The sequence below is a fragment of the Notamacropus eugenii genome, chromosome 1 (assembly GCF_028372415.1).
Source record: "Notamacropus eugenii isolate mMacEug1 chromosome 1, mMacEug1.pri_v2, whole genome shotgun sequence".
NCBI lineage: Eukaryota > Metazoa > Chordata > Mammalia > Diprotodontia > Macropodidae > Notamacropus > Notamacropus eugenii.
This window is the reverse complement of record NC_092872.1, coordinates 751,824,899-751,896,987: the sequence shown is the minus strand read 5'-3', so window position 1 is coordinate 751,896,987 and position 72,089 is coordinate 751,824,899. Positions and strand designations below refer to the sequence as shown.

Sequence of the window (72,089 nt, the reverse complement as noted above, 5' to 3'; positions counted from 1 at the left end):
TTGGGCAAATCACTTGACCTTTGAGAAACTCCATTTACTTCACTGTAAAATTAGGGAACTTGTCTCTATCATCTTTGAAATCCCATGGAATGACAGATCTGATCCAAACTTAGAAAGTCCCCCTGTCCACCTGTATCCAACAGATCCTTCAGTCAGTTCATGAAGGCCAGTAAACTGACTAGAAATCAGTCCTCAGTTGCTCTATTCAGGTGCAATTTGAGTCTTCCTTCATAGACAGACAGACAGATAGATAGATTCACATATATGTATGTGTACACATATACACACGTATGTGTGAGAGAGAGCTATCCCTTGTAACTGCTATTTAATCATACTGTTTCTTAGAAGCATCATGAATTCATAGTTTTGAACGCTTGTATAGTTTTCAGCAAAGCCACCCACTCACCACTACCTAAGTGAAGGGAAAGGGGAGATCTGGTGAAATTCCTGAAGCTAGGAAGCTAGGTTCCCATTTTTTGGCATTCCACTGTGCCATCCAGGGAGTGGCACAGTACAGTGGAAAGCCCACTGATTTGGGATTAAGGAGTTGGGATGAGTCTTTTCTAATCCAAACCATAGATGGGAGACTCATTGTCCCATCTCTAGTAGATTGGATGAGGGGTCATCTGGTTTTTGCTTGAAGTCGTCCCACACGGTGGCCCATCCTCCTCTGGAGCCACTCCACTCACTGTGAAGTTTGATGGTTACTGTTGAGGTTGTTTCGTTTTGCCCTTTGCATCACACTGAAAAGTTCCTCCTTGTCTCTTCTGTCCATTGCTCCTAGTTCTGCCAAGTAGATCAGATCTATGCCCTCTTCCATATGACAGCCTTTAAAATATTAGAAAGCAGAGGTTCGGTGCCTCTGGAGTCTTCTCTTTCCCCACCAAACATCTCCAGGCCTTCACTGGATTTCTGGAAGGCAGGCTCTTGAGATCTTTGCTCACTCTGGCTATTCCTCTGAATGCTCTCCAGATTAATAATGCTCTTCTTAAACCAAGGCACCTAAAGCTAAGTGTTACAGCCCAGAAGGTGTCTGAGGAGGGCAGAAGACATTGGGGCACCACTCCCACCATTCCTAGAAATAAGTCCACTTGTCAGAAGGCCAAGATGACATTAGCTTTCTTGGCTGCCAAAGCATCTGGCAGATTCCCATCGATCCTGCAATAGTATAGACAGGGATCACAAAATTGCAGAGGTGGATGGGACCCTCAAAGCTTATTCAGACTAATCCATCTCTGAAAAAGAATTCCTATTCCAACTCCCTCCCTCTACCCCCTCCCATCATTTAGAGGGAAAGCATTCATTTTTAAGGTCAAGAGGAGTTGTTGGACATGGGTCATAAATATGTAGCTGGCAGAATCTCTCACTTGGATCCCTCCTTCCCAACACAGTACCAATAAAGTTCTCTGGTACAACCAGATAATTTGATACATACATACATACATACATACATACATACATACATATATACACACATATATATGTATGTATGTGTGTAGATAGACATTTAGAGATATATAGATAGAAAAATACTTAGATATCATTTGGCATATAAAGAAGTCTAATGAGACGGCTGGACTACATGAACTCCAAGACCCCTTCTGGTCTTTCAGTAATAATTCCATGATCCTAAGTGAGTTATCTGGTGTCACAGAGGCAGGACGTGGATTCAGGACCACCAGATTCCAAATCCAGTTCTTTTTCTCAATACCACGTATTCTCTAGGTTAAAGACAACCTAGGCCAGGATTCTTAACTCTGTGTGTGTGTGTGTGTGTGTGTGTGTGTGTGTGTGTGTGTGTGTGTGTGTGTGTGTAGCCTGAACCCTTTTGTCTGTCTGGCAAAACCTACAGACTCTTTGGAATCATATTTTTAAATGCGTAAAATAGAATAAATTGAATCCCAAAGAGAATTAATATTATTGAAGAACAGACAGCAACACATTGAAAAACACACACACAAATTCGTGAACTCCAGGACAAGACCCTCTGACTCAGACTGTTCCCTAGGTCAGGGGATTTTTAATTAATGTCATAGGTCACAGAATAGAAATACAGATGAGAAAGCTGAGAGCCACCTGGTAAGATTCCACAGCTTATTAGTGGTAATGTCAGACCATATACTCCCAGAATCCTCTTCACTGCAGATCAGTGTTAGAAGGGACCCCAGGGGCCATCTCTTCTAGTCCAACCAATTCAAAGTTGGCCAGAAATGCCCTCTGGAATGTCCCCTACCCCAGGGCTCCAGCTCCTTACTCCAACATAGCATTCTGTTTCTAATCAAATCAGTGCTGCATAGGAAACAGGCATTGATGGGAGATGCAATTATGCAGATTATCTCTGGAAAGGGCATCATCCTGAAGTCTGACAGTGACCCCCTTCAATGCCTTCCCATGAAAGATGTAATATGGCCTCTTTGTATGAAGCCTTTGCTGCCTGAGTCTTCCCAGCAGGCTCACTGCTGCCCTCCCCCCAGCTAGTTCCATTTACAAGACCCTCTCATAAATCACTTCACCTCCTCAGGCTCAAGGATCACATTCCACGGCTGTATCCACCGCTGCCCTAGTGTCTTCACCCATGTGTAGACAGGCATGAGTACAGACCTTCTTCTTCACTGGGCCTAATCTTAAATCCCATGTGAGGTCTGTCTGAAGTTGGGGGGCCAGCCCCAGACTGCAGTATGTCTTCTCATCACCTGATTAAAGATTTGTCATCGGTGGAGATGGAAGAAAACCTCTGGAGACAGCCTAGCTCATGGCTAGTTTTCAGGCGTAGATCAACTTCAGAAATTCTCTGATAGGAGGGAAGATGCTTGACAATGAGGACCATTTCCTACATGTCTTTGAATTCACAGTGCCTGTCACACAGTAGGCACTTAATAAATGTTTATTGAATTGAATTGACTGAGGGTAGGCCTAAGAACGGTGACATCAGACATGAGATTACCAGACCATTCTCATAAGGAGGCCCAGTTTAAAGAGACAAGATTTGATATCAGGGAAATAAAGCTGAATTTGAAGTGAGCTGACCCAGATTTAAATCTTCACTCTGTTACCTTGCTACCTATGTGAGCTGAGCCAAGGTCCATAACCCTTCTAACCATCAGTTGCCTCATCTGTCAAGAAGAGACAGGGTTGGATCATATTGCCTCTAAGGCTACTTTCAGCATGAGATCTATGGTCCCCTGGAACTAATCCCTGCCTCTGTCCTGCCACATATGGACTCATGCAGAGACTGAAAGAACAGCTTGAGTGACTCTCCTCTGCTGGAAACAAGGAGAAGCCGCATCTCTGAAGCATCCATTCGGACCTACGCACACGCACATGCACAGAGTCACGTACTAGGGCATGTAGGCACCACGCAGTAGGTAGACTCTCAGACACTGCTGGAGGGGAGAGACTTAGGGCAGCTCATTATCACATAACATGACAAGGGGTGGAAAACACATGGGGAAGCTCAGTCATGTTCATGGGTGGGTCTGGTCACTAGGGCCCAGCAAAGCCACAGAGGGAAACAAATCAACAAATACAAACTAAAACTACATCGTGGTTCATTGTATGGCCACCGTTGACCCTCAGAGAAGTGGTCTTGATACAGAGTCATTGGGAAATTAGAGAGGGAGCCTCAGATACAGAAGAACCTGAGTTCAAGTCTTTCCTCTGATATACCACAGGCTTCATGAGCACTCAGTGTTCTGGGCAAATATCTCAGGTTATTAGCTACAGAGAAAGTCCTAGTGAGAAGATTGAGTTTCCACACCTCACCTATGGAAGAGTGTTCTCTATGACCAATGTGATCATAGCCCCAGGCCCTAACCCTTTCTATGAAGCTAACCTAAGAGTAAGGAAGAGTACACACTTGTAACCTATGACTGAGAGGAAGCCCAAGGACTTAGTGTATGAGTAGACATGTCTTGGACCAGCATGGCAGGGCACTGAGCTTGGCCTGATAGCAGCGGGAGGAAAAGAATAGATTGGATTTGGATCTGGGTGCCATCTTGGAGGACTCTTGCCCAAGGTTCTCATTTTAGAGATGAGGAAAACAGGAAGCCTGAGTTCACTTCCCTGCTGGGAGTGGGATGGGACCACAGTGGAGCTTGTCAATGCTGTTAATATTCTGGGTTCATGTTTATTTATTTGTGGGCTCCTGCAGATCCTGAAACAAGAAGGGACTTGCCAGATGCTTAATGGGGAGTAAGAATCATGACCAGAACTCAGACCTCTGTGGTCTCTCCACAGCATCCTCCAAAACTCCCACCAGCCCTGATATGTCTCAATCCTCCACTGAACAAAGATATTTCTGATGACGGAAAGTGAAAAAGCAGAAGGCACTAATGACCTCCCCCACCCCCTCTCAGCAGCCACAGAAGTGCTGTCCAGAGTTACTGGGCACAAAGGCCTGAATGACATAGCAGAGGCCTACAAGGACTAAGAGGGACAAAGCACAACAAATGTAGTGTGCCCCGCTCCAAACAGAGACCCCTGAGGTCTGGGTTATGACCATGCAAGAAATTAAAGTGAGAGTCAGGGGGCAGAGAAGTATGGTCAAGAACGTGAAGCAACCCAGAATACAAAGGACTCGATGGAATCATCCATTGTTGGGGCTGAGAGGGGCCTTGGAACCTAGAACAAAGAATGTTAAATGTGAGAGGGAGCTTAGAACAGAGAATATCAAACCTTAGAACCTAGAATGCAGAATGCCAAACCTGAGAGGGGACCTTAACACCAAAAACTGAGATCTGGGAGGCAGCTTAGACCTCACTTCAAATATGAGTGACATGGCCCCAAGAGAAGTGATTTGCCTAGAGCTTCCTAGGCCTGATTTGAGGCTGAGATGGGACTCAAAACGATGTCAGAGGTGCTGGCTCAGTGCTTTTTCCATGACAACATTACCTTTCAATGCCAGACAAAGGGAGTCATCTCCAGGCTTGGATACTGCACTCCTTGCAGCTGGAGGAGAAAGTTAGATGTGGCCAATCGTCCAGCTGGGTATTTCTTGGGACATCCACAAAGGGGTATCCTAGCAAGTCTCCTGCCAGTTCAGTCCTTAGAATAATATAAAATACAATATGATATATGACATAATATACTATATGATATGATATGATATATAGCGTGATATGATATATGTAATATGGCAAATATATCATTGAATTGTATAATGTAGTATAATGTATAATTATAGCTGGCATTTACATGGTACTGCAGGGTTTGCAAATCACATTTGCATTTCAGGCATGAGAACTTTTGATCCTCAAAACAGTCCTATGTGCTAAGTGCTGTTACTAGGATTCCCATTTTATAGAAGAGAACACTGAGACTGAGATTTTAAGTGACTTACACAGACTCATACAGAGTCAGCATCTGAAACATGGAGCCAATAAGCCTCGTACTACTTCCTCTGTTCAGATGTGAGGAGCACTCACCTTGCAAGCCCTGCAGAAGAGCATGTGCTCAGTAGGAAGGTGGAGAGGGCCCATTCATCTTGACTGGGAAGGCTGTCAGACAACAAGAGAGAGCCAGCTAAGGGATAACAGATTTTGGATCTGAGTGAATCTCCAGAGGAGACTTCCCTGAAGGTCACAAGCTGAAATGTTCCATATCCTTCTCCAGGTATTTAGTAACAAAGCAGATATCCCATCCATTGGTGCAGATTGCAGCCTGTCTGTGTCTTCTCATCATGGACAGCTTTCATCCACAGCTGATCACTGATCTTCCACAGCAGACCCTTCTACCATGTCAGGAGGTCTTTTTTTTTTTTTTTAAACACTTTAGAGAGGCCAGTGCAGGCCTTCATCAATTCCTCATTATCTCTCCTTTTTGCTATATGGCCATGACAACTCTTTTAAAGATCAATCAATCAACAAGTATTGACTGTGTTTATTATGCTTTGGGCAAGATTCTGAGTGCTGGGCATTTAGATACAAAGAATTCAATCTTACCACCTCTCAAAGAGTCTCCTTCTAGTCAGGAGGCCAGGATGCATAAAAGGCATATCTGGGCTGGTCACCTTGTAGCATGGGCCCAAGGGAACCCAAGAGAGGAGACCCTCACACCTGGGAAGAGAGATGAAGGGTCTGAGTAGAAGGTAAGGTTAAAGCCAAGCTTGAATGGCAGCCAGAGACTCTAGGAGGTAGCAGCAAGGAAGGAGACGGGTGATGGGGCATTGTTGGTAAGGGGCAGCAGGTAGCCTAGTATGTCTGCATTATGGAGAGAGTGTGTGTGCATATGTGCATATGTGTGTGGGGGGGGGGGGAGTAATGTGTAAGAAAGGTAGGAAGATAGGAAAGGTTGAGGCTTGAAAAGACTAAATAGCAAACATGGGAATTTATATTTGGTCCCTGAGGTTGTGGGGAAGAATGAAGGGGACTGAAGAGAATGGGCATTAATTAAATGTCTTCTGTGTGTCAGGCACTATGCCAAGTATTTTACAAATATTCTCTCATTTGATCTTCACAACAGTCCTGGAGGAGATGGTACTGTTATGTGTCCCATTTTACATAAGAGGAAACTGAGTCAGGCAGAGGGGAAGTGACTTAATCATGGTCACACAGTAAGCATCTGAGCCTGGATTTGAACTCAGGATTATCTATTGTTGATAACTTTTAAGGATGCAGCATGATACAGAGAACTGAATTAGCCCTGGAGTCAGGAGGTTCTAAGTTGATACAAAGAGTGACATGACCGGCTAGACATTTAACTTCTCCTTGTTCCTAGAAAACTCTCTAAAATCTTAGATTCTAGAAAAAATGATGACCTACTCTGGTGGAAGGAGTTTCCATCCCACCATACCAGAGAAATCTTGGGTCTTCCCATTTTTCCAACCCAAGTCATCATCTGAGACATGGCCCTAGTGACTGTCAGGAGCCTTTCTCTGTGAGCTTTGGAGTCACAGAGACATCTGCTTCCTCACAGTTCTGAGCCTCAGTTATCTCATCTGATCAGTGTTGACTATACCAGAGAGTTCTCACAAGACCTAAATGTGATTATACATACAGAGTCTATATTTTAAATACACATGTATGTACATGCTTATCATATGTATGCATACATATGTACACATATACATGTAGTACATAATAATCTGCATGTCCACATATGTAATGTTATGTGCATAGCAGAACATAAGAGAGGATTCAAAATTTGTAACAATAAATTTTCATTTCAAGAAAGCCTGTATGATAAATAATGCACATTATGTTGAGTACCCTCCATCTTTGCTTCCTCGTGAGTTTTCTTTTGCTCTCTGCCGTGCACTTTTTTCTTGGTTCTATTTTTGCCTTCCCCTACTCCCCCAATGCACTATTATCTTCATAACCTCTGGTGCCCAGCATGTAGCCCCGTACATAGCAGCTACATTAATGAATGTGTAAGGAAGGAAGCAAGGGAGGGAGGGAGGAAGGAAGGAAGGGAAGGAGGGTGGCAGGGAGAGAAGAAGGGAGAGAGGAAGGAAGAAAGGAAGGAGATAAGGGAGGAGGAGGGACAAAGGGAATAATTGCTCAGCTGGGAAGATCTTCAGGGTCTTTTGGCTCAACACCCTTCCTTCACTGATGGGGACAATGTGGCCCAGAGAAATCCAGGGACTTTCCTCTGACGGTTGGTAAAAGAGTTCTGGTTTCTGACCTGTGATAGCTGGAGGATAGTGCTGTGGTGGACTGGGACTATCCAATCCTAAGAGATCAAGCCAGCTAATAAGCTTCTTTTTTGGATGGAAGGTGGCTAAGGTGCTCCTGGGCCCCTGCCCTGAGTGGTCTCTGCTGGGAGCTGAATCGGAGACTTACTGTTTCCATTCAGCCTCTCTCCCATGAGGCAGTACAGAGGGAGCAGACACTCTGCTGGGGCCTCCCACATCTTTGCAGAAGACTTTCACTAGGGAATCTGAGACCTGGGCAATTCCCATCCACCCTCCTCTGACTGCATTAATCCCCAGGGCCAAGCAAGACATGAAACCTGTCCTTTGAGGTCAGGTCTCCTGAAGTATGAAGTATGGTCGGCTCTAGGATGGCTTTTCCAAAAGCAAGGAGGTGCAGTTTGGGGCCACAGAAGGCAAACTGGCCAGATGTCCCCCAGTTGCTCCCTTCATACCTCATAAATCATCTGGGCTTAAAACAAGGAAAGAGGATTCTTGTTGCACTCCAGGATGACCCTGCATCCCACTTATTACCGTGACATAGCATTAATGAGTACGGTTGTTTGAAATTTGGACCGAGAAACAGTTTTCCTCAAAGTGATCTGAGCTGGCAGGGAGGAAGGAGTCTGACTGCATGTCCCAGATCTAAACTCAGGCTCTCAGTGCAGAGTCCTAGGAGGGGAAAATTCTGCCTTGAACTGGATGGCTTTGTGCTGTGTTCACTATCCTTGTGGCTTATGGGATCACAGGAGCACAGAGAGCCAGAAGAAGTCTGAGAGGCTAGACAGCTCAGACCAAGCCTTCTCACTGTGCTTGGTCTAGCAGAGGTAGAATGACTTAGTCAAGATCACACAGAAGGTGCCTAGCAGAGCTGTGATAGGATGTGGATGATGGCATTCTTTTGCATCATACCATGCTGCCCTTCCAATTAAAGGACAAAAGGCTTGAATAACTTCCAGCAGAGAATCCTTCAGAACACGTTCCTTCAACTCACACCCAATGCTGCCTGTGTCCTGGTCAGTAAACATATTATCTTCTTTATTATTCCAATGCAAGGAGCCAGGCTCTCCATCTCTGCCCATGCAAACCATCAGGCTGCAGCCAAGGGTGCTCACAATGCTTTGGGCTACATTAAGGGAAGCTGGGAGTAAAGGACAAAAAAGTGATGGTCCCCTTGACTCTGCCCTGACTGAGGCTTGTGTTCTTTTCTGGAACCCCTGGTCTGGGTGGGTGTTGGCCAGTTGGATGATGTCTGGAGGTAGGTGAAGATGATGAAAGATCTGATTCCTTAGGTCTGAGAATTGCTGGACATGCCTTCTCCTCTGGATGCATCTCCCAGGTCCTGAGCTCTTCGTCTGTGCCCCTCCCCTTAGAATGAGAGCTCTGAAGGGCAAAGGTCAGCTTTCCCTTCCCTTGTATCTCTGGTACTTACCCGAAGTACAGGCATACAGTAAGCACTTAATAAATGCTTAGTGATAGACTGACAGACTGATGAGACTCCTATGGGCCATGGCTGTCATGTGGAGGGTAGACACAGGTACAGTACAGGAAAGGTGCAAAGAGGCCAAGCTGAGGTTTCTGTCAGGGAAGGGAAATACATACACACACGCACACTAGTACATGCACATTCATGCACACATACAATCACATTCACACACGTGTGCACACATGTGTGCACACACACACTCCCCTCACAATGAGACTTGTCCCACTCTGCCCCTGTCACAAGGCAATGAGCACTGTAGCCCAGAGGCATGGACTTCCTTCTAGGTGCCTCTTCATCTGCTGAAGGCATGCTCCATTTCCCAACCTCCTTGACTTTGCTTTTCTCGATACCTTAGTCTGTTGAATTCTTTTCCATCTTTTAAACCTCCCCCAAATGCCACCTCTGCCAAGCAACCTCCTTTGATTCCTTCAGGTCCTAATGGTCATCCCACTCTGACCTCTCTGAGCTCTCCGTTGGTACCTCTGTTACAAATGAAGTGGAGCACGAAACATAGGTCCTCTTGTCCAACTAGACTGATCTCCATTGTGAGTACTTTGACTTTTTCCAGCCATCTAGTGCTCCAAACAAACCAGGCACTTAATGGTTAAAGTGAATTGCACTGCACTGTCCACAGTTCCTGTTACACAGCTGAGTACAAAACCCCTCCTTTAAGGTTTGCAGAATACCTTTCCTCAAAAGCAGGTGGTGTAAGTATTCCCATTTTACAGGTGGAGAAACTAAGGTTCAAATAAATGTAATTACTTGGCAATTCCACAAGTTAATGAAAGAAGAGACAGACAGACAGAGAGAAGACAGGAGGGGGAGAGAGAGAGAGAAAGAGAGAGAGAGAGAGAGAGAGAGAGAGAGAGAGAGAGAGCAGAAGGATATGAATCCAGAAGTTGAGGAGTCTCTTTCTCCTCCACCAATCCTGCAGTTCATACTCCATAAGTGTGAGTGCTGACATCCTCATGGAAAGTTTGAAAGGCATTGGCTCTGGCAAAGCCCATGACCTCCTTGGCTATGATGAAAAAATCCCTCTACTTATCTCTGTCTAGGGTCCTGGCAAGACCCCAAATTCCTTTTAGGAAAAACCCCTAAGTACAAATCGTGATGTAAAGAAGAAAATTCTAGAAGAGTTAGTGGAGTTCCTCTATAGACACATAATAGTGGGAAGGGGAGAGAGTTCAATTGTGAATGACCCAGTAACTAATCAGATTATAGGCAAGAGGCTTCATACTCTCATGATAAAAAAGTGATAACTCCAAGTAAATGGAAGAGGCAGTATTATAGATAATGCACCATAAACACCTATTGCCCAGTTCTGAGGGTTGCTATCCATTTATTATCTTCATCTGGTCAGTTCTTTCTGAACCTCAGTGTTGCCATCTAAATATGGGAATTACAGTGATATTTGCACCATATCTCATCTGGCTGCTGTGAAAATCAAAGGCATTTTCAGTGTCACAGACTTGGTCCTGAACATGACCTTAGGGCTTATATAGTTCAAGTTTCTTAATTTTAGAGAGGAGGAAGCAAAGACCTGGAATTGTTCCAGTGTGGATGGTGGTAGGTGGCAAAGGAGGGGTTAGCCGTGAGTCCTCTGTCCTTAAATTCAGTAATCCTTCCACTATGCCTTTCTATATAAATGCCAGCCTGACAAAATGACAAGAGGTAGGTCAAGGATTCCAAAGGAAGACAGCAGGCTGGGTTTTACTTGGGCAATCATGTAGTCTTTCCAAGGATAGCATACTGTCACCTGACATCAGAATCCTGCCTTTCTATCAAAAATGCTCTGCAGCTTAGGTTGCGTGACTGTGAATCTTATAACATCACCATTTCAGAAAGTTCAAAGTTCTAGGCGACTACTACGGTGGGCTTAATTAAGTAGGTTTCAACCTCTGTTGCTGATGACTTTGTGCAGAAAGGTTAAATGGGTATTAGACCTGTGATGTCACTGTGGGACTTTCCTTCAATGGTGTAGACAGCAATTCATCCATAGCCTCCCATCTTCTAAAACTTCTGCCCTGCTCTCAGTTTGCTATGGGTATTCGGCCAATGTGTTCTCCATGCCCCCCTGCCTCAATTTCTCCAGCCATTGAAGATGCAATCCAGCAGTCAGGCAAGCTGCCTGCCATCGTCATCTTTACCAAGCAAGACTAGCCAGTCTTCCAAATTTATCGGATTTCCCTGTTGACATCTCATTTTGTCCTCTGAAATTGCCCCTCACTTCTATGTTGCAGCTGGTTCACATGCATCAGTTGCTTTGAGATAGACCTGTAAGTGATATTCAATTTAAATTCTTTGGAGACTACCATCTTTTGTGACTTTTGGGCATACCATCAGTATTAAAAAGATAGGTCCTTGACTTAGGACTGATAAAAGAAATTTTATTCAGCTTCACAATTTCCCATAACATTCTGGAAAGTTCTTCTAATTCTAGACACACACACACATGCACACACATGTGCACATGTGTTTATGTATTAATGAAGGGGCACTGTAGTTGGTCCATCTAATTTATGGTGCAACCTGGACAGCACATATTCCTAATCCACCTTGATTTTCTCCCTGTGAGTGGTCAGGCCAAACTGCTATAAAATAAATCACAGTTTTCGAGGGATTCTGCAATGTTCCAGGGCCTAATGCAACCAGTATAATGAGCTGCACATCTGGAGCTTTGAATGTGGCTTCACCATTGGGAGATACATTTACAGCTTGAACTCTCTGCCGTATCTCCTATGATACTCCATATGGAGTGGTGGTGAACATCATCAATGAGTCCCCATCTCCCTGATTTGATGCTTAGCCTTGGGGTAATGGTCAGAGAGAGATGGCAAACTAGGTTGTCTTGACTGTTATGTCAAGGAAACGATGAACTTTTGTGACACGTGAATGGGAAGCATCTTATCCCAAAAGTCATGACGTGGCACTTTGTTCTATGGAATCAGATGTATTTTTTTAAATCATCCAACAGGCACAGTGGGGTTTGCATCTTCTACATCATTCTATTAATTGTATGATGATAAAACCTGCCATCTACCATGGAATATAACAGGTGATCTCATTCAGGAAATTTATGATCAGAAAAAGAAGTGGGTCCATTATGTAGCCAGACCAAGGCTTAGATGGGCATCCTTGCCCTTACAGCTATGAGCCAGAGAAAGACTGAGAGGTTGGTAGAGCCTTCCACTGAGTAGATCTTCAGTAGAAGATTAATGGAAAACCATGGATAGAAATCACCCAGGATGTACAAGCTGGGTCAGGTGGAGATTTGCGCACACAAAAAGAATACATACCTCTTCCAGTCATGATTCCAAGGGTCCATTGCAATAACAATAGCAGCTATTAGAAGCAGTATTTCTATGGGAAGGCTTTCTGACCAGGTTGGCCAATGCTCTTGCCAACCCTAAGATTTAGAGGAAGAACTAGTTTAGCTTGAGAGAAGACCCAGTTTAATGTAGGGGATCTGAAGTTAGAAGAGGTGTGTCTTCATTCTGCTTATCATTCATTGGGCAAGTTGCTTAGCTACTTGAGGTCTTAGTCAACTCTGCAAAACATGAGATGTGATTGGATGGGCTTAGCTGTGTCATTTTAGGCACATCCTGTCACCTCCGTGAGCCTTACCTTTCTCACTTGTATGTTAGAGGGATCATACCTGTACCTCTACTTCAAAGGCCTATAGTGAGGAAACTACTGTGCCAACTGTCCAAAATTGGCATGATATTGACTGCTCATGACTCACTCATTCTGCTTCTCCATAGATACTAGAATGACCTGATTGCCCTCAATACTGCATCAAAGGAATGAGGGATGTTCCGCCAAGGGAAGAGAAGGCTGGGGGGAACAAGGCAACCATCTTTTAGTATTTGAAGAGTTTTCACATGGAAGAAGGAAGTGTCTTACAGATAAATTCTCTGCTCTTTCCATTAGACCAAGCTCATGTGCTCTGTTTGGCCTCAGAGGACATACTTCAGAGGAATGGTCAGAAGCTGCCAAGGGGTAGATATAGTCTTGATGTCAGACCCCAAAGCAACAAGGCTGCTTCAGGAGACATCCCGTCATTGGGCACCTTCAAGTCAAGGCTGGATGATCAGTTTGGGAGGGACAGAGAGGGGCTTTTTGCTTGTTCAAATCAAAGCCAGAGCTTCTCTCTAGCTCTGGATTTCCATGAACCCCTTATTTTCAACGTGTATTTATTAAGTACCTGCTAGGACACTGTATTAGGAGGCATTGGGGATACAGGAACAAACCTCTAACAGCTGCCAAAACTATAACTTACGTGGGCAGGTATGTGAGCCCAAAAGAATGGCGAGAAGAGAATGGAACCACTCAGCCTAGTCCATGGCTTTTAGTTAAATATGCACAATTTTATTTATTGAAGAGATTAGGACAAAAACATGAAATCGAAATCCGTGACAAAGCACCAGAGGGTGGAGAGCCCCGCCATGCACATCATCGATCTTTCTTCCTACAAGGGACTGAAAAAAAATGAGGCAGGGAAGGGGTAGGGGGTGGGAGAAATCAGACAGACAAACAAACAGGGTGAAAAAAAGGTCCTTCTTGACACAGCACCATCTTCAGAGTGTAAAAAATAAAATAAAATAAAATAAAACCAAACACTCCTCCTTTAGAGAGTCTCAGTGACCAAAATGAAACTGAGGGCAGGTTGGCGGCAGCTCTGTCTCCTGGGAACAGTTGTCTTGCGAGTGTGCCCGTGTTATATCCTGCCGGGCAGGTTGGGAGCATCCAAGCATCTGCATGTACATGCCACATACTCTAACAAAACACAGATTCAAGTAACATTTACATCCTAGAGAGTCCACATGTTACCTACCCAGAAAATGTGACCGTTTCACAAAGCATACACACAAGCAATCAAGCCCCAACAATGAGGTACATACTGGAAACACAAAGACGGAGGCCAAGGGAGTTCCTTATCATACAGCAAGAGAAAGGCGGGGATCTGCCAGGCTAAATCAAAGAGAGCTAGCTACCTAGGAAAGTCAAAGAAACACTCATTTCAGGGACAAATACTCGAACAGAGTAAGGAAAAAATAAAAAAGGATCATTGTCAGCTACAGCATGTAACATGTCATCCCGGTGAACCCGTAGTTGACATACTGGCATTCATCTATCACAACTGTGACTTTTTCCTTAATAAATAGAGTGATTCCGGACCATACAATACAAAACGAAGGTGCATCTTTCCTCTCTGTTGAGTGTGAAGATGGCGGGCTGCTGTTCTAAATCAGAAGCCACAAGCTAGTGAACACTCCCCATTCCAGTGGGGCAGCAGACCAGCTCAGCCAGGGCTGGGATCCTCTCTGAACTGACCCTGGATTTTACCCTGGGCCAACCAGTTGTAATGCTGTTGTGTCAAAACCCAATGCTGGGAATCACAGAAGAGTCTAATGTGAGAGCCAGGAGGGAACCTGGAAACTAGGATGGCAGAGTTGGAAGGGACTTGATCAATTACCCTCTTGTTTTATGGAGGGAAAACCTGAGGCCGACAGAAGAGACAGGACTGGACCAAAGTCACAGGGTGACTTAACAGCATCCTGTTCTCACTAGCCCATTCGCTAGTAACAAGCAACAGGCAAATAGGAAAGCCCGTGTTCCCACCTAATCCATCAGTAACAAGATGACAGTGCATTTCTCTAGCCTTCTTTCCCAATGTCCCTCACTTTTTCTATTAAAAAACAATAATTAGCTCTTATAGCAGTAACGCTACTGGAATTTCAGAGTCCTAAGAGCTTCCTGTGACAACCCACTCAACACAAAACAGAAGAGTTTGCTGAAGGAGAGACCCTTCCCCAGAAGGGGCACAAAGCCCTCTTATTTCAACTCCCAATGAGAATATTAACTAGTTGACTTAGAAGAAACATCAGAAGTGAACTGAACTCTTCCTGGGTTCGATTTTAGCACCCACTTCTCACACACCAGACCATTTTGCACCAGCTTTCATTTTGTGTTGGAGTGACTCCTGTTTAGTTATCAGACAAGTTGGTCTGTTTTCTTGAAAAGTAAAAATCGTCGGCCAATTGTCCCTTCCCTGAATAAATGACAAGGAATTAAATACTAACAGTGCGATGCCAAGATGTGTGTCTGAGGCAAAAAAAGGAAAAAAGGAAGTTTCTATCCCACTGATATCTGCAAATCAAAACAGAAATTGGAGTGGTTGAGAGCTGCCCCTGGAATTGAGAGTTGACATGTGCCGTCTCCTTAGAGCCAAGGTACGTCGAGGGGAGTCACGCCCTCTCCCTACTGCCTTCGCTCCCATCAATCTATCCTGATAGCAGAGTTCTGCCCTGGCCCACCCCAGCCCAGCCTCGGTTATCCCCCCCGTGCTACATGTGGTGGGGTAGGGCAGCTCTCATGGGACAGATCTTCCTTCCTTGCACTCAGCAGCTCATGAGCGTGTCCCTCTTTTGCTACCAAGCTAGGCCGATGCGGGGGGTGGTAGAACTCAGTCAAGAAGGGATCCTTCATGTGACTCGCGTACCTTCTAAACACTGAGTCTTTAAGTGTGCTCAATTAAAAAAAGGGTCCAAGTCTTCCTCCATGTTCACATCCGGCACCAGCTGGTCAGATACTTCCTTAGCACCATATCCCGAATTTGAGACATTAAAATCTGTTGAAAACCAAGGATGGTCCAGAATTTCCTGTGAGGTCAGCCGCTCGGAGGGCTCCCGCCGCAGGATGCTACGGATAAGGCATTTAGCCTTGGGGGACAGAGTCTCTGGAATGTTGAACTGGCCACGCCGGATCTTGCTGAAGAGAGAGCTGGGCTCAATGTCATGAAAAGGGTAGCGTCCAACCAGCATGGTATAGAGCATGACACCCAAGCTCCAAACGTCCGCGGCTTTGCCAGAGTAGCTACCGTTCGTGTTCAGGATCTCCGGGCTCACGTAGGCTGGGCAGCCGTGCTTGTCAGACAAAGAATCGTCACCACCTCGCAAAATATACGCATCTTCCAGGCTTTCCAGCTTTACCCTGGTCCTGTGGAGAGAGAGGAAAGAAAAGAGGCAGAGATGTGAGCACCAGACTCCTGTGGAGAGCAACAGGATGAAGAGAATGGAAAAAAAAAATCACAAGCATGAGAGAGACCATGAAACACGTCATCTGCACTGGACTGGAACCATGGCCTCCTCCTTAAGACATAGAGAGGTTCCAGACAACACAATACAAGGTGGGGGAGGGGAGGGGAGGGAAGGGGAGGAGAGGAGCTGCTACTCACTCACAGGTTGTGTTTTCCTTCATTCTTGAAGAAGACCATGACATCATATACACACACACATGCATATATACATAAAATTATATGTGCATATATATGTCTACATGTCTATAAATTCATCCATACACATGTGCATACATACATCTTGCCTCCCTAATATATAGGCTTAAACAAAGACTGTGTATATATACATATACACATCTACATATGAAACAGTATGTGCATATACACATCTATATATATGTATGCACATTCACACATATACATATACATATACATATATTGCCTCACTAAGTGAAGGCAAATTAATTGAAAGCAGGGCCTATTTTTTTTTCTTTTGTGTCCCTTGTACTCAGCACAATGTCTTGTACACGGCTGGTACTTAATACATGCATGTTAACAGATTGATCTTTAAGTGATCAATAGATAATTTGTAGATTTCACTGAAACATAACATGACCACCCTATCCCCCATTCCTTATTGGCAGGAAGAACTAGAAGGAGCTGGATTAGGATTTGAGAGGTCTGGCTCCCAGGGCTACCTTGGAACTGATGAGGCTCCAGGACTGGGGATAAGCCTGGTCAGTTCTCAGATCTCAGTTTCCTCCCCTGAAAAAGAAGGAACTCAACTGGATGATTCTTTAGAATCTTTTAGGGTTGACTCTGTGTGTGTGTGTGTGTGTGTGTGTGTGTGTGTGTGTATGTGTGTGTGTGTTATGTAACAGATATAAAATTCTCTAATTATCTTTCAGTCTATCAACTCTACCTCCTGGGCAGAGAGAATCGGTAGACTACTCCAAGCAGTCATATCCCACCCCACCCCCCAGCTAAATATGCCGTAAAAATAGGACGAAGCCGGATGTGTTAAACTGGAATTGGGCGGATCAAATCCAAATCCTTCCTAGTTTGTCAGTGACTGCTCTGCTCTCCAGGCTTAGGGCATGCCTCACTCTCAAGTCACCCACCCTAGAATGCAGAAGTGAGAACAGTAGTCTTTACAGCTAACATATACACAACACTCATGATGTACAAGGTACTGTGTTAAGAGCACCACAAGCCTGGGAAGGAGGAGCTTATTATAATCTCCATTTTGCAGATAAGGAAACTGAAATAAACAGAGGTAAAGAGATTTGCCAAGGTCACACAGCTAGAATGTTTCTGAAGCTGGATTGAACTCAGGGCTTCCCGACCCTAAGCCTGGTGCCACTGACTGTCTCCATTTTTTTAGATGAAGAAATGGTGGCCCAGGGAAGAGGGACAGTGACTTTCTCACTGTCACAAGCCCCTGAGAGAATGCAGGATTTGTGGTCAGAAGAAAATGTTAGAATCCTGCCTCAAAAGTTATCTGGGACCCTAGATTTAAAGCGGGAACAGGTTTTCAAAGTCAACTACTCAAACATCCTCATTTTACAGATGAGAAGGCTGAGGCCTGTAAAAGGGGAGTGACTTACATAAGGTGACACAAGCACTAAGGGGCAAGCCAGGATCTGAACCCTGGTCCTCTGACTCCACACTTTCCACCACTGCATGCTATCTGGGTCAGACACAGTGGGAAAAGAAGTGCCTCTGAGTCTCCTTTGTGAATGAGGACAGTATTTTTATTCCTGACCTCACAAGGAGAAATGAGAAAGCACAAAGACCCAGAAAGAAAGGCCACATTTCAACGTCATTAACTTGGCTGATTAATTGACTGATGATGAGGGAGCTGATCAGCAGCCTGGTGGCCTTGTCGTGGCAGACCCTCTGAAGGACTAGGGGCAATTTCCCCCTCAGAAGGACGTGGTGATTGCTGACCTCTAGGATGGACATGGTAGTCACTGACCTCATGGGAGGACGCAATGGTCACTAACCTCAAGGCCTCCACGTGTGACCCTGTGGAGGACAGGATGGCCATGGAGTGCTCAGACACAGAGGGCAGAACCTGGGGGAATGGGAGAACTTTGGGAGGAAGTCAAGCTATCCTGACCTGAAGAGGCCACCAGGATGGCCAGGATCTCCCTCACTGGAGGGTCTCTGGAGGAGACCAGGCTCCCATGGGGAATCCTTTGAGGCAGGGCTGCTAGGAGCTGCTGGGTAGATTTCCTCCTCATACATCCTGAGATTCTGCCCATCTGTGTTTGGATGATCTAAGCCCCTCCCAGTCAAATGGATAACTCTGTCCCTTGGGCTTATTAATACATGGACATAGCCAACTTGTGATTATTGGAAACACTCCCTGAAATTAGTCACACCCTCCCACCCCCCCAACCCCTCCTACCTCTTTCTAAGTCCTTTTCAGGCCCCCAGGCACTGACTTCCCAAGCTCTCCCTTTAAGCCTCAGACAGAGGAGAGAAGGGGTCCTGGGGCACCACCACCAGGGATCCAGGAGCCTGGCTCATGTGAGTGCCCCCCAGGGCAGCCGCTGCTGGGCAGGAGGCCCATCTCTCCTCCTGGGCCTGCTATTGCTCAAGATGAGAGGAACAAGCCGGAACGAGGGAGAAGGAGAGGACTGAGGATGGAGGGAGGAGGGAGGAGGGGGGAAGCTCTCTTCTCACACTCAGAGGTCACTGATTCTGCCCCTTCTCTGCTTAGCAAACATCCTGTCCTTGTTTACATCAGTCCATTAGGAACTACACCAATGAGAAAGCTCAACTGTGTAGAAGAAAGGCCTGTACCTAGGGCCCAGAGCCTGGGCAGTGAGAGACCCATGGGGGAGGCCTGGCTTGCCATTTAATCTGGGCCAGGCCTCTGCTGCCTCATCTCTAGGAGGAGGGGGAGGAGCACTGGACTGGACACCCCCAGCTCTGATGGTCCCTGTTCTAAGGCCCCTTCCTGCTCTGACATTCTACATTCTATGGTCAGTCCTAGTCTGCCACTTCATGCTCTAGATCCTAAGATTCTGATGTCCTAAACACCCTCCTACCTCTAACATTTTACTTTCTATATTCTAGGATTTTGTCTTCTCAGGTATTAGCACTTGGACCATCTATGTTCTGGGCCCCCTCAGCTCTAACATTCTGTGCTCTGTTTGAAGGGGATGTGTAGTGAGGTCACTTCCTGGCAATGTTCTCTGTTCCCTGATCAAGTTTTCCATTCTGTGTTCTAAGGTCCCTTGGAGGTAGAGGTAACACGTCCAGGGTTCCCTTCAAGCTGAGTCACCGGTGTAAAATTCTGCCCATAGCCAGCCTGTCCAATTCCAACATTACAGGATCATGCAAGTTCCGAGTCTGCTGAGAAGCCAGAAATACTGTGTCCTCACTCCCCAAGTCAAGGACAACCCCATTCACTGCCCCCAGCCTCCCTTGGAAGGGGGCTGGCCCACCACCTCCTATTCTTGGCTTAGTACCAGGCCCTGCTTTCAAGTTACAACATGGGAACAAGAAGGAGGCCAGGGGAGAAAAATTCATTTATCTGGTCATTAATCAAAAAAAAAAAAGGCAAGAAAAGATTCCTTTTCCTAAGGCATGGAAGGGGGTATATACACACACATGTTCACACTCATACATGCAGTCATATATACACACTCATACACACCATTCCCATACCACATACATCCTCACATTCCACTCACATCACACATCACATACTCTCACACACACCCCACTCATTCCCACACACCACACACATACATCACACACAGCACACACATGCACCACCCCCACCCCTGACTCATAGCTCTGGAAGGGGGAGGAGGGGGCTTAGGTTCTGCTGGTGAACGTCTTGCCAGGGTTGGTGAAAGGAACCACAGAGGTTCAGTCACAGGGTGGTGGAGGCCCTCCGACGGAAATGCGTGGCCGTCTCCATGGATACAGACAGGGAAACCCAGGAAAAACAAAGCCACTCTGAGGACTTATCAATATTCCACTCACTGAGAAAGAGCATCCAGGGACCCCAAAAGTCCGGTGCTCTTTGCAGGCTCCTCCTCCACTCCTGGCACTCAGGTGGGTGTAGGGGGAGGAGGGCTCCAAGGGTTCATCCCCCTTCCTCATACTTTCCAAGAGATGTTCAATGAGGGAGCAGGAGCAAAGCACCAGCTCTAAGAGCAGAGGCTGGAGCTGGCTCGGGCTGCCTTTCAGCCTGGCATTCTGCGCTCTGAGGTCCCTGCAAGCAGGCCCTGCCCTTCTAGGTCTGACATCCTCAGGTCTCTTCTGACTCAGACATCCTCTTTTCACCATCCTCAGGTTCTGCTCGAATCTGGCAGTCTGGGCTTTCTTCTTTAGATCGGAAAGGGGACTCAGAAGTTATGAAATTCAAACCCATCCTTTAGCAGAGGAAGGAAAGAGGGTTAAGTGGATTACTCAAGGTTTTACACAAACCATGTTATCAACAGCACATACAGCTGGGATGGAAACCCAAATGCTCTCCTCTTCTTCCCTTCCTTCTTCCTTACCTCCCTCCTTCCTTCCTTCCTTCCTTCCTTCCTCCCTTCCTTCCTTCCTTCCTTCCCTCCTTCCTTCCTAACTAACTAATTAACTAACTATAAGCAATCAAAATAAATTCTCACACTGGCCATGTCATATTCTACATATTAAGGAAAGCATCTTCCCAGTAGAGGGATGGCCTTGGAGTCTGAAGTCCTAAGTTCAAATCCCACCCATGATACTTAACTAGCTCAGTTTCTTCACCTGTAAAACAGAGATAACAGTCCCTACAGTACCAGCTCACAAGGATGGTGGGGGGCTCCAATATGCCAGTGCTTAGTCTAGAATGTGTTCTGCCAATACAGAGCACTAAGCAAGCTTAAGCTTTTATTAGGATTTCTGACCCCAAGATATCAATGTGGGTTACAACAGTCAGGGAAACTTCCTGAAGGAGGCAGGACTAGGCTGGGCCATGAAGGAAGTAAGGAAGGCACTCTGAGAGAGTGGGGAATGACGGGGGCACAGAATGAGCAAACACATGGAGAGTGGAGAACTCATCCATCGACGAACATAGCTTAGTCACTTACAACAGAGGCAGCGCAACAATTATCAACGTGGAAGCTTCCTGTGATTTTGTCTCTTTGTGTCCTCACTGCTTAGCAGACTGCCTACCTAGCAGCATGCAAGAAGAGCTTCAGGGATGCCTGTTGGCGGATGCCAAGACATCTGTGTTACATAGGTACACTGTGTGTGGGTACATGTACATATGTGTGTGCAATGTCGATGGAAACAGGGATTACACATGTACACTGCATGTGGATACATGTACATATCTGTGTGAAATAGACAGAAGTTTGTACTGTGCATGCACAGTATATGTGAATGCATGTACAATGTAGATAGAACTATGGATTACACATGTACACTGTGTGTATGAATGTACATATGTGTGCAGTGTAGATGGAACCATGGATTACACATGTATACCACATGTGGATACATGTACATATCTGTGCAATATAGACAGAAATGTGGATTATATATGTATACTGTATGTAGATACATGTACATGTGTGTAAAATAGACAGAAATACGTACTATGCATGTACACTGTATGTGGATACATACATATAGACAGAGAGAGAGCTTTAACATGGGCAAAGCACTTTCCACAGACCATCTCAGTTGCTGAGCGAGGCCCTGGGCTCACTGCAGGGAGAGCTCCTGGCCTACCCAAGAAAGGCCATCCCTCGTGGTCATACAATCTCATGGGTCTCGATGTTGCTGTAGCTGAGACTTCCAATGGTTCTTCCCAGATCTCTGCTCAAGGGGCCTGATGCCCATGCCAGAACCATCTGGGCAGGACTTGGCTCATGCTACATTACATATGGAGACACAAAGTGCCCTACAACACAGAGGGGACTGGGACTGGGACTGGGGGAGGGAGTGGGTTTTCTAGGGACTATTTTTAGGGGAGTTAGGAATATCCCTTAAGTTCAAGGCCTACAGGACCCCAGTTCACCAAATCACTGCTCCTCCCTTGCACTAGAGACACAGGCCAAGAGGACCCAAGACTATAATATATTTATTCAGCCCTGCCCAGCTTTCAAAGCACTCCCCTTTCAAGAGGGAGGGAGTAAAGGCAAATATAGTCCATCACTCCCATTTCACAGATGAGAAAACTGGAGCATGAAGCAATTGGGATCATGCAAGTATGAAATGGCAAAGTCAGAATTCTAGCCAAATTCTAGTCTCCTGGCTCCAAACCCACTGTTCTTTCCCACTTCCCACCTGCCTAGCTATGTAATGGGCCAACAGAGAGGAGATGTGGGTCATCTTCAGTACTACGGAAGTCATTTATTTTGGCACAAAAGACTCAAGAAGCAAGAGGACAAGCGCAGGTGAGTCTGAACACCTACTCAATGGGTCATCCGAAGCACCTGCCCCAAATTCTGTTACATTCTGTGAATTTTCATCCAGATCTGTGATTTCACAGGCAGAGACAAAGGAAATTTTCAGAGCCATCAGGGACCATGAGAGGGTATGTGATGTGCACAGGGTCACAAAGCAAGCGTGGCTTCAAGGCATTACTCGAACCCGAGTTCATCTTTGGACCTATCTTACATTGACTTTGTGGTAGATATTCCCCCTTCCCCCAAGGAGAATGGAGCTCCATGAGAGCAGGGGCTGTTTCTTGCTTTGTCCCTCTAATCTCAGCTTGGGTCATGGAGGCAAGAGTCATGGGTTCAAATTCTACATTTGTCACTTACTCCCTACGTGACCTTGGGCAGGTCTGTCATTTCTTCTTCTGTAAAATAAGGACATTAGAAAAGACATCCCCTGAAGGGTCCTTCAACCTTTAAATCTGCTCTTTGGAACCTCTTATTGGAACCTGGGCAAGTCTCTAAGCTTAGTGAGGAGCAAAGGAAGGAAGCATGTATTTACATAGCACCACTATGTGCCAAAGGCTTTCCAATTAGCAATATTACCTCCCATCAGGTGCAGGGGAGGTGCCACTCTGCACTGGTTGAGGAAATTTCCTCATTGGAAGATAGTTATCAAGGAGAACTCAGGTCCAGTTCAAGAAACAGTAACACCCATCCCTGGCACATAGTAGGTACGTAATAAATGCCTGCCAAATGAGTCCAAGCTCTACCAAAGACTAGCTGTGTGTCCTTGGGAAAGTTGCTTCCTCTCTCCAGGTTCCCGTCTTTGCCTCCCCTGCCAACCTGTGCTCTCCGGATTGTTTACAGCACTCTACAAGACAGAGCCTGGAATAAGATTTCTCCTCTTTAATTGTGATTACAAAAGCCTTTCACAAATGAAATTACACCCTGCCACCAACACTGCCAACATGCTGAAGCGCATGTCACTTTTCCATAAATCATTAAAACCCAGAAGGTGTAAAGGATTGGTTAATCCTCCCCTCCCTCCTTCTTTCCCTCCCTCCCTCCCTTCACTGGATCCTGTGACTGAAAATAGCTTTTTTCCGGAGAAGCAGTACAGGTGATTCATAATTTCATTCAAAATTAGCCAAAGCCCCATAGGCTTCCTTTGCCCTGAAGAAACCAGAGTGGGTGAGTCCCCAGATCTGAGAATTGCTGCCATGTGGTGGAAAGAGCTCAGGATGCAGGGGGCAGGAGAATTCTTTTATTCCTGGCTTCCTGTAATCCTGGGCAAGTCACTTCCTGGCTCCAGGCCTCAGCTTTCTCATCTATAAAATGTGCATGATAATCCTAAAGCACTGATCTCTCAAGAAAATAATTTGGGAGGATCTTGGGAACTGGTAGCCAGGGGACCTTGGTTCAAACCTTGATGACTACACCTGTGCGACCTTGGAAAAATCAGTTCCCCTCCCTGGGCCTCAATTAATTGCCTTATGTATAAAATGAGAGGGCTGGACAGATCACTTCAAAGTTTTCACAGTTTTTAACCTGGGATCTTATCAGATTAAAAGTGCTATGAGATTACTAAAGGAACACTGACTTAGAGGCATCTCAGAGGCTTCAGAGACCCAACTGTCCTCATTTGGCAGATAAGGAAACCATGGACCAGGGAAGGAAAACTATCTGACAAATCTCCCACAGGTAGCAGTAAGAGCATCGCTATCCTCCAAGTCCAACAGGGAATGAATACAGGAATGAACGAACAAGCACCTATCAGTCAGTTATTACCTGCCAGGCTCTGTTCTCAGCCCTGAGGGTAAAAGGAAGCCAAGACAAGCCTTGTTTGCAAGGACCTTGCATCCTCCTGGATGGCCAGCCAACAACAGAGATCATGCCATAAGCAAAAACCTTGGGTAACACCAAAAATGGCAAGGGAAGGAAGGTGAGTCATGCACGTGGAAGAAGGCTGGAGAACAGGCACGAACGTATCTGGGAGAGGGTTTTGTCACCAAAGTCAATGGAGGGGAGAGAAGCCACAACAAGGGAGAGGCCAAGAGCACTGAAAGCCAAAGAAACGTCTAAAACACTGGACCCCCAAGGTTGCTTCAGGTAGGGGGCAGGTATAACAGAGAAGATGAGCTCGGAATGCAGAGGAGAGGGTAAGAGGGAGAAGGCACACTTCCTTTAGCACCTGAAGCAAAGAAGGAGGGTATGAGGGGGCTGTGAGGTAGAACAGAGCACGGAAGAGAGGGGAGGAGACCCAGGCCTCTGTGAGGAGAATCTGAAGGAAGAGAGATGTGTTGGCCTGCAGAAGACGCAGGGTGACATGTTAGTAATCTTCAATTATTTTAAGGGTCCAACTTTTTTTGCTAGGTCCCAACGGACAAAACTAGGAGAATGGTGCAAGTTGCAAAGATTACAATTTAGGCTGATGTCCAGAAAAACTTTCCCACAATTCTAAGCCATCCCAAAGAATGAGCTGCCCCAAGATGTGGTGGGCTCCCCCTCACTCGAGGTCTCCAAACAGAGAAGATGAACGTCTCCTGGGGGCAGAGGGGTCTCTTTGTATTTTACAGTGGAGATGCCTTTGGTTTGGGCTAGCTGGCTGCTAGCCTCTACCTCCTGAATTCTGTGTTTCTGGGAGGGCTGAGGGGGCCAGCTGGGGATGCTTTTGGCGGCTGGCAGAGATTTGGCACAGCTGCCGGAAACTGGGTGACAGACAGCCAGTCAGGACAGAATGAAAGGCTGCCCTTCCGAAGTGAGGGCCCAGCCGAATCTGGATAACAGGAGTGGATAGAAGACCCAACCATCATGGAGTAAAGGCTCAAGCAGAACCACTCTTCAGAGAGGATGAGAGCCAGGCTCAAGTGTGAAGGAACGTCATTGAAATTCCGGCTATTTTGCCTCCTGGGCACAGCAGTAATCCCTAGCTCTCACTCAGAAGGGCCAAGGTCTATTACAAGAATGACAAAGATTCCATTATTTGATAAAATCTGGCTGAAGAAAAAAAGAAAGTGTCTGTTCTCTCCCTCTCCATCGTGCATGTGATCCCAGCAAGACTCCATTTACAGGGCTGGGGGCAGAAGGTGACTTCAGACCATCAGGATCCTTGTGATATGGGTCCAGAGGATCTTAGCATCCCCAGGATGGAACAGACCTCAGAAATATGATTACTACCTGTACTTTACAGGTGGGGAAATAGAGTTATAGAAATTAAGTCAGGACTTGGCTTAGGATCAGAATCAGACACTGTCCTCCAATAGTGCTCAGGCCAGAGCAGAATACAGCTGAAGTAGATTGGCCTGAAGATCGAAGTCTCTTCCTGAATTCATCATAAAAACAATAATAACAAACTTTCAGATTGCAATTTAAGAATTTCAAAGCACTTTACAGGTCTGTACATCCATGATTCATGGGCTGAATGTAAGTTGAAGGAAAGAAAATTTCAGAGTCAGAGTAGAAACAGACCCCAGAAGCCATCTAGGCCAAACTGTTATCTGGATGTGAATCCCTGGATGCTGTTCCTGACACAGAGCCCTGCAGGCATGAGAAGTACCTGAAATCAGGAACACCAAGGCTGCTACCTCAGCATCTGGCATGTACCTATATGTCAGGGCTTGGGAGGGAGCAGCGCAAGGCAGGCACTTCAGGATAAACCTAAGTGCTGTGGGCTGTTGTGTCCAGCCCTGGGGCTGCACTGGGAGAGGGAGCCCTCTCCAAATACAGATCAGCACTTTCTCCACCTCTTCTGGGCTTCACAAAGGTACCCTGCATCACACATCCATTAAGGATTGGGGGCAGAATTTGAACTTAGGGCTTTCTGCCCAGTCCATGCTCCTCCAGGACTTCTCCCACTCCTGCCCTGCTCCCAAGACCTCTGGGGCACCATAGTTTTTCAAGAAGGGACTGGGTTTTTCCATTTTTCTCAATCACTCTGTTAAGGCTTTCTGATTTGTTCTCGACTTCTCTAAGAGAAATCATTGTTGCCTCTGCCTTTAACTCCCTTTAACGCTAATGTCTTGAGATTTTAAAATCATTCCATCTCAGAATAATGATGCAGTTCTACTGGTTAAAAAAATGTGATATGCTTACAAGGTATTAGGAAGATCACTAGATATGGAATCAGGGGCTGGGTTCAAATCCTGGCTTTGATAACCTATAACCTTGGCTAAGTCACTCAAAACTTTCTGGGTGTCAGAGCCTCATCTATAACAGAAAAGAACCACACTAGCTGACCTCTGAGACCCCTTCCAGTGTCTTAGGAGCCTATGACCTGAAAAATGACCAGGTGGGTGCAGATGAGCTAATGTCCCTTCCAGCCCAAGACTGGTGATGGTTTGGAGGTGACCAGTCCCAGAAAGGGCTTTAAAGGTCACTAGTCCTGTTTGCTTGTTTTATAAATGGGGAAATCTGCTCCAAGATGGAAAAGGGTCACCTTTACTCAAGGTCACCATTCTAAGCTAAATACCTCAGGTAGTCACAGTGGAAACCAAGGAAATAATTTCCAGTCAGGCTCAGGCCTTAACTCTCTCTTACTTAATGCAGTTTCTTTATTAATTCACACAATGGGCAAGCCTCTGAGGAGATTTTGGTCCATTGTTATAGAACCTTGGTCTCTCAGCAAGCCTGCCTGAAGCAGGTCATGAAAGGATGATTAACCCTCTCCTGCAGAGAAAGAAACAGAGTGGTTAAGAGACTTCTCCACTATGACCCAACTTGGAAAGTGCTGAGTCATGCTGGTCAAGGATTGGGGGACCAGTGGGGTGTGGTGGAGACAACACTGGGCTTGAATCAGAAAGACCTGGAATTTGTTCCCTATGTCACCTTAATAGGTAAACAGAGAGGGAAGAAAAGAGTTTGGGTAGGGGTAGGAGGGGTATTGTTTATCCTAAACAAGAAGACCTGGGGTAGAGGACTTGGGATGGAGTGGGAATGTGAGGGATGGGGGGTGTCATCGTTTTTAAACATCTGAAGAAACCTCATGGAAAAGAGGAGATTATACCAGGTCTCTGGCCCCGAAAGGAGGGCGAGAAGTAAGGTGCCCATTCTCTGCTATGTGGTAGCTGTGTTACTATGGGAAAATCCCTTAACTCCTCTAAACCTCAGGTCCCTCCTCTAACAATAATAATTAGTAAAAACTAGCATACAAATCATATTTACTGTGTACCAAGTGCTTTATTACTGTCACATCTGATCCTCACAACCACCTAGGAAGCAGTGACTTTATTATCCCCATTTTAGAGTTGAGGAAACTAAGATTAGGCAGCATGCCCCGGATCATACAATGCTGTATTTGAACTCAGACCTTCTTGACCCCAGGTCTGGCTCTCTACCCGCTGTTCTATCTTATTGTCTCTAGTTCATCTGTAAAATAAGGAGAATAAAGCTTTGGGTCCTACCTCAGAGGGGTATCATGAAGATAAGATGAGAAAGCAATGTAAAATGTGTTGTGAAAACACTGCTGGTGGCCATCAAAGCAATGCTGAGGCCACTCAGGAGATGGAAAGAACATGGGCTTGGGAGTCACAGGGCCTGGATTCAAGAGTGACTCAGTGACTCTGGATGTTATCTTCTATGGTCCATAGAAAGAGCCCTGGTTCTGGAATCAGAAAGCCTGGGTTCAAATGTCTCCTCAAGGCTCACAAGCTTTGTGACCATGAGCAAGTCATTCACCCTGCCTATAAAATGGGTCAGTTGGATGAGATGTGTCAAAAGCCCATTCAAGTCTGAGATCTGTGATCCTAATAGTCTTCCTTTGACTTCAACTTTCCTCGTCTCTAAAATGGGGATGATAAGAGGGACTGTTCCATATTTTTCCCTCCCTTTCTGGGTCACCACCACGTAGCCCAGTGCCTGACAAAGAAACAATAATTAAGCATTTGTGGACTTTCTCCTGCTACTTGATGTTTTCTGCCTCCCTCACTAGGATGTGGTGAGGGCCAAGCGAGATGAGGCTTTGTAACCTGTACTGTTTCCCACACACAAGAGACCATTAAAGGATCCTACCTAGGGGCTTGATATCCAGAAAGCTTTATTTTCTCCCTTATGGTGACCTTAGGAAACAGTCTCATTTCACCTGTTCATCACCTTCCAACTGACTCACTTTGGAGAGTTAAGGAGCTAGTGACAGTCTGTGCTGATGATTGACCTCCCCACACAGATTCTAGAGGGAGCCATCAAGAATTTCTAAAAAAGAGGAGGAGGACCTCCCCTGGCAAAAGCTTCATAGACTGCGAGACACCAGACTATCTGAAGGATCAGAGAGTCAAGCACTCATCCGTGACAGTTCAGTTAGGGAGCCCTTAGATCACTGTTTCACAGAATCTCAGAGCCAATAAATAAATAAAGACTCAGATGGTCTTACTATTGAAACTGGAATCTTGTCCACAACAGCCTTGCCCAATACTGACCCAGATTCTGCTTGGATACCTTCAGTGATGAGGGACTCACTATCTTTAGAAACACTCCATTCCATCACTGGGCAACTATAGACTGTTAATAATAAATGATATTTCACATTCCTATTCATATAGTGGTTTAAGACATCCAAGGCATTTTTCAAAGTCATCTTATTTGGTTCTCCCAACAATTCTGGAAGATACAGTATCATCTCCATTTTAAAGTGAGCAAACTGAGCAGTTATGTGACTTGGCTTGTGTCAGAGGCAGTATTTAAATGCACAGCCTCTCTATCCTAAACCCAATATTCTCTCCCTTATGTAGAACTGGCCACATTTCCAAGATTGTTTTATGGTTTACAAAGTACTTTTCTTTCAATAACCTTGAGAAAAAGACAGTAGTACAGTGACAGCTCTATCAGCTCCATCTAACAGGTGAGGAAACTGAAGTCCAGAGAGGGGTCACACAACTGGGGAATGATCTAAAAGGGACAAAAATTCGTGCAGGTCTCCAGGTCTCCTGGACTGTTATACTGTTATCCTTCCTTCTGTCACCATGTTGCCTCTAGGAAATTCTTTCTTATATCAATCAATTAATTATCAAGCATTTCTTAAAACACCTGTTTTTTAGTAGCACCGTATAAAGCACCAAGGATACAATGACAAATAGGAAACAGTCCCAGACCTCAAAAAGCTTACAGAAAGAGACAATGTATACTTATGTAACTCTATACAAAGGAAATAAAATGTATCTCCTCTCCCCCAGGGTGGGGGGAGAGAGGGCAGGATACTAGCCAGTGGGAGGGATGAGGAAAGGTCTCATAAAAAAGGTGGTGACAAGATGACTTTAGAAGAAATCCAAGAATTTAGCCAGAAACCTGATTGCCTGTAACCCTACAGCTACCGCCCAACCCTGAGTGAGGGACTCTCTCACTCCAGAGAGAGTGGCGGGATCCATTTATACCAAGCACTCCCACCAGGAGCAACTATTGTGGAGAGGTTTTACAAGGAATTACAGATGCTTATTTAGCCGAGAGAACAGAAAATTTTGGAGGGGGGAGGGAGCAAGATCACTGTCTTTCACAAACATTGGTTGGTTAGTTGTTGTCCTTCGCTTTCAAAGAGGACCAAAATAAAACATTAAAACTATCATGAAATAAGACAGATTTGCCCTGTTCTGCTTTGAACGATACATGGAAGTACCAAAGAGATTTTAAATTCGTGATCATCTGAGCTATCTAACCATTAAATGGGCTGCCTGGGTGGGAAGGGAGTTCCTCATCTCTCAAGGGGTTCAAGCATAAGTTGAATAACTCCCTAGGAGGAATGCTGAAGGAGGGTACCCTATTTGGAGGGTAAGGCTGAACAGCTCTTTCCCAGAGTGGGATTCTGGGAGCTGAGGGAAGAATCAGCAGACAAGGTAATCTCTTGTGTATGTGCCCCAAGGTCTCCTGGCACCCTGTTAGAAGGTGACCTCACTGAGAGCAGAGATTGTTTCAGTATCTGACACAAGTGGGTGCCTAGTAAATGCTTGTCGACTGACTGATTGACCCATGCAGCACCTCTTGTGTAACAACAGTCAAGGCCAGAATTTCATGGGGCATGAAGGACCTTCAGATCAATGATCTGATGAGATACAGACCAAGCAACAATGTTCCTTTGCAGGCTCAGACTCTGAAGTGTAAGGACTTAAGAGGATATTGGTACTTGTGAACAGTCCACACCACTCACTTTATACCCACTTCAACTCTGATGATAAGCATAGCCAAAAGCAGAGAAGCATTTGGTCCATGCAACACTAGGCTACAAGAATTATTGGTCTGATTTGATAATGAGGAAACTGAGGGTCAGTGACTACAACTAGGAAGTGCCAGAGCCAGGACTTGAACTCTTCTCTTTGATGCCAAGCCAAGCACTGCTCCACTGCCCCATGTTGCTTCCTCACTACTCCCAAGCCTCCTCATGGGTCTTCCTGGCTCCCTCTTTCCCTGCTCCTCTCCATCTTTCACAGGCCTACCAGACAAATATTCTTTATATACCCCTTATATATAAATCCCTTTCTTCAAGGACTCTTCACTGGCCCACAAGTAAAGTCCTGCATCCTTAACATGGGTCTCAAGGCCCCACAGGCTAGAGCACCAGACATTCTTATTCCAACCTTATTTCACACTATTTTCTACCACTTGCACAATACTTTGGCCAAAACCATCACCTAGCACCTTTCATATATACCTGTCACTTCCTGTTTTGTGCCCCTTAGAATCTCTCTTCCCCCATCTCTGGCTGTTGAGCTCCTAAGGAATCACCCTGGCCCATCTCCCAACTCGGCTTCCTCCCAGACACAGCCTCAGCACTCTCTCTGTAGTCCTGACCTTCCACCTCAGACCTCACAACACACTGTGATTTGCCTCTCTGTCTCCTGCATTTATCAGTACAGAAGCTTTATCTGTGCCTATCCTAGAACCCAAGACCAATTGTGCATGGTGCCTGAAAGGTGAAGACAATGGGAGAGGGAAATAAAGAACACATGCAGGAAAAGGGAAGAATGAAGCAGAAAAAGAAGAGGAAGAAATAGCCTCCTAACTAGAGGCCAGTGAACTTGACTTAGGTTCCTGGCAACGTCCTGGTCTATATTGTGCAAGGGATGAGCAGTGAAGGGCTAGATAAAGAACCAACATGGCATCCTCCCCAAGGGTTCACAGCAGACTGACCTCTTACTTCCTTTTTCTGAGGAGGCTGCTAGAATGATTGTTCAGGAGACTGGGAATCGTTGTCCTCAGACCAAGATCAAAGCTGTCTGAAAGTGAAAGGAGCTGCCTCAGGAGGGAGGGAGGAGCCAAACCCTGATGACCACTTGTCAGCCCGCTTTTCCTGGCTTCCACACTTGCTACCCAAGTGACCTTGAGCAATGAACTTGACCTCCCTCATCTGGAAAATAAACTGATGACCTTCCTGTTGAAGATGGATGAGCCTATTGGGGGAGGGGAGAATGCAGGAGCAGCACAAATCCTGCCTCTGGGATTTACTACCTTTGGGATGCCAGAGCCTCAGTTCTCTCATCTGACAAATGGCAGTGGTGTAGGGTGATTTGGACTGGAGCGCCACTGAGGCAGGTATCTTTCAACCCTAGACTCCTGCTCCTGTGAGATTACAGTCCAGTCAGGAAAGACTTAGTGCCTCTGAACTTTTCTTCCAATTCTTGGCACATAGTCAGCCCTGAATAAATGCTGCTATTTACTGTTACTGTAAGGAGCTTCTGTGAGTGATTCTATTAGAATATTGGGGCAACTAGGTGGTGGAGTGGATAGACCACCAGTGCGGGAGTCAGGAGGACCTGAGTTCAAATCTCACCTCAGACACTTGACACTCACTAGCTGTGTGACCTTGGGCAAGTCACTGAACCCCAATTGCCTCATCCTGGGTCATCTCCAGTCATCCTGCTGAATATCTGGTCACTGGATTCAGATGGCTCTGGAGGAGAAGTGTGGCTGGTGATCTACACACCCTTCACTCTAAACAAAGTCAAGCGTAAGTCATGTCATTATCTCTCTGATGGCATGGTCTTCTTCGGCAATGAAGGAGGAACACACACACACACAACTATTAGAATATTATCTCCAAGAGGGTAGGGAACATCTCAGATATCTGTCACTTGAACTGAGCTGACCTGGATTTTAGAGATGAGGAAAGGTAAGTGCAGAGAGGCAGTGACTCATCTAAGGTCACCCCGAGAGCTAATGACAGAGACTGGGCTGGAGAGATAGCTCACATTCCTCATATACTTCAATAGTATATGATCAACCCTGGAATTCTAGTGCTTGGCCCAGACTAGGCATTTAATAGATACTTATTCACAGATCCTTCAGCATAGTAGGGTGCTTAAAAATATTTCCTATTAAGCATTATGAAGTACAAAATGGATAATTTTGATTACATTAAACAGAAAAGTTTTTGCACAACCAAATCCAATGGAACCAAGATTAGAAAGAAGCAGAAAACTGGGAAAGAATTTTTGCAAACAGTGTTTGTGATAAAGGCCTCATTTCTAAAATATAGAGAGAACTGAGTCAAATGGACAAGAATACAAGTCATTTCCCAGTTGATAAATGGTCAAATAATATGAACAGGCAGTTTTCAGAGGAAGAAATTAAAGATATTTATAGTCATATAAAAAATGCTCTAAATCACTATTGATTAGAGATACAAATCAAAACAATTCTGAGATACCACATCTCACCTATCAGATTGGCTAACATGACAAAACAGGAAGATGATAAATGTTGGAGAAGATATGGGAAAACTAGGACACTAATTCATTGCTGGTGGAGCTGTGAGCTGATCCAACCATTCTGGAGAGCAATTTGGAACTATGCCTAAAGGGCTACAAAAATGTGCATAATTTTGACCCAGCAATACTGCTTCTAGGACTGTGTCCCCAACAGATCATAAAAATGGGAAAGGGTCCCACATGTACAAAAATATTTGTAGCAGCTCTCTCTGTGGTGGCCAAAAACTGGAAATCAAGGGGATGCCCATCAATTGGGGAATAGCTGAATAAATTGTGGTATATGAATGTAATGGAGTACTATTGTGCTATAAGAAATGATGAACAGGAAGACTTCAGAGAGGCCTGGAAGGACTTATATGATCTGATGCTGAGTGAAAGGAGCAGAACCAGGAGAACTTTGTACACAGCAACAACCACAGTGTGGGAGGAATTTTTCTGGTACACTTAGTACTTCATTGCAAAGCAAGGGCTTAAAAAAATTCTCAATGGTCTTTTAAGACAAAATGCCTTCCACACCCAGGGAAAGAACTATGGAACTCAATCGCAGATTACAGCAGACCATTTTCTTTTGTATTACATTTTGGTTTGTTATATGATTTTTCCCATTCATTTTAATTCTTCTATATAACATGACTATGGTGAAAATGTATTTAATAGGATTGTATGTGTAGAACCTATATAAAATTGTATGCCCTCTTGCGGGGGAGGGAGGTGGGTGGAGGGAGGAGGAGGGAGAGAAAGAAAAAATCTAGGTTGTATGGTAGTGATTGTGGAACACTGAAAATTAAAAAAAGAAAAAAAATATTTGCTATTGTTGAATTCCTAAAATTCTTTAAGGTAACAAAGTGCTTTCCTGGTTTAGAATAGAGACGTTATCATTCCCATTTTACACATCAGAAAACTGATCCTCCTAAGAGGTGATGTGATAGCTGTACAGCCATTGTCAGGATTTGAGGCCAGGTTCTGATTCAGGGCAGTCAGCCTCTCAGAGTACCAGTGAGCCTTGTAACTAGGAACCATCAGAATGTAAGCAGATGCTAAAAGGGAAAATGAGGGTGGCCCAGCAGCAACTTCTAGGGGTTCTCCAGTGTGGGCTTTCCCAATACTGATGCCAAGGCATCAACCGCCCATGCCTGGGCAGCTCTTGTCCAGGCCTGCCCACAGTGCATGACAGCTGCTAACTGCCGAGACACCTGGTTTCTAATACAACTCACAGTCCCTCCAAAAAGCCAGAGGGAGTACACCCTGTGAAGGAATATTGGCATCATATTGGGGAAGCTGAGAGCCCCGGGCTCAGCCGAGACCCTTCTGGGACAGGCAGGGCCTTTCACTGGCCCATCCTCCCCAGTGTCTGGAGTTTCCCACATCAGCCTGGAGAGGAAATGCCAAGGCAGCATTAGCCACTGCAGCGGCTATATATAGTGGTGAGTATAAGGGTCACTAGGAACATTTGTCATTTGCAGATTCTCCCTAGACAGGTATCAGGCAGAACAACAGTGAGGGAGCATCCTCTGAGCATCATTTTCATATTTGGATCAGAGGATAAGACTGGATCTAAGACTGGGCCAGCTGGGACCTTGAAACCCAGAACCTCAGAGCTGGGCAAATCTCAAAATGCAGAATGTCAGAGCTGGGAGAGATGAGAAGTATTTATCAAGCACTTACTTTGTGATGAGCACAGACATTTTCATCACCAGGGATACAAAAAGAGGAAAAACATAATCCCTAGCTGGAAAGAGTTTTCATAGCAATGGAAATGACAATACATGACATGGAGATGGGACCTTCTAGAGCACCCTATGTCAGAGCTGGAACAAGCCTTAGAAAATAGATTACAAGAGCCAGAAAGCACCTGAGAACAGAGATGGCTAAAAGGACCCATGGAGGGACCACAGCGATAATACAGTTCAACCTCTCATTTTTCAAAATAGGAAACTGAAGCCCAGAAAGAAGAAATGATTTGCCAAAGGTTTCACAGGCAAAAGTGTCAGGATCCAAACCCATGTCCTCTGACTCCAATGCTAGAATTCCATTATACTAACATGATCTCTTTGGGCTTTCTGAAAAGAAGTTGAATTGTCCCTCCTAAATATCATCCCCACTGAAGACTTGGAGGCCATTCAGAAAAGCAAGGCCAAGGTGGAGAGTGGATTCAATGCCATCCCATAGAAGGAATGGGTGAAGGAGCTGGGGAAGTTTAATATGGATGGAAGAAGAAGAGAGAGATCAGAAGAATGGAGGACCATCCATTTTGAGACGAAAGGGATCTTTGAGTCTACCCTCCTCATCTTACAGACCAGGAAACTGAGGCCCAAGGAGTTCAAGGGACTTGCCTAAAGTCACATATTGCAAGGGACAGAATGAGAATCTAAGCCCATGTCTCCTGACTCCTAACCCAGCCCTGATTGCACTCTATGATGGCTTAAGAAATCAAAGGAGTTCCTTAAAGGAGGGAGATTAGAACCCCCCTAGGGAATAGTCTTGCCCTGCTGGGTGCCGGAAGAGAAAAGCAGGGGCAATAGGAAAGGGGGGGATGAAATATGCAAATTTGACAAGGATACACAAGATAGTTTCCACAGTAAAAGGGCTGCTTCAGTGGGCTCCCCACCTTGGAGGTCTCCAGTTTGGCTGCCTACTTGCAAGTCTACTATGAGGGGAGGGAGGGAGGTTCAGGTTGGAACAGAGGGGATCTGAGGAACTGACCAAACCTGTGACCCAGTGACTTCACAGGGAGACAGACAGGAGAGCAACGTGAGAGGGAAACAAAAACACAGCCTTCTTAGCAATGAAGAGTTTCCTACAAAACAGTGATTAGTTCTCATATGAAGGAGGAGCTTCTCAGTTACTAGAGGCATGTCAGGAGAGAGGGGAAGGTTGTTTTAAGCAATGGTATGAGGGCCTGACACATGGACAGAGGGTCCTGGCCTGGACATTGGATAGAGGCCTGACATGATCATGGCCTGACACATGGACTGGCCTAAACACTGGATAGAGGTCTGACAGGATCATGGCCTGACACATGGACACAGCGTCCTGGCCTAAACACTGGATAGAGGTCTGACAGGATCATGGCCTGACACATGGACACAGCGTCCTGGCCTAAACACTGGATAGAGGTCTGACAGGATCATGGCCTGACACATGGACACAGCGTCCTGGCCTAAACACTGGATAGAGGTCTGACAGGATCATGGCCTGACACATGGACACAGCATCCTGGCCTAAACACAGGATAGAGGTCTGACAGGATTATGGCCTGACACATGGACACAACATCCTGGCGTAAACACAGGATAGAGGTCTGACGGGATCATGGCCTGACGCATGGACAGAGGGTCCTGGTCTAGACCTTGGATAGAGGTCTGACGGGATCATGGCCTGACACATGGACACAGCATCCTGGCCTGGACCCTGGATAGAGGCCTGATGTGATCATTGCCTGACACATGGACAGAGGGTCCTGGCCTGGACCATGGATAGAGTCCTGACATGATCATGGCCTGACATATGACCTGACACATGGACAGAGGGTCCTGGCCTGGACCCTGTATCAAGCCCCTTCCAATTTTGTGATGTTAAATAGCTGATAACTGAATCATTCACTTCTTCATCCACTCATCCAAAACCCATTCATTAAGCACCTCCATGGCTGCTAGGCACTGCTGTCCAGAGAACATATTTTACTTGTCCTTTTTTATCTCCTATCTAAGAACCCAGTGGAGGAAGGCTGGAATCAGGGCATCCTCTGTGCTGGGCTGACCGGACAATTGGCACTCAGGAAGGGGACATTTCCCATTACACTCATTTTACCAAACGCTCATCAAGCACCCGCCCCAGTCAGAGCGCTCTGGCAGGTTCCTGGAAAATTAAATAACCATAACAGCTAACACATATATGTCATCTACTATATTTGACTCCATTTCACAGATGAGGAAACTGAGGCAAACAAGGTTAAGTGACCTGGTCAGAGTCATACAACTATTAAGTGTCTGAGGCTGGATTTGAACTCAGGTCTTCCTGATTCCAGGCCTGGAGCTCTATCCACTCTACCACTAGCTGCCTGGCAAAGAAACGAAGATCAGAATGCCAGCACTGCATAAGGAAAAATACTAGACAACAAGCCAGACGAGACCTGAGTTTGAATCCTATCTCCAGTACAAACTAGCTGCCTGACTCTAGGCAAGGCCCTGATCTTTTCTAAGGCTTAGTTCCCTCATCTGTAAAATGAGGATGATAATAAAACCTGCCCTGAGTGACCCATTCCCCATCCTGAGGTGAAGTGGAGACAAGACAATGCCTGCAAAGGACTCTGGACTTTAAAGCACTTTGTCATTGTCAGACATTATTTACCCCAGAGCTCATGGGCACAGAATCACAAAATTTCAAAGCTGGAAGCAGCAGCTGGGCATCGAGTCCTTTGCCAAAGGAATCCCCGCTATTACAAGTGGTTATCCAGCCTTGGCTCAAACACGTCCCAGGAACCCAAACCACCTAAGTGGCTGCTTTCACTGCTAAGGAACTCTCCTTGTCAGGAGGTTTCCTCCTCCCTGCTCTCTCCCCTCGTAACAAGCCTAAATCAGCCTCCTCACCCCTGGGTCTGTCCTTGGGGACCAAGCTTCACAAATCTAATCCCTCTTGAGGTAACCAGGTGGCCCAGTAGGCAGAGTACTGACCTTGACATCTGGAAGGTCTGAGTTCAAATCTGAACTCAGATACTTCCTAGTTATGTGACGCTGGGCAAGTCACTTTTGTCTGCTTCAGTTTTCTCATCTGAAAAATGGGGGTAATATCAGCATCTGCCTCCCAGGGTCATGGTGAGAATCATTAGATACTTTGGAAAGTGCCTGGTACATAGTAGGTGCTTATCAAATGTGTGTTCCCTTCCCTTCTCCCCTCCCAATGCTATCCATCCGTGAGCCTTTTCTTTTCCAAGCCAGTTGCCATAGCTCCTTCAGATGAGTAAAGGGTCTGGCCCGTGGGAAAACAGGCAGCCTGCTTCCCTTGGAAGATGCCTTTACCTCCTCTTCCCCTCTGGAGTCTTCCATGAAGCATCCAAGCACACCAGGCTCATTCCCCTTTGGGTTGCGCTCCTGACTATCTGGACATCTCCACATCTGGCCCCCTTACTTTCTCATATTCGATTTATGTATAGTCTTCCCCTGCTAAAATGTCAGCTCTTGGCGGGCAGGGACTGACTAGCTTTCCTTTGGCTTGTACTTTTATCTCCAGTGAGCAACACAGAGCCTAGCCCAGAATAAATACTCAAAAATATTATAATTATATCTAGATCCATCCATCCAACTCCATCCCTCCATTCCTCCCTCCATCTAGCCATCAATCTAGCTAATTTTCATCTAACATATATCTGTCTGTCTATCTATCTATCTATCTATCTATCTATCTATCTATCTATCTATCTATCTAATCTATCCTGTTTTTTGATATTGTCTTGTCTATCTCTGCTTCTCTACGTTAATAACAATAACTAACATTTATAAGCACCTTGCAATTATTGTCTCTGCCTGGCAACAACCCTGGAAAATAGGTACTATTATTATCTTGATTTGATAGTTGAGGAAACTGAGGCAAACAGAGGTTAAGTGATTTGCCCAGAGTTACACAGCTAGTAAGTGTGTGAGGCTGAATTTGAACTCAGGTCTCTCCGATGCCAGGCCTGGCACTCTATTAATGGTACCACCAAGCTGCTCTGTGTGTGTGTCTGTCTGTTTCTGTCTATCTATCTCTCTTTCTCCCTCCATCCCTGTCATCCCCCCATTCTCTGTCTCTGTCTCTATCTAATTAAAAGTAGGATCAGGTCCAGTCCCCAGATTGCTGACTCCAAGCTCCTTCTTTCTTCCATCAGAACACACTGGCCCTGCACATGGCTGTAAGGAGGCTGGCCAGATGTCTGACCTACATCAGCCAACGCTATGACACATGAAAGTGTCATTGGGAGTCCTGCTGGAGTTCAGGGACACACCACGAGGGAAAGATAGAAAGAATTCCTCAGCTAAGTAAACTCTTCTGAAGTTATTGGCATCTGCCAAACAAAGTCTCCCTCTCAGTGCCCAAGTTTAGTGGGAAAAGCAGGAAGAAATAAAAAATTCTGAGGATCCATTTGGTCCACAGCCTGTGGTCCTGTCCCCACTCAGCTGAGAAGCCCAAGAGCTGGGCCCAGAGCACCTGTATCCTCAGTCAAACTCCCAAGAGCAGTAGGTCACTGTATGATCCAAGTATAAAGGAGAGCTTCTTTTACCTCTTCAGGGATCTGCAACGAAGTGCATGGAAAGAGGGCAACTGCCAACTCAAAAATGAGCCTGGGTCCCCTCTAAGCTGTATGTACTTCTGTGATCTCCAATGTCCCTCCCAGCTCTCACATTCCATATTCCAGGTTTCTGCCCAGCTCTGCTTATTCTAGACTCCAAGGGTCCCTCCCGGCTCTTACATTCCATGTTCTAGGTTTCTGTCCAGCTCTGCTGATTCTGGACTCCAAGGGTTCCCCTAAGCTTTGATATTTCATGCTCTGAATTTCCCCCCAATTTGGGCTTTGCTATGGCCAGAGGGTGTTCTCAGATGAAACACTCCACTCTAGGATTCTGGGACAATGAGCAGTGCCACAATGTGTGCTTCTTTGTGGAGGAGAGATGAATCAGGAGAAGCTGCCACCTCAGGGACACTCTAGCACAGGATTCCCCAGAGGGCTAGGCAGGGTATTGGGGGTGGGTGGAAGAGGAGGACTGTGAGAGAAGCATGCAGACTGCTTGCAAAAGTGAGTGTTTCTCTTTGTCACCACTTCCTGTGTTTACATTGTCTTCCCTGGTAGGACCTAAGCCAGCAACTCCCCATCCAACAGATCTCCTCTGTCTCAATTCCTGGCACCCAGTGAAAAGCTAGGCCCCAACTCAGGCAGTGCTGTGGAAAGGGCACAGGAAGGAGATGCACAAAGAACCGAGCTTTCATCCTGGCTTATGTACCAGCAGTGACATGGCGAAGGCATTTAACCTTTGTAGTCCCCAGGTGCTTCACTTGGAGAAGATGGAGGATGGACTGGGCTAGATCACCTTGAAGGCCCCTTTCATTTCTAATTCAGTGACCCGAGGAACTCTCTGAAGAGTTTGTCTTCTCCTCCATTAAATGAGAGGGTACAGATATTTTTATAGTGTCCCTTTGAGTGATAAGTCTTCCAGCTTCAATCTTATATCAGGTCTTTCACAGACCCATTTAGACCAGTACACCTCAGCTAAAAGCCACTCCATCTGAGGTCCTCATTGAACAGTGTAATCATAAACCCGAGAGATATCCCTCAGCTCCACCACCAGACCACATCTTTGCCAGCAACCCAGGAAGTCAAGGGGGTTCCCAACCAGTCACTTCATAGAACAATCAAGTCACAGGCCTGAACAATAAGTAACCATTGACATTTTCACACGGTTTCCAAAGTATCATCCTCATAACAACTCTTGGAGGCAGGTAGAAAAGGCCTTCCCACTCCCCATGGCCCTTCTTCTGAATCAGCCCATCCATCCATGCATCTAGTATCTCTGGACACCAACCTGGATGCAGGAACCAAGAACGTAGAGCACAAAACCCACTCTTTGCTTTTCCCCAATAAAATGGAATTGATCCAAACCTGGAATCCCAAATGGTGCTGAGCTCCCAGAGAATCTCACCACCCTTACCTCTATGGTCCCCAAAACACCAGTGGTCCCCAGTGTCTAAAATTCTGCTTCATTCCCATTTTGGAGACAGAGGGAGAAGCTTAGAAACACCTCCCAGAGTTCCGAAAGCACCACTGAGTCCATCTGAATGGTCATAGCCCCACGCTACTCCAACATCTTTCGGATCTTTTCCAGAGCCATATTCCCCACTGCAGGCAGGCAGATACATCCCACAACATATCCAGACATACAGAACCCACACTGATGCTTCTTTTCCATGACTTGTGGGGGATCTGAAGGAGGGACATTCTTAAGGAAGGACACAACATTTTTAGTGGTGTGTGCTTTGTCAAAGGCCATGGAACTAGGACCAGACCCCAGGTTTATTGGTGTATGGAGAAGCAGAAAGAGCCTAAGACCCTGGAACACAGAACGTAGAATTTCAGATCCCTCACTGACAGAGAAGGCCAGAGAGGGGATTCAATCTGTCCAAGATCCTGCAGATACTGCGCATGGCACATAGTTAAGGACTTAACAAATACTTCTTAATTGATTGATTGCTTTTCTGAAGCTAAATTCTGGGATCAAAATCCCCAGTACCAAGATTTAGAATGTGTAGGACCTTGAGCAAATTATGTCTCATCTTTGGGATGCAGGTTCTTCCTCTCCAAAGTGAGGGTATTAGATTAAATCAAGAATTCCTAATTTGGAGTCCAAAAGTTTGTGGGTTTTTTATGATTTTATAGCTATTTCAATATAATTGGTTTCCTTTCTCAAGGTCTGTGCTTTATTGTGTGCATTTAAAATCACTATTCTGAGAAGGGATCTGGGGTCCAGAACACCAGTAAGGTGAAGTACCCTTGCATTACATCATCTCTAAGGTCCCTATTGCTTCCTACTCTGAACCATATGAGATTCTCTGTTAATTCTATGATTTTTCAACCAGATAAACATTTTTTCTTTAAATTTTATTAGGAGAAGAAACAGATGAAGTGTGAGCCCTGCTGAGCTCTAGGTCAGCCGCATTTCATTTTACTTGAGAATTGTAGTCTCGGAGACCATCTAGTAGTCCAATCATCTTGTTTTACAGATAAGGAAAGTGAGGTACAGAGAAGAGAAAGCATTGTTAAATATCCCATAAATATTTAGGGACAGAACTGGAGATGACCTAGATGTGCTGACTAAAAAGACAGAATATAAAGGTTTGGATCTCAGGAGAGTGAGCCAGACCAGTAGCAAAATCCTAGGATTTAGCCTCAGAAGGCCTGATTTCAAACCCATACTCTGCTACCCATTAACTGTGTGTGCAACCCGGAAGCAAGCCCTTTCTCAATATCAATGTGCTCACCTGTTTTTGAAGGTGCACCAGTAGAAGGTGCTTGCTCGCTTGGAACTACCCTATACCCATGGAATCACATCTGGCCCCTATCCCTTCTCCTATTATTATTATCTAGTTACAATGAGTTGAAGTCATAGAAAAAAGATGCATATTCTTTTGGCTTTCTCACCTTTTAGGCTTTGGCTGAAATCCTTACAGAATTTATACTGATTACCTCCCAGAATTTTTTAATCATGCTTACCCTGTCTGTCTTCATGGAAGCAGAGATTTAGAGTTGGAATGGACCTAATAACTCATTGAGCTGAACCCCCTTCTTTTAGTTGGTAAGGGTCTGAGACAAGATTCAAATATAGGTCTACCTGTCACCAAGCCCAGCCCTATATCTACCCTATTAGCTAGGTGCTGCTCAGGGAATGCACCCTGCCATCATCGAACTTCTCATGTCTCTCTGACACCTGCATTAGGACAGCAACATTACCACCAGGTCATGAAGGTGATGAATGAGGGAGCAGGGAACGCCTTACCTTTCCTCATCCTTGAAGATGAACTTTCGGAGCTTGAGGTCCCGAAGGACCAGTCCCCCATCGTGACAGTGAGCTACAGCAGATGCAATCTGATAGAACAGTTTGGCTGCTTCCTCCTCTTTTAGCTTCTTGCAGGTTCGCACAAAGGAATGCATGTCCCCATAGCTCCGTTCAAAGAAAACATACGCCTTGGTCTCCCCAAGAAGGATTTCGGTGATTTGGTTGATGTTATTGTGGGCAGGGAGGCAGAAGCAGGGAGCCAGAGACTCCTGATAGCAGCTGACATCAAACACCTGAGGAGAGTCAGAAGCAGGAGAGCAGAGGGTCAGGGCCTGGTTGAACTGGACAGCTCAATGTTAATGCAAGCAAAGAAAGAATGCCAGAGCAGGGAGGGATCTCCCAACACAAAATATCAGACCTGAAAGGGCCCTAAAAACACAGAACAGAAACTGACAAGGCTAGACAAATCCCTAGAGAATTTGTCTTAGAACTTCTGAGCTGGAAAGGGAAACCTTAGAACATAGAACATCAGAGCTGGGAGGGACCTTAGAATAGAGAACTGGGGGAGAAACCACACAGCACAGAACGTTAAAGCTGATTTGAGAATATAAAACACAGAATGATGGAGCTGAGAGGAATCCTTGGACACAGATCATCAGACTTGGGAGGGCTCTTAGACACAACACAAAAACATGTTTTAACGAGGAACAACCTTGGGAAACAAAGACTAAAACCAAACAGAGAATGTTGGCATTGGGTGGTACATTACAGATATGCAGGATGTTGGCACTGGATGGTACGTCACACACATGTAGGATGGTGCTATTGGACGGTACATCACAGAAATATAGGGTGTTGGTACTGGTTGGTTCATCACAGATGTATAGGTTGACCCCCTCACTTTATAAAGACTGAAACTGATGCCCAGAGAAGCAAACTAACTGCACCAAGTTCACTCTGAGTAAAGCATGACAGTCAGGACTACAACTGTGACCTTGTGTCTCTTAAATCCGATTACATTTCCTGGACAATTCATTTCCTTAAAACAGTTAGACAACGACTCCCTCTGCAAAGCCCTGAGATAGATACAGAGGGGTTAATAAGACAAGTGAAGCCCAAGGGGGTTTCAGTCTATCAAGAGAGTAAGACCTATGTACAAATAACTAGAATCCACAGGAGAATGTGTCTGAGACATATACAGGGCTATAAGAGTTCTGAGGCCCAAGATATCAATGTCATTTATTTTTAGGGAGTGGGGGATGGTAGAAGGCTTCAAGAGGAAGTATCATTGAAGATGGACCTTGAAAAATGAGTAGGATCTCAACAGGTAGAGAGACAGGAGAGGAGGGAATTCCAGTCCCAACTGCCTTAATGAAACCATGGCCGAGTGATTTCCTGTCCCTTTTTCTTACTGGTTGCTAAATCACAGGCTTTTGTGTGCTGATCAAATACCCCCAAAGCAGCAGGAATCAGAGTCCCATCTAACAGGGACCCAGGCTGCAAAACGTGGTGGAAGCCTGGTCTATTGTCTGCAAGTCCTTGAATTCACCATGTGACTGAAAAACATGGCCAGGAATGAAGGTTAGCAATGTCATTCATGCAAGAGCTTGTGAAGGAGAAAGAGGCAGACACAAAGTGTGGGCGGAACCATTACTTAGAAAGCAGCCTGGATCCTTCTCTAAACAATGCACTTCATATTATCAATTAACATCCATTCAGGACTTGGGGAGTCTATTAGCTACCAAGCACGATTGTCAGCTCTGAGTTCCTGCTTAATACTCAGTGAAATTCCCAGGGCATTTTAAGGTTGTTTCCTAGGACTGCAGATAATAAGCCCATAGACTCAGAGGTAAAAGGGATCTGGGAGGCATACAGTCCAAACCCCTCTTTTTTCCTACGGGGAAACTAAGAAAATGAGAGGTTAAATGACTTGCTAAAGGACACACAACATGTAAGAGTCAGAGCCAGGACTGCCTCCCAGATTATAAGATTATAGATTTAGAACTAGAAGAGAATACTGAGTTCAACCAATCTTCTCATTTTTCAGATGAGAAAACTGAGGTTCACTGAGGAGAGGTTGCTTTCATGAAATCACAAAAGCAATAAATGGGTAAACCATGTTCAGATCCAAGGTCTAACTAAGGCTCTGAGATTACCCAAGGTTCCTGAACTAGTGTACTGGGTAAGACTGGGGCATGCCCTCACTGTGGGTGAACGAGCTCTAATAAATTTATCTCCAGAAAGCCACCCAGCCACCACAGCTGCCACCGAGAATTTAAGAATGAACACTACATCGACATCACCCCCACGACCACAAATCACACAGGGAGACCATCAAGGGCTGACCTCAGAGCTCTGCCTTCAGAGGCCGCGGCAATTAAGGTTAGGAAACACCTGAGTCAATCGGATCCCCCAGGAAGGGGCAGAAGAAACTGGGGGAAACCTCACCGATATCTCGGAGAGGACTTCCAGTTCTGCTGAGGCAGACATAACCAGCCAGCAACAGAGGGCGTATGAGAGAAGAGTAAACGAGGGGCCAGCATTCTTCTGTTTCACATCACTAATTGCATTCAATAACAATTTACTGTCTATTTGTTAGACGCAGGTTGCCTTTTTAATTTTTTTTTAAATCAAAGTGATTTTCAGAGACAATTTTCTAGGAATATTCAACTAATGGGGGGCCTTAGACCATGAAATGGGGTAGTAGAAAATGTACTAAATTTGAGCACCAGAAAACCTGAGTTCAAATCCAAACATAAGCCACACTACCCTTTTTAGTCACATGACCTAGTGCCAGTTACCACTCTCTTTCCAAGCTTTAGTTTCCTTCTCTAAAGCTCAGATGAAGGGGGGTGGGGGGGATTAGAAGACTTTAGAATCATAGATTTAGAGTCTAAATGACCTTGGAGGTCAACAACTTCATTCATCCTTTCACCAATGAGGAACCTGAGGCCCATAGAGGTAGGTGACATGCCACTAAGACCCAGGTAAGGAGCAGATATAGTATTTGAACCCAGGCCCTTTGACTCTGGATGCAAGGTTCTCTCCAGTGTACTGCCCACCTAATGCCAAAGCTAGAAGAGGTCTCAGAACACAGGCACTGGGGCTTTCCATGAAGCAACCAAGGACAATGGAAAAGCTGGCTGTCCATAGCTGGGTTCCAGTCCTGGCTCAGTCACTTAGGGGGTGACAAATGGGGAAGCCGCTTATAGGATTTTACCCTTGAATCTTCTGGACCTAGCAAGAACCCTCTCCCCCATTTGACTCTGCCTTCCCTCTTCAATCTTCCTTAGCTTCCATTCCTAGCCTCAAGTGCCTCATTTGTAAAATCGGGATGATGAGAACAGCCTCGACCTCACCAGATTCAGAGGAGAATAAATGTGAAGTTGTCTGCAAACCCAGATTAAACGTCAACTCTCCTTATGAGAGCAAATGCTCAATCAGTGTTTGTGGAATTGGATGAGGTCAAAAAGTAAGCAGAGGAGAGAGGGAGAGTGACCTTGGCAGGCCGCCCTTGGCCTCATCTCCCAGCTGTTCCTTCCACTGTCCTTTGGTTTCCTTTCATCTGACAAGGTCAAAGCAGCCCATTGTTTTTCCTCCTCAGGGCAGGAATCCCTCCTGGCAGGAGATAGATTTCCTAAAATCAAAGATGGAAGCATTGGCTAGTCAAGCAGGAAAGGGAGGGAGGATGAGGGAAGGGTCATGGTCCAAAATGGCAGACAATTTCAAAAACAGAGCAGCTACATCCGTCTCATAAAATGAGAAAGAGCCAAATTTTTATTAGAGGAAATAACTCCATTTATGAGTTTGCATTGCCAATCAATCCCCTTCTATCCCCCAAAGAGGAAACTTAGCCCAGAATTCGGTAGTCTGGTTTCTTCATTTGGGGACTTCATTTGTAGAGGGTGACCAATGACATCTCTCTAAAAGCTGGAGTCCAGAGAGATCAGTCAGGCCACTCAACTCCCTCATTTTAAAGAGGCAGATCCTGAGGTCCAGGGGAGAAAAGTCACAGGGTCATGGATTCAGACAAAGGATGGCCCTGAGAAATGATCTCAAGTCCCTTCCCTGTACACAAGGCATTCTAGGCCCTTCTGCTAGCAATATTATTTTTTTTTTAAAACCTCTGACTCTTGGATTCCCTGGCTTACTTCAAGATCAGCTGAGCTACCACCTCCTACAGGAAGGTGAACCTTATCACATCACTTTCTGAAGCCCTCTTACCAGAAATTACTTTCTGTACTTTTTATCAGATTTATATTTAATTTTGTGAGCTCTGTTGTTTCTCTTTAATATAAAGTGAGCTCCCTGTGGGCAGAGACTGGTTTGTTCCTTGTCTTTGCATCACCCCAAAATGTCTAGGATATAGCAAAGGAGGTACTGTCCTTCTTACCCTATAGTACAAATCAGGTTCCAAATCTAGGCCTCTTTCTACTCTCCACACTTCATGAATGGTGAATGATCTGACACCTAATCATTTCTTCCCAGAAGGATACTATAACATAAGAGACAGAGGCTGACCTTAGAGTCAGAAAGTTTGGGGTTCTGGAACTGTTCCTGAGACATCTTATTGGAGATCTGTATCAGGGAAAGGAACATCCATACTGAGAGTCACTCCCAGTGCTGAAATAGTCGTTCCATATAAAAAAGAAAAGAAGGAAAAAAAAACAAACCTCCTGATAAATAAAGATGCTAATTATTCTTTCAGCATCTTAACTATAGTGTTTGAAATGAACATAGTTCTCTGAAAAATGTCATATCCGAAGAACCCTTAGAAGAATCTGTATTTTTGGTCTCAGAATGACTGTTTCTTTGACAAAGGTCTCTTATAGAGGCCTTAAAGGATCAAAGATTTACAGCTGGAAGAGACCCAAGAAACTATCTAGCATAACTTCTTGTCTTATAAATGGAGAAACTGAGGCCCAGAGAGGATAAAATGTTTCAACAAACATTACGCAGGCAGCAAGCTTTGAAGAACAATTCCCAACCCAGGCCCTCTGACCTCAAATGCAGGCAATTAGGTGAAGTTATAGATAGAGTGAGGAAGATCTGAATTAAAATTTGACCTCAGACTTTTACTAGCTGTGTGACCTTCGACAAGTCACTTAACTTTTTTGCCTCAGTTTCCTCAAATGTAAAATGGGGGTAGAAATAGCACCTCCTTCCCAAGATTGTTGTGAGGATCAAATGAGATATTTGTAAATTGTTTGGTACACAGTAGGCACTTAATAAATGCTTATTTTCTCCCTTCTTTCCTCTTTCTGATGCTGCCTTTTAAACAGGGGTCTTAGTTTCCTTGTCCCCTGCCACCACCACCACCATTATTATCACTGCTGCAGCCCATCCTTTGTGCCTATCAGCTGACCTGCATTGAGGAGCTTTGTTCTCTAGTCCAGAGTAGCAGGTAGAGAGAATGCCAACCTGCAGGAGCCCAGGCTCTCTGGGCTGATTTGCCCAGTCACTTAGCGGTTTCCTCTTGGCAAGCTTCTGAAAGCCCTGTATCTATCTGCCTTTAGCCTGTGCTCGCCTAAGCAGCATTGTCTGCAAGCAGGTAGGAGAAGGTGAAAACGTGCCAGCCGGCTTTGGCTAAATGGCAACACCAATCCTGTCCTCACGGGGGCGTGAAGGAGTCCTTCACTTGGGGAGGGGTGGATAGAGGCTGAGCAATTACAAGTCACAGCCTGAAGGTACTGTGAGGACCCAGACCAATGGCAGGGCACAGGTTTACATGGTCAGCAGTAAAGGACTGGATTCAAAGGATGAGCAACAGGAAGGACAGCCAGCTTGGGCCTAGCTGCCAGGTTGTGCCAGGGCTTAGTCCAGTTACTTTAGACAAGGAGCTACTTTTCTGGCTCCAGCCTCAGCTTCTACATTTGTGAAAAAAAGAGTGGGCAAGGGGGGAAAGATAATCATGCAAGCTCCTTCCAGTTCTGAGCCAGCAACACGGTCAGCTCTGGTTTGAAACAAAGGACTCTCACACAGAACTTTCCTTGGGAGGAATGCACTCAGGAAAGCAATCTCAATTCTGCTGAAAATATGAATAAGATCTTTTGAAAATAGAGCAAAAGGAGGACAGTGACTAGATGCGCTTCATGGGACCTGACCATCTCTAAGGCCAGCAGTGCTGTTCATTGGTCCAGGACGGCTGGGCACTGCCTCTTGGGCTCAACACTCAGGGGAGTTAACCAAGCTTCTGTCATGGCCCTTTCAAAGGCTCAGAGGAACGATGGCACTTCTAAAATTCTTTCCAGCTCGGAATCAGTGGGAAAGGGGGGTGGGTCAAGGCTCAGCTCACTCAGAAGACAGGAAGAAATTCCCCACCTTTTCCCTAAGGTTAGAGCCTCAAAGATGGTGGGAGGAGGCCTCTAAATCCTAACTCTGCCATAAAACCTGCTTAAACATTCCAGATCCAGCTGGGGGGAAAGGAGGAGCCAACAATCCACACATTCTGATGAATCAAAAGCCCTTCTAGAAAGCAGGAATGATATAGCCAGTGACTTGGGAGTCAGAAGACCTGAGTTCCAACAGGTTCTCTCTCTTCCCTGGCTTGTGCTCTTGGTCAAGTTACTGCTTCCCCTTGCACCTCAATTTCCCCATTTGTTAAAAAATAGGGAAAATGATGTGCTAACAGTCTTGGTATCTTCTGGAGTAAGTGGCCAAAGGCTACCTTAAGCACTGTATCTGGAGGGGGTGATGTGCCTGTCCCCCCAGCTTTCCAGCCTTCAATGCCTAGTCCTCATTCCAGTTCCAAACCCAGACCCAGCAGTTATAAAAAAAATCAAGGTTGGACCACGATGAAATGCTGATGCTGGCTAACTGCTGGGCAGCAGGTTAATCCAGGCTCAGCCTATTTCTGCAGATTTTGTATTTTCCAGCACTACTGGGCATACACAAAACACACACACTCTCTCTCACACACACACATTCTCTCTCTCTCTCTCTCTCTCTCTCTCTCTCTCTCTCTCTCTCTCTCTCTCACACACACACACACACACACACACACACACACACACACACACACACACACACACACACACACACACACACACACACACACACACACCCCCAGTCCTCACTCAGGGTCAAACCCTCAAAGCAGGGATGCCTTCCTCCTCCCCCTCCACCAAGCTCAAAGCCAGAGCTGTTCATTCTTTCACCAGCTGTGCCCATGCCGTGGCTTTCCACTAACTTCCCTTTAAACCTTAAAGGGAGCCTGGTCGAATTGGCACAACTGGTAAAAGCAGGGGAGGGAACAGGAGGAGGGGGGCTGAGATGGGAAAGAAAGGGAGGGCGGGAGGCTGTGTGCAGGTGGCGGCAGCGGCCTCAGTCTCTTCCTAAAAGGAGGTGTGCCTGGGGCTTTTATCCCTTCCCATTGTGCAAAGGGGCCGGGGAGGGAAGGAGGGAGGACCCCGGACAACCCAACAGCCAGACCTCTAGGTTCCTTTGCAAAGCCTACTTCCAAACAAAGCTCTCCCACCCGTACTGCTGCAGGAGACTGGGAGGAAAGCGCCAAGCCAGACCCTTGGGCAAAACCCTTCTCCATCTCGGTGCCGCAGTTTCCTCATCTGTAATATGAGAGGTATTAGCCCAGAGAGTTATCTAAGGACCTTTCCAGCTCTGACATTGTGTGATTCTAAAGGCATTGTCTTAAAATGAGTAGGGGATTCCCTCCTCTAATGGGGCTGGGGGAAGGGATACGGGGGTTAGAGAGGCTGGAGAGGGGGTGGAAGGTTGTCTTCCAGGATCTGTCCGGCAGCAGACGACCTCTCGTACTTTTTCAATAAAAACCTGCCTGAGTCTGGACATATGGTCCCTCTGGCCTCTCTTCCCTACCCAGGGCTCCTTCTCAAAGCGACTCTGCCTGGAACGCCCCCGGTAGAGAGCCTGCCCCTATTGTCTGAAGTGGCCAGCAAAGTTCTGAGCTAGTCCTACGTTAAAATAATAATAACAATAATAAAATTAGAATAGGCACCAGGGGATTTGCTCCCAGCTCAAGAGTTTGGCTGAGAGAGTGCGGTACGGGTCTCCTTCCCTTAAAAGCGTGGAATTGGCACTGGGGGAAGAGGGTGCTTGGGGAGGGGGGGGGGGGGGCAAGGGGTGAGTTTTACCTTGCACACGAGCTCTTCCCCACTGTGCAGATGCACAGCCCGAAAAACGTGGTCTCCCTCCAGAGGTTCCAGCAATAAATATTTCCCGATGCAAGAAACGCAATGCGACAAGTTGGGAGCCTCCGGCGGGCTCGGGGAGCCGAGGTTGGGGCTGAAGCTCTGGCTGGGCTCGGTGGACCTCAGGGACGACAGCTCTTCAAAATCCTGGGTTTTGGTCCGCGGTCTCCCATAGCGTGAGATTGTGATCGGGGTAGATCTTTGTATGTTCATGAGGGTGGCGATCACACGCAAACAACAAAACCCGGTGGGGACGGGTTACACTCGCTGGCGAGTCCGGCTGCAGGCGCCTTTGTGTTAGAGATTAAAAAGGGGTGGGGGGGGAGTGAGGGGAGAGGAGAGAAGAAGAGAGGGAAGGGGAGGGGGCTGCGTGCAGGAAGAGTTAGGAATCCGAGGGGCAAAGAAAGAGGCGGCTAGCTTGGGCACCTCCGCCGCTGGAAAAGCGGGTCCCGGGGGCACTTTCTCCGCAGGCGGGCGGGTCGGCGAGCGGCCCCTTTTGTTCCCGGCACGGAACAACGCCGCCGCCGCCGCCGCCGCCGCTGCGGGCGATAGACTGAAACCGCCGTTCGATCGCTGATTTTTTTTTAATGCTTCCGAACGTGCGCGGCGAGGGAAACAAGGTAGCCGGCTTCAGAACGCAGCGAGCTGCAACGTTCCACTGCCTCGGGGGACCCGGGGAGGCTTCCGAGCCAGGCGAGCCCAGAAAGCCCGAGCTGCAGCAGTGGCCCGAGGGCGGGATCGCACCGGGGCGGCAGGGTCCGAAGCCGTGCGGTCAGCGGGCCCAGGGTGCAGGCTGCCCGAGAACCGTATTGAAAGGAAGGAAGGAAGGAAGAAAAGTCAAAGCCCAAAGAGCGTGGAAAGAAAAAAGAAAGCTGCAGCCTGCGGGGCTCCGCAACTCCAAGCAAGGCATACAGGACTCGTGGGGCCCCCTCCTCCTTTTTTTTTTTTTTTTTTTGGTGGGGGGCGTGGGGAGGCGAGGAGAGAAGTTGTCTACGTTTTGACTGTAGATGGCGTCTTCACCTTTTCCCAGCGAGAGAAGGCTCCCCTCAAACGCTCCAGTAACTAGCGAGGGAGCATTGAACTTGGGGCGGTCGGGCAGACGGACAGGCAGACCTGCGGGCGTGTGGACAGAAGGACAGACTGGCGGGCGGGCGCACGGCACGGCCAACAAAAGCAGCTTCCGAAGCGGCGCCTGGAGGCGAGCCTGGCTGCCCAGCCCACTCGTGGGGCGCGCAGCCCGGGGCGTCCTGGGCTGGAGAAGGAGAGCTCGGGGTCAGAGGCGGCTCATGCCGCTCCAGCTCTGGCCCCTGCCGCTGCCGCCTCTCCGGTTGTCCTCCACTCCCTGGAGCGAGTCTGAAAGAGGCGGGGGCTGTCGGCGTCCTCCGGGGCCGCGCCGGGGCTCTCAGCCCGGTGCCCGCACACCCCCCAGCGTGGGGTGGAAGAGACGGGACAGAAGGCTCGTCCTCCGGAGCAGGTTTCGCCCCGCTCTGGATCTCTAGCTCTCTCAGCCTCTTCTCCGCCCGGACACAAGCACGGGTTGCTTTGCCAGTCTCCGCGATGCGGGGCCGGGGCTGTTGTTCACGGTCTCCGGAGCCCAAGGCGGAAATTCTCGGGGGGAGGGCAATGGTAGGAAGGGGTCTTGACAGTTTGAAAAGAAGCAGGCGAGACGCTCGGCTGGGACTCTGCTGGGGGGCGGGTGTGAGGCTGCTGGGTGCAGAGGGAAGCGAAGGGGCACCCACAGTGCCCGGGGCTGAGCCCTAGCTCAAGACGCCTGCATCGCCGCCACGGGCCGTATTAATAGCTACTTACGTGGCCGGGAATCTCTTGTCTGACTGTGTCAGAGTGAGAGAGAAAGGGAGGGAGAGAGAGAGAGAGAGAGAAGGAGGGGGAGAGAGAGAGAGAGAGAGAGAGAGAGAGAGAGAGAGAGAGAGAGAGAGAGCCCGCGCGCGCGCGTGTGTGTGCGAGAGACAGAGAGACAGGAGAGACAGAGACAGAGACAGAGAGAGAGAGAGACAGACTGAGAGAGAGACTGAGACTGAGACTGTGAGGGAGGCTGTGCGCGCTCCGGTGTGAGCCCCCCTGGACGCGCGCACCCAGCAGTCTGGCTCAGCCTCCCCCCGGGGGCTCCCCAGTCAATGTCACCAGCACTGCCCGCCCCAGCCGCTCCGCGGGGCTTCCCAGGCATAAGGGGGCTGGCCTCGGCCCCGCCCCGCCCCCCAGCCGCTCGCCGTTCATTGAGCCGCCCGCCCGTCAATCAGTTCCAATGCGGGGGGGAGGGGGTATGTCACTGAGCACTCGGGTCGCCGCCGCCTGCTCGGGCTCCGGCTGGGGGCCCTGGACCAGCGACGTAGGGTCAGCCCATGGAGGTATCCTTCCGCGGGCGGCTTTGTGCGGGGCAGAGAAGGGGCAGCTGGGGATGCAGCGAGGCACACGTGCCCACCCCCGCTGTCTAGCGGGCGCTCCCCATACTGCTGCCACTGCAGCCCAGGCTGGCCACGGGGCCTGGCCAGCAGCAGCCTGCTGACCCCCTTTCTCTCCACCGCTTTCTTTCCTTCCCGCCTTTCCTTTACTCCCCTTGATCACCCTTTCGGGGTCTTCCCACCTGCCCTGCACCCCCCCACAGCAGACGTGCATTCTCGGCACACTTGGGTCTCTCTCCCCACCCTCTCATCTGCCCAGATGTGGCAGTGACCAGCCCCGTGGGGGGTGGGGGTGGGGACTGGCTGTATTTGTTCTTGAGGAAGGAGGGAGGAGAGAGTCAAGGACTGTGATCTAGCTCATTGCGTATTGGCACGCCCCCCCCCCCCCCCCCCCCCCGCGCTGCGTGGTTGCAAAGACCTGGGCCCTTCTCCTTTGTCATTTCTTTGTCATTTTCTTCCCCTTCAAAGAAGAAATCAGATTTTCTAGGCAGCCTGGATCGAGAAAACTTCCAGCCCAGGCTTTCTCTGCATAACGTAGGAAGTTCTGCCCCGGAGCTCATTTAAAGAAGCGCCTTTAAAAACCTTGGAGGAGAAAAAACGGAAGCAGAACGTTTGCATTACCCACAGAAGCTTTGCAGTGGATGCAGCCCCTGCCTCTTACCCACAGGCTTCGACTGCGTGCAGCGAACACTGTGGCTGCTGCAGAATTAGAGTCATTAATAGGCAGGTGGTATTCTGATTCTGCTCAGCTCCAGCCAGATGTTAGGCAAGGGAAACCCAGCCACTCATGCATCCGGGCTATATTAAGTGGCCACTAGGTATGCTAACTGCAGCCTGAAAGAGTGGGCAGTCAGAAAGACTGGAATATTGCAAAGAGTGCTTTACAAATTAGATCCTCAAAACAAGCTTAGGAGGTGGATGCTATTAGCGTTCTCTTTTTACGATGGGGAAACCAAGGCTGGCAGATTGATTGTCTTTCCCAGAGTCATATCTAGTAAGCTCCTGAGGCTACATTTGAACACCAACTCCAGCACTGGTTTCATTTCACTACCTACTCTGCGTTGTGGCCAGAATCATTTAACCAAGGTCACACAAGGAAAAGCATTCCTACTGGGATTCACAAACATCTTCGATTCCTCCCAGGCGTTTTCCCACCAAGAGACATAGTCTGGACTATATTACTTACATTCTTTTGACCTTGTATTTTTCACAACGTACTCCATCCCCACCTTAGAGATGGTGAAACAGAGACTCAATGAGCCTGTCCAAGTACCTTTCTCAAAAGGCTGAACAGTTCATAGAATCACAGATCTGGGGCTGGAGGAGCCTTGGAGTTCATCTCCTGTGACCCTTTTGGCCCCACCCACCAAGGGAATGTGACTTGCCTAAGAGCACTATTTTAGGCACAGAATCAAAATTCAAACCCAGCTCATCGGACCCTAAAGCTCTTATGCATCATGCCAGATGATGGCTCCTCCCTAGGTAAGTGTCTAAACTGGGACCTGACAGGAATAAATCAAGAGTCCCTAGATTTTCCTTCCTCCCTCTCTCCCTCCCTTTCTTCCCTTCCCCTTCCTTCTTCCTTCCTTTCTCTTTCTTTCCGTCCTTCCTCTTTCCTTCCTTCCTCTCTTCCTTTTTTCTTCCTTTCCTTCCTTTTTTCTTCCTCTTTCCTTCTTTTCTTCCTCCCTTTCTTCCTTTTTTCCTTCCTTTCTTTCCTCTTTTTCTTTCTTCGTCTCTTTCTCCCTTCCCTTCCTCCCTCTCTCCCTTTTTTCTCTCTTCCTTAAGGCCCTTTCAGAATCAGAGAAGTAAAAGGATTTGAGGCTGGTAAGCTTTCTCTGCTCACACTGGCTCCCTCTTCCCCCGAGGCAGATGGCAGATGGCTCTGTCTTATCTGAAAAGATGAAGGAACCCCTTTTATGGCCAGAGGTGACTGCAAAGTGGGATCCAAAGCCCAACATTCCCTGAAAAGTGCTAGGACCCCTGCAGCCCACAGTGATGTATGCTCCCCTAAGAGGCTGTCACACACTGCCACGGGTCCGGGAGATTTGTAGGGATCGGGCTTAGGACAGACAGACAATTCCTAACCAGATGACCCATTCAAGTGAGCTCCTTGAGGGAAGGGACCTTTTTTTTGCCTTTTTATGATTATCCCCAGCAGTCAGCACAGAGCCTAGAACACAGGGGGCTCTCCACAAACATTTGTTGAGTGACTGACACACCACAGAAGTCACCTTACTTCTGGGATCTTATGCAGACTAGGGCAAATAATATCGGTATGACCAACCCCAAGGGGCTATCATGGGGAGGAGGCTTTGAAGGTTAAAGATGTTAAAAGGGTGAACCTAGCTCCTTCCACTCTGGGCAGCTCTCATTAGGAGGTTTTTCCTCATATCAAACCTAACTGGGCTCTTCAAGCCTTCCCCCCTTTTCTCCTGTCTCTGCCCCCTGGGGCCAAGGCTGAGCCCTGCCCCATGTGACAGTCCGAGAACTTCAGCACAGCTAGTCTCCTCCTCCCCCTCTCTGGCCAGTCTTCTCTTCTGCAGGATCCAAATGTCCAGTGGTATGTGAATGTTAGGGAGAGGTGCTGTGTAATGGAGAACAAGAAACCCAAAGAATCAGTATTAACTTGGGAAAGCCTATAGGACCTAATGCAATGAGAACCATTTACCCAGTGACCACAATGCAAGCAAAACATCCCTAAGAGGGAGTCGAATTCAGATGAATGCAATGACAAGTCTTGATCCACAAGACTGGTAATGAAACTCAGTTCTGTCTGTGGTGGTGGCTTCCAGGTGTGGAATGCTGCATATACTGCCAAAGCTGATGCGGAGCTTTATTCTTCTTGGATGTTTCTCTTTTTAATTCAGAAGGCTACTAAGAGGTATTGGGGTAATTGGAAAATGTCAGTTGTGTGAAACAAAACATGGATAAAATATTTTTCAAATTTCATGTAAATTTAAAATTTTTTCCCCCTGTGCCCACCCCCCCCCCCTTATATTTAAAAAGAAAAAAGAAAAAACAAACCCTCATAAGAAGCAGGCATAGTCAGGCAGAACATCTCTCTTCACTGACCATGTCCAAATATATACATTTCAATTTGCATCTGGAGCCGATCACCTCTCTCTTAGGAGATCCTTAGCAATTATGAAAAATTGCTTGGCTAGGAGTTCTGAAGTCCTTCACAGTTTTAAAATATTGTTGTATTTAAAGAACAAACAAATGTGACTCAGACAATGACCAGAAGACAACTGGAAGAAGAGCCTACAACTTGGTCTGAAAGCAGGACACCGGTGTTCTTGTCTTTACTAACCTGTGACCTACCACGGACCTTGAGTAAGGAACCTTCCCTTTTTGGTCCTGTTTCCTCATTTGTAAAACAGAAATAAGGGCATTTGCTATTTATCTAACTGGGCTGTCATCATACTCATGCCCAAACTGGTAGTGCAGAGGTGTCAGCCAGACCCCTGCTGTACATCCAAAGTCCTCCCATGCCAGCTCCCAGACGTGTTTCAGCACTCAGTATCATCTGTGATCTCATTCACACAGATACTCCCACCAACACCAACTTCACTCCCCCATGCCAGGTCATCCTGGTGACTCTTCTTCATATTCTACTGTGGCTCCTCCCTAAGAATTCTGGGTGCATCTCCATAGAGCATGAGGGGGCTGCCCATTATCCTTTCCTCTTTAGAGAGGACCCCCTCACTCTTCCCTAAAGTCATGAATCTTTTGAACTCTGATGACCCTTTGTCCTTCACACCATGTCAGGCCACTTCTCCCACTGGACTGGCAATGTGGAGCAGCTTGCTCCCACTCATCATGTCTCTCTACTTCCTTTTGGCACTGAAGACCACCAGACACTGTTATATTTCTGTGTCCTGTGATTATGTCAGGGGCTCAGGGCCTACAAAATTCCTCCACATAACCTTGGTTTGGGAGGAGTCAAATAGAGTCAGGCACATGGAAAGTATAAAATGTAAGTGGAAATACTTTTCTATGAGTTCTCATGCCCATTTTCTCCATTGCCTATCCCCTTCCTGCCTCTAAGTCACACAGCTAGTAAGACATGGCTGATAAGTGTTTCCAGACAGATTTGAATTCTTCTTCATGATTCCAAGCCTGTACTCTATCCACTGCACCATCTAGCAGATTGGACCAGATGACTACCAAAGTATCTTCCAGCTTTTAGGATTTTATGGAATTTCACAGGACATCTCTAATTGCCTCATTTCACAGGTGAACCAACCAAACCCATCAAAGAGGAGAAATAACTTACTTGAAGTCATCCAGTGGTTAAAGAGTAGACCCAGTGTCATATTCAGGTCTACTGACTCCAAATCCACACAAATCTACAATATGTGGTTCTAGAGAGAGATTTTGCTCATTATATCTAATATGAAACTAACTCTTACAACCATATCCCACCATTCACAATGGCAATCTACCTCCATTCCCATGTCTGTGGATAGTGGTTCAGTCCTATTTCAGTCTTTTAGTGAATCTGGGCTCTCATCTATGTGGCATTCCCCACTTCCATTGGTGCCCCTCCAACATCCTAATCTAGTGTTTCATCCTGACTTGGAGGTGACATTGTTCTTTTTTGAAAAATATACTTAAATACACACACATATTCAATTATCAAGCATGTATTCTTTTCTCCCCTCCCCTAATGAGTTGGAGGGACAAAATTCTTGTAGAAAATTCGAAGCATACCTAGTCAAGTATCCCATGGTGGCCTTGGTTGACACTGAGTTCTTAAAGCTTCTGTCAGAAGAATCTTAGCTCTGGAAGCTCCTGTTTCTCCTCCCCTCACCCCCAAGCTGAAAGGCTTTGAGTACAATGATGGTGTGAAGGATGCAGGCCAAGTATGGAGATCCTGAGTCAAGCATGCCACTGGCCCTTTACATTCTGCATTTTATGGCAGAACACAAGAATAGATACAATCTTTGTTCTGAATGCTAGCTAGCAGAGCATGGAGTGACTCATACCTCTCAGGTTGTTCACTAGATGATCAATGCTTTGACCATAACAGCCAATAAAAACTGAAGAGAGTCGAACTGCAGGGTTGCTATTACCATTTGAAGTCATGGTGTCAGAGTTGTTGGAAGAAAGGGCAGAAGGTTCTAAGGATCTGCTACCTCAAAAGTCGAAAAGAATGGGAAGCTTCTTCCTCAGTGGAAGTCTTTAAGCAGAGATTGGATGACTTCTCTGTTGGCTTGTGATAGGGATTCCTTTTGGGGTATGGGTTGAACTGGGCAAGATCAAAGAATCGTTATGTATTTATTAAATTCTCATTATATAGAACACTGTGCTAAGTGCACAGGGATACAAATACTGGAAATGGGCTCAAAATCTATCTAAGGAAATAATAATAATGTTTATAGGGCAGCTACTATGTACCAGGTACTATGATACAAGTAGGTGCTTTTATTATCCTTATTTTATAGCTGAAGACATTAATGCATATAGAGGTTGAGTGACTTGCCCAAGGTCACTACAAAGGTCTTCCTGACTCCAAGTCCACTGCTCCACCCAACTGCCCTGATATATAGGAATACAAAGGAATTCAGGTGGCAAAGGTACTGGAAGCTGAATGGAAACAGAAAGGCGGTGGTGGTGGTGGTGGTACTTGGGCTGAGCTTGGACTGAGCACATGGATTCTAAGAGGAAGAGGTGAGGAGGATGTTAACTTCAGAGACTGAAGATGTCAGTGCAAAAAGACAGAGATGAGAAATTGATAAGCATCTGTAGGAACAGCAGGAAGATAATTCTGGCTACATCACGGAGCCCATGACATGGAGTTAAACCTAACTAGGCTAAAAGGGCAGCTTCCAGACAGACTGTGAAGGGCTGTAAATGCCACACAAAGAGTTTGCTTCTGCTCCTAGAGGCACAAGGGAGTCACTGGAATTGCCTGAAGAAGGATTGATGAGGTCAGATTAATGTTGTAGGGCTCTCGCTTGATGGCTGTTAAAGCCAATTCTGATAGTGCAGTGCAGTGATTCTGGAATTCTGCGATTGGAACCATACCCATATTAACCTTAGTATCTTCCCTCTCCAATCACTTTGTATATATTTGTAGTTAATCTTTTAATATTCATTACAGATATATGAATATATGGATATATATGTATGTGTACAGTGCAAATATGTATACACAAGCATATACAGAGTATCACTATCTGTTTATATCTATATAGATACCCATGTCTGTATCTATGTCTCTCTTTATTTCAGTATTTGTGTTTACATGTCTATGTATCCATATCAATATCTATGTCTATTTCAATATGTTTTTATTAAAGCTATATCTCATCCATTTCTATATCAACATCTCTGTTTCTATATCATTGTCTATGTTTATATCTATACAGATATCCATGTCTATACCAGGGTGTGTATGTGTACACACACACACATACACATATAGATACATATGTGTGAGTATAATATCTAGAATTATATAATAATATCTGTATCTTGTCTGTCTTTATCAACATCTCTATCTATGTCTGCATCAGTATCAGTGTCTATATGTCTGTGTTGGTCTATATCAGTACCTATGGCTGCATCAATTTCAGTATCTATGTCTATATCCTTATCTATGTTTATACCATATCTATATTTCCATATCAATATCTATGTCTATATCTATATTTTGTCTGTGTCTTTATCAACATCTATTTCTATTCCCATATCAGAATCTGTCTTTATCAATATCTGTTTATATCTATCATCCATCTAAGTGTATATATATATATATATATCCATGTCTATATCTATGTTTATATCAACGTCACTGTCTGTATGTCTCCATATCGATGCCTGTCTATGTCAGCATCTGTATCAATAACAATATCTATGCCTACATCAATGTGAATGTCTATTTCTTTATCATTATCTGTTTATATCATATCTCTATCTTGTCTATGTCTTTCTTAGCATCTATTTCTATATCAATATCTATGTTTATATCCTATCTATATCTTGTCTGTGTTTCTGTGTTTGTGTCTATATCAAAGTCTATATGTGTACTTCTATCAATATCTATATCCTTACCTCCCCCATTGGAATGTTAAGCTCCCTATGAATGGAGATTGTTTCATGCTGTCTTTGTACAGGGAGCTCCATCACCTTGCCCAGCCTATAGTAGGTACTGAGTAAATCATGTTTATGGATTAATTGGACTATACTTATCTGGGTACCTGTTGTATCTACACTTCTCACCACCCAGAAGAATGTATGCTCACTGAGGGCAAGGCCTGTCTTGCTCTTACACCTGGTACAGCACAGAGTCTGATGCACAGTAGGTGCCTGAGGTTTTTGGAATTTAAGTGAATCAACAGTGGAGACCAAAGGCAACAGCAAGCATCTTGCAGTATAGAGGAAAGAGGGCTGGACTTCAAATTAGAAAGTGCTGAGTTCAAATCTTGCCTTAGAATTTGCTTTGTACTTCTGGGCACATCTTGTCACCTCTGGATGGTTTGCTCATACGGAGAAGGGCACAGTGGTTGCATCCATGTCATCGGGCTGCATGAGGTTCACAAATCCACAGCCAGAAGGGATCACCATACAGATAAAGAAAATGAGATCCAGGGAGAAGTGATTTGCTGACTGAGCTGTGAGTTAGCCTTGAGTCCTTCATGCACCCTTTCCCCCCACCCCCCACCCCCAGTCTGGATAGAATGAGCTAATCTATGGAGAAGTGCTTTGCAGATCAGAAACTGATTTTTCAATGTGAGTCACCGCCCCCACCATCAGCTGCCTTGGAGCATGCTGGATGACACACAAAAGATCGCTATGAAGATAAAGGCAGCTCATGTTCCCCTAGCTGATGCGGGCAAAGTCCAGACTTTCTCCACTGTTCTTAAGAGGGATGCCCAAGCCAAGGTGCTCTGGACTTTAGTTCTCAGTCATTTCAATAAAATCAGGAGTGTGGGGGAAGATGTATGGGAAAATATAGAGAAAGATTAGGAAACAGAAGAGACCACAAGAACTTATAGACATCTCAGAACTCTCAGGTCTGAGTATCACGAATATTTCCTTCAAGAAAAGAGAAGTCAGAATTCTCTATGCTTGGTGATTCTCTCTCTCTCTCTCTCTCTCTCTCTCTCTCTCTCTCTCTCTCTCTCTCTCTCACACACACACACACACACACACACACACACACAAACACACACATACACACACGAAACTGATGGTGCCTCAGTGAAGAAATGGTTGATTACTGATGTGAGACTCATCAACAAATCAGTTCTCTTTGCAGAATCAGACCATCCATCCTTTATAACTGAACAAAATCGTCCAAGTGCAGTCTGATCTAGGTGGAGCCCCCTGACTGCCCTCCCCTGGCCTGGGACACCCTACCTCTCCTAATTCAGTCTGAAGTTACACAAATACTTTAGCTGCTTTCCGGAAACCCTCCTGTGTCTACTTAGGTGTATGTTACAATGTCTTGGACAAGGTTGTTTCTTTGACAAGTTATGGACTAACCTTTAGTGTTCCCCACATATGACTGTCTGAACCAGAGACTGTTCCTTGAAAGACTTAACCCTTTCAGTTCTAGCATAACAGTCTTGAGACCATGGTGTCCTTCTTGGTTGGTACCTGCTATGGCCAACACATCTAGGAAGGCCCATTCATCAGGAATGGGGGATTGATTCACCACTAGTATTGACACTCAGGCTACAGTCCTATACTGGTTATTGAAAAGGGAACCGGTGAAATGAAGATGAAGAGATTTAGGGAGAAGCTGCACAAAGAGACTCAAATCTTGTCTCCTGGGAGGGAAGCCTTTGCATCTGTGAGATCCACACAGGGAGCCATAATCTATGAGTCAGAGAATTGGGAGATAGTGGCAGTTAGTGCTGTTATTAAGCACCTCCTAAGTGCCAGAACTGTACTAAGCACTGGGAATTCAAAAAGAGCCTAAGAGACATCCTACACTCTCAAGGAATTCACATTCTAATCGGAGAGACAATATGCATGCAACTATGTGAGAGGAGTTTCTGGACCAAGTCAGGAAATACAAAAGTAGAAGCCAGTAACAGAGAGGCTTAGAAATTCCTGAACAAGCCTCCTGAGTCCAACAAAGGAGCTCTTGGACCAAGTAGGACCTAAAGAGAAGGAACAATAGGAGACAGAGCCTTGATATGGAGGGGCAATTCGGAAGCTTGCCCTTCACTTGTGATATGACTTATATGGACCATGCAGGTCTGAGGTGAGAAGTCATCTTCCTATTGCCCCCAAGTGCTTCCTCCTAATAGAAAAACATCAACCTCAGGATAGCCATCAAAGTCTGTATAGATCCCTAGGGGAGGTAGATCTCAGGAGAGATTGAGTTATTTGAGTGTTTAGCAATCCCAAGGAGAAATTTTATGCCTCTTTATAGACTTAAGAATGGATCGTCTTACAGTTTTTGTCAGGATAAATGAAATTCCTGTATTCGATGGTTTGTTAGCCTGGGCATTTGTGTAGGAACAAAGGGTCATTTTACCTTTTCTATAAAGACTTAGACATGAGCCCAATTCTGCTATGCCTAGTGGAAATCATGGGGATGGAGCATAAGCCCAAAGACAATTAGTAAGGGACTCCCTCTAACCCTAAAATAAACACATAGCTATGTAAAACTCAACCTTTGGTTCTGAGGCACAGGATACACATATACATGTATGCATGTGTATACATCCATATATGGGTGTGTAGATATGCACACATATATGCATATACATATGTACATACATGTGCCTATGTGCATATGTCTATATATGTATGTATGCATGTATATATAAATATACACATACACACACATATATCATCTTTGATTTTCACCATTTCTTGAAGAAGTTTAACTGTTGGAAAGGATTCTCCACAAGGAGAAAGGGAAAGAGTCCAGGAATGACCTCAACTTGAGTGACTAATACTGTCACTATTAAGTCATTTGGTCAGTGGAGGGATTATTGGTGGGGGGTTAGAGGGGACAAGGAGGCCCATAGTTTTGCAGAGGAAAAAACGAGGTGCAGAGAGCTGACATAATTTAAGCCATTTCATACAGGGAGTTAGTGGCGACACTTTTAATGTTAATTTTTCAAAAATTTTCTGTAAATTTTATTTTAAACTTAAATACAAAACTCAGGCCTGGCACTCTATCCACTACACCACCTAGTGCACTTCTTAGCACATGGGCCAAGTTCAAACAGCCAGGAAGTGATGGAGAGTGGGCTAGAGCTCAGGTCTCCTGATTCCTTGTCATCTTGGCATTAGGCAGGGTGACCACTGAATACCATTCTCTTCTCTTTCTTAAGCACACAATAGAAGAGCTGTCACAACCATTTTCTCGTCCTTGGGGAAACAACATGGTGCAGTTACAACACCCTTGGGCCTGTGCTTAACTCCCTGAACCGTCACTGACACTTTTTCTGCCTGACACTTTTTCTGCTCCCATTTCTGGGTCTCAGTTTCCTCTTCTGTAAAAGGAACATCGAAATGATTTCTAAGATCTAAATCTGTGTGGGAGTTTATGGTTTTCAAGGGGTCTCACAAGATGACCAAAACATCCTTTCCCTTAAATGTGCTATTACTTTTTTTAAATCAAAAAGAAATTTTTTTTTTTTAGTAATTTAATTGAGATGGCATTGAATAAATAAATGAGTTAGGTAAAATTGTCACTTTTTTATTATATTGACTTAACCTACCCCATGAACAATTAATATCTTTTGATTAAATCTACTTTAGTTTTAAATTTATCTGAGGTTAGGATTATTGACCTTGCTTTTTTTACATAATAAATTTACTCCAGTCCTTTATTTCATCCTTGTGTGTATCTCTTATTTTATAGCATTTTCTGAAAGCAATTTTTAATCTATCAGTTTCTGTTTTATGGGTAAGTTCATCCCATTCACATTTTAAGCTATAATGTTATATTTGCTTGTTGTGTATGTTCCTCTTTCTTATTATTCTTTACTGTCAGGTTTACCCTATTTCCCTTTCTTGATTTTCTTGAATTTCTCTTATTTTTTTCCTCCAATTTTTCCTCAATATCTTATATTAGTTTTGAAGTCCTTTTAAAGTTTTTCCAAGAACTCTTTTTTTTTTTTTTTTTAACACTTGGGGCCATTTGACATTTCTCGTTGAAAAAGGAATGGCTTTTTTAGGTCCATTATCTCCCTCTGAATATGAACCCATACCTTTGATATCTCCATAACAGCTATCGATGGCTGGTTCTTTCTCTTTTACTCACTTACTTCCTTAATTAACTTCTTTATTTATTTGTTTGTTTATTGTTTTATTTTGTTTTTAGCAGCTATTAGCATAATCAAATTTTAATACCAAGGTATGGGGGAATGGTGCACCAACCTCAGGTCCTTCTGTTTTTTAATTTTTTTTATTTTAATTTTTTAAATTTAAATTTATTTATTTAAGTTTTCAACATTCATTTCCACAACATTTTGGTTTCCAAATTTTCTCCCCATTTCTCCCCTCCCCCCACCTCCAAATGCCGAGCATTCTAATTGTCCCTATCACCCATCTGCCCTCCCTTCTAACATCCCTCCTTTCCCTTATCCCCATCTTCTCTTTTGTCCTGTAGGGCAAGATAACTTTCTATACTCCATTACCTGTATTTCTTATTTCCTAGTTGCAAGAACAATACTCAACAGTTGTTCTTAAAACTTTGAGTTCCAACTTCTCTTCATCCCTTCTTCCCCACCCATTCCCTTTGGGAAGGCAAGCAATTCGACATAGGCCATATCTGTGTAGTTTTGCAAATGACTTTCATAATAAGTCATGTTGTGTAAGACTAACTATACATCCCTCCATCCTATCCTGCCCCCCATTGCTTCTATTCTCTCTTTTGACCTTGTCCCTCCCCAAGAGTTTTAACTTTTAACTGTTCCCTCCTCCCATTGCCCTCCCTTCCATCATCCCCCCCACCCTGCTTATCCCCTTCTCCCCCACTTTCCTGTATTGTAAGATAGGTTTTCATACCAAAATGAGTGTGCATTTTATTCCTTCCTTTAGTTGAATGTGATGAGAGTAAGCTTCATGTTTTTTCTCTCACCTTCCCTCTTTTTCCCTCCACTGAAAAGTCTTTTACTTGCTTCTTTTATGAGATAATTTGCCCCATTCCATTTCTCCCTTTCTCCTCCCAATATATTTTTCTCTCACTCCTTAATTTTATTTTTTTAAGATATGATCCCATCCTATTCAATTCACCCTGTGCTTTCTGTCTCTTTCTCTCTCTATGTGTGTGTGTGTAATCCCACCAACTACCCAGATACTGAAAAAAGTTTCAAGAGTTACAAATATTGTCTTTCCATGTAGGAATGTAAACAGTTCAACTTTAGTAAGTTCCTTATTATTTCTCTTTACTGTTTGCCTTTTCATGCTTCTCTTGATTCTTGTGTTTGAAGGTCAAATTTTCTTTTCAGCTCTGGTCTTTTCATCAAGAATGCTTGAAAGTCCTCTATTTCACTGAAAGACAATTTTTCCCCTGAAGTATTATACTCAGTTTTGCTGGGTAGGTGATTCTTGGTTTTAGTCCTAGTTCCTTTGACTTCTAGAATATAATATTCCATGCCCTTTGATCCCTTAATGTAGTAGCTGCTAGATCTTGTGTTATCCTGATTGTTTTTCCACAATACTTAAATTGTTTCTTTCTAGTTGCTTGCAATATTTTCTCCTTGACCTGGGAACTCTGGAATGTGGCCACAATGTTCCTAAGAGTTCCTCTTTTTGGATCTCTTTTAGGAGATGATTGGTAGATTCTTTCAATATTTATTTTGCCCCCTGATTCTAGAATATCAGGGCAGTTCTCCTTGATAATTTCATGAAAGATGATGTCTAGGCTCTTTTTTTGATCATAGCTTTCAGAAAGTCCCATAATTTTTAAATTGTCTCTCGTGGACCTATTTTCCAGGTCAGTTGTTTTTCCAATGAGGTATTTCACATTATCTTTCATTTTTTCACTCTTTTGCTTTTTTTTTTTTTTTGTGATTTCTTGCTTTCTCATAAAGTCATTAGCCTCCATGTGTTCCATTCTAATTTTTAAAGAACTATTTTCTTCCTTTTCCATTTGGCTAATTCTGCTTTTGAAAGCATTCTTCTCCTCATTGGCTTTTTGAACCTCTTTTGCCAATTGAGTTAGCCTATTTTTAAAGGTGTTATTTCCTTCAGCAGTTTTTTGGGTCTCCTTTAGCAAGATATTGACTCACTTTTCATGATTTTCTTGCATCTCTCTCATTTCTCTTCCCAGTTTTCTTCCACCTCTCTTACTTGATTTTCAAAATCCTTTTTGAGCTCTTCCATGGCCTGAAACCACTGGATATTTATTTTGGATGTTTGGGATACAGAAACCTTGACTTTTATGTCTTTCCCTGATGGTAAGCATTGTTCTTCCTCATCTGAAAGGATGGGAGGAGATATCTGTTCACCAAGAAAGTAACCTTCTTTGGTCTAATTTTTTTTCCCTTTTTTGGGGCATTTCCCCAACCAGTTACTTGACTTTTGGATTCTTTGTCAAGAGTAGGGTATACTCTGGGGACCTGTAAGATATCAGTTCCTCCAAGGTGGCACAATCAAGTGTGTGCTAGCCTGGGAGCAGACAGAGATTTTTGTGCCCAGAATCTTAGCAGTTACCTCTCCACAGCCACCTGGCCTCCAGTTCCGCCAAGGCAGCACTGGGGGGCTGGGATTCAGTCAATCTGTGGGGGCAGGACCGCCATTCAGTTCAAGACAAAGACCAGCTCCCTCAGGCCTCTACACAGGACTGAGGTAATAATTAGCTCCTCAGTGCCCCCAGGGGTTTTACGATCCAACAATGGATGCAGGTGACTGTAGGGGCTGCTGTGGGAACTGCTGTTGCTCCCTGGATGTGGACTCTACAGTTGCTGCCTGAGGCCAGAGTTATGAGAAGGTCCTTCTCCCCTCCTGGCCAGCTGAAGAAACCCTGTCACTGACCTTTGGCACCTGTGGGTTGAGGGATCTGGGAACCTCTGCTGCTGTGACTGGAGATTCCGCCCCAAATGTCTTCTCCTCCCAGAGCCATTGCTGCTCACGTGACAAAGGTTGGGCTGGACTCCACTCCACACCCTGTGCAACAGAAGTTTCTCATGGGCCTTTCAGGTCACCCTGGGCTGGAAATCTCCTCCATTCTGTTGTTCTCCACTTCTGCTGCACCAAAATTTGTTGAGAGTCCCTCTCTACAGGTATTTTGTGGGCTGTGTGGGGAGAGCCTGCCTTTGTGTGTCTTTCTACTCCGCCATCTTGGCTCCACCCTCCTCAAGTCCTTCTTACTGTTATTTTCTGTGGTCTGTCTCAGGGCCCAAACTTGGGCTCTCCTCTACACTCTTAACCATGGCTACGGCCCCCAGCCACAGTGTCCTGCAAATGATCTTGTTCCTTAACATCACTCTGATGCCTGCAAACTATAACTATTCTCTCTGCCCTAAAACTGATACCAGGGACTCTGCTCTCCTGCAAGTGTCCATAGCTGGCAGGGTCCCTGGTCCTCTCTACCACATTCACTAGGTATGTGCTGACACCTTGTTGCTGGAGTCCTAGCCTGGGACATGTGTGGTCAGCATAGCTGTGCTTGGCACAGTGGAAGGTCCTTTAATCTTCTCCTCCTCAGTCCTCAGACTCCCATACTGTCTGGAAGATGAAAGTTTCTAAGGCTAAGTCTGCCTCCCAACCCAGCTGTCTCCATGAAAATAGGCCTAGAGGTGCTTGCACTTCACTCAGGCCACAACTCTGCCCTTGCTGTCCAGTCTTTCCTGAGATCTTCTCAAGTTGTCTTAGGAGAATTATTGTTGTATCCCATATTTGTTTCTGCTGCTCTGAGGTAAGATTCTGTCTTTTTGTGTGTGTGGAAGAAATTTGGAGAGCCAAAAGTTTTCTGACCTACTCTGCCTTCTTCCCAGAATCCTCCAGCAACACTCTTTACTCCCCAGGACAGCCCATCAAATATTTGTGTATGGTTGCCACATCCCCTTTTAGTCATTTTTTCTCCAAGTTAGGCATCACCAAAGATTTTATCTAATTCCTGTATGCCTTGGTTCAAAACCTGCCTCTGACATCTGTGGGCTATGTGATCACATTCACAGACATCGACTGATGATCTGCTGAGTAAATGACTATCACAGATGATATAGCATCTCACTCAGTTTTATGGCAGGAGGACTGAATCACCAGATAAGACAGCAAACCTCAGTTTCCTCTTCTACAAAATGGGCACATTCTGTTATTCGTATCTTACAGCATCCCTTTGAGGCTCCAAAGTAATGTGCCATTTTGATGTCTGGGTTCCCAAGGGCAAGGACAGTCCCTCCCTCCAGCCTAGCACAATGTTCTTGCTCTCTCACCTACATATACCAAGCCTTATCACCTCTAACATCTCACATACCTACCTCCTTCTCTTCACCTGGTACAGGGTCTCATCATCTCTTCTCTGGGCTACTGAAATCACCTCCTGACTGTTGTTCTCTGTGCCTTGGCTCTGCTGGGTCCAACTGATATTCCACTCAGCTCCCAGAGTGATTCAGCCTGACTTGACGACCTCCTATGCCCACTTGGTGACAGTGGCTCCCTATTACCTCCAGGATCAAATATGATCCCCTTTATTTAACCTTATAAGATCATCCCAACAGGGCCCTCCCCATCTTTCCAGTATTTCAACACTTCATCCTCCTTCCCGTACTCCATGATCTAGGAGCACAGCCCTGCTTACTTCTGCTTGAACAGGACACTATGTAACATCTCCTGTCTTTGCACTTACTGCACTTCATACCTGGAATTGTCTGCCCTCCCCCGATGCCATTTGTCCCTCACTATCAATAGTCTCCTATAGGATTGCTCTAAATTCCCACCTTCTGTAAGAGAACTTTTTCCCTACCCCAGCATTTTCAGGCTACTTTCCATCTACACTGTTATATCGTGTATGAACCATGTTATTTGCATAGTGTCTCTCCCATTTAGAATGTTATCCCATTGAGACCATGACCAGCTTTCCTTTCTCTTTGTATCCCCAGTTCTTAGCACAGCACTTGATACTATAGGCTTCCTAAGTGCTTTGTTGACTGACTTGCTGAATTTGTACTCAGTGGGCCCTAACCGGGGTTATTGGAGTGAAGAGAAGAGGCCTGTTCTGTTCAAACATTTCCTTCTGCGCTGTGGCCACCTCGTCAATGAATCTCTGACTTCTGACAATGCGATTTCCCAATCGCAAGTCTTCTATTGTACTTGCAGAAACTGGATAATTCAATTTGCTTTCTGTCTCCACAACAAACTCTTGGTTTCGCAATGATGCCCCCTGCTACCTTTACCAAGGAGTTTAAAGTCATAAATGGGGCAAAAGAAATGTAGACTATTCCTAAATCCAGAAATCAGCTGCCAGAAGTTTTGGATCAAGGACAAGTGTTCATCAGAGAAGATGAGCTACGTCTAAAAATTGATGTTAGAGCTATTTCTCTTGCATGAAGCTGGTCCCTGGCTCCCTACTCTCATCAGCACCCTCTTGGACACTATTTCAATTCTTATTTCTCTTAAAACATTGGATTTTGTCCCTGGACTTCTCTCCATCCCAAGGCCCTTCTGCCCAACTTTCTGGTATTTTCATGTATAACTCACCAAACTATCATAGACAACTCCAGTTTCAGAGTTGGAAAGGACGTTGGAAGCATTTTGACCCAACTCATACTTGAGAAAAGAATACTTTCTATGGGGTATCTGACAAATAATCCTCCAACTTATTCTTGAAGATCTTTTTGTGACAGGGAATTCATCCCATTGTCAAGCAGTTTTGCTTGCTAGGATGTTTTCCTTGCACTCAAGCTTAAATTTGACTCTTTAATGCCTAGAGTTCTGGGCTTAGAGTTGGGAAGACCTGAGTTCAAATATAACCTTGGATATTTACTTGTGACCATAGGCAAATCAATTACCCTTGTTTGCCTCAGTATCCTAATCTGTAAAATGGGGATAATAATAGCATCTCCCTCCCAGGGTGGTCATGAGGATTAAATGAAATAATAATTATATGGTTATAAAAGATGTATTATAAAATAAATGATTTGCAATAAGAGTAATAATGCTAATTGCTATTATTACACCTACTCTCACCCTTTGGGCATAAGCAGAAAAACTCTTCCCTTGATATCCTTTACAGATGTGAAGATAGTTATTGAGTCAATCAATAAACAGGCATTCATTAAACATTCCAGGTCCTGTGCTAAGTCTCTTTCAAGCCTTTGCTTCCCTAGGCATCATCACTATCATCCTGGCCCACCACTGCCATCACCATGGCCTCCTCCATGCTTCCCTGGACACTCCCCTTTTTCTCAGGGTCTCTTCTAGACTGTGGTGCACACAACAACTACCAGATGGCATCTCAACATACAACAACAGTATGGTTAAACAAGTTATTACATCCACAGTCTTAGTGTCCACTTTTGGAATGTAAGATGGACATTAACAGAATTGGAAACCATTCTAACAAAATCCTAAACAATATTAAAGGAATTCTACAGGAGAGATTAAGGAAGATTGTCCTTTCCTCATCAGACATGACGAAAAGCACTGATGATGTTCTCAGAGGATGAGACACATAAATTAAAATCCTAGAGAAATCTTTTTGGAACAAATATATGCCCTTTCCACACTGTTGCATTTGTCAAACATAACTCTGGGTAGTTTGCCTCCTGATGAAGTCGGTGGAATTGCTTGGATCCAAGACTGGAATCAAAAGGTCCTCCCTTGGTGACATCCCCAGGAATATTCACCAAACTGACCCCCAAAGACCTAATTTTAAATCCTAGCTCTCTAATTCACTAACTGTGACTCTGGATGAGTCACTTCATCTTTATGGAACTTACTTTTCTCTTTTTTTAACGTCAGGTTCTTACCAACTCTCAAAGTTCTCTATAGTTATGTGGACAAAGAAGGATGAGACAAATGGGTTTATGAGAACCATTCAGCATCAGGCCATTGCTAACAGAAACTGCAGAAGTGTTACCCATAAGGAGGCCAGGCTCATGATCAATGTAGATTTTGCAAGCAAATAGTAGAAAATTGTACAACACATCACTGTAGGTTGTGAAAAACCAGTGCTTACTGAATACTTACTAAGATAACATGGTAGATGTTATTTTACATTAGAAACATACTGTCTTTTATAAACTAATAGATAAAAAAATCTCGTTACAAATATAGAACTCAAAAGTGTCTTTGAGAATTCCATAAATAAACTTTTACTAAAGTCAGATCATTATTATAGGTAAAATTGAGTTCACGATCTCCCAGACATGACATGGATCTTTGAAAATTTCAGATCAACCATGATAATAGATGTGGCCACATCAAACACTCTGAGGTACATAGAATTACACAAAAAGCACTTTTAAAGCATAGACACCTAGCAATAGAAACGAAAACCATATGGGATGGGATTCCAATCCTCCAAACTGTCCTGCCTGCAATGGGAATTGTCTTGAAAATTATTGAAGGTAAAGAAGCAAGAATTCTTTAATTAATGAGTCCATAGAAGATGAGCTTAAAACTTAAAACCTGAAACAAATCCTCTGAAGCAGTAATTTTTGTGCACACATCTATGGAGTCATGTTCAGAACATGAAGTTTAAAAGAATTACAAGATAGAGACTTGTTCCAGCTTTGTATCTTTTTCAACTTCACTGAAAAAAAAGAGAAAAGTAAGATCAGTTATAATGACAGCTGAA

General features: G+C 45.4%; 1 protein-coding gene across 1 annotated transcript; it reads right to left on the bottom strand.

The window, feature by feature from the left end:
• Nucleotides 1–13,459: 13,459 nt before the first annotated feature.
• On the bottom strand, nt 13,460–52,725 carry TRIB2 (tribbles pseudokinase 2). The gene is made up of 3 exons (XM_072642054.1): nt 50,889–52,725; nt 42,781–43,073; nt 13,460–16,112 (listed from the first exon to the last, which is right to left on the bottom strand). The coding sequence occupies exons 1-3, from the start codon at nt 51,156–51,158 to the stop codon at nt 15,644–15,646; spliced, it is 1,032 nt and encodes a 343-aa protein (XP_072498155.1). The 5' UTR covers nt 51,159–52,725; the 3' UTR covers nt 13,460–15,643.
• Nucleotides 52,726–72,089: the final 19,364 nt, after the last annotated feature.

What these genes read in the sequence shown, in the direction of transcription:
- TRIB2 (XM_072642054.1), bottom strand. Translation starts at nt 51,158, where the DNA reads ATGAACATACAAAGATCTACCCCGATCACAATCTCACGCTATGGGAGA. An exon ending in GGGAAGAGCTCGTGTGCAAG is followed by an intron (nt 43,074 to 50,888) that starts GTAAAACTCACC and finishes GACTCTCCTCAG; the next exon opens with GTGTTTGATGTCAGCTGCTA. An exon ending in ATCTTCAAGGATGAGGAAAG is followed by an intron (nt 16,113 to 42,780) that starts GTAAGGCGTTCC and finishes CTCTCTCCACAG; the next exon opens with GACCAGGGTAAAGCTGGAAA.